Here is a 71112-nt window from a genome sequence, read left to right as displayed (position 1 = left end):
CAGTACAAAACACCACAGCTGCTTCCGAACAAAAGTCAAGTGTTGGACATGTGGGGGTCACACAGACAAACACATTTCCTTCAATGAAACTTGAAGGAACTGTGAAGACTGAATATCTGACACAGCTCGTCATACACTCCCATTGTGAGTGTCGTGCCATTTACAGCGACTACTATGTCTTTCCTCCTCCCAGACAGATAATAGCCGTCATTCATCAGAACCCCACAAACGGCGAGTTTCATCGATTGCCATCAGACTGGGAAAGGCAGAGCCACGGAGATGGAGGCTCAGTCTCAGAGAGCTGTCAGAAGAGAGGACAACAGGGCAGCGAACGCCCCGCAGAGGGGGGGGAAAACAAACCGAAAATCAGTAAAAGGAGGAAACAGATTATCAACTCCCATCTATGAACAATGCACAGAAAGCTCCATGTTTGGGCTGATAATGACATGCACAGACCGGGAGGGGGTGGGGAGGTGTTTCTCCAACACAACCTGCCACATCTCACAGCCAGAGACAACTGCATAACAGAGAGAGAGATTTACTCTTATAATGAAATCCTTTGCTTGCTAGTTGCTTAGCAACAAAAACACTGATTCATATGGCACATACCGTGTGTGTGTGTGTGTGTGTGTGTGTGTGTGCGCCTGACACTGCATTTCTGACACTTTGGAGGAAGGTTGATTCTTGGATGAGAAAAAGAAGGTGAGAAGAAGACAGGGCAGGAGTTACGAAATGAATGCCAGGAGAAGCAAAAGGCAGAGAGGGGAAGATTGAAAGTGAAAGGATGACCCGTCTCTGGCTCACTCCCACAGAGTAGCACAACAGGTTGGTGGAGCTCAGCAGCTTCGCTTGGGCACGATGTGAAGAAAAACACGAAAATCTGACTGCGCTCTTGTGTTCACACATGAACAGCGTTCGACTGTGGACTGTGGAAAGGAACAACCTCATCCTGATCTTATTTTCGCAGATGTATCTCTGCACAGCTATAAATAAAACTCAGATTCAAACTGATGGATTCTTTTAAATATTGTAAGAAGAGCTGAAACACTAAGCCATCAGTCCCCTTTGAGTCATTTATCAAGCAGAAATATTCTAAATATTTGCTGTTTCACGCTCGTGAAATATTTTTTCTCTGCTTTATTTGAGGATTTCGAGTTGTTGCACCTCACCCAAATAATCAGCAGGTTAATCCCTCATGAAAGTAATCATTAATCGCAGTCAGAATTGTATCCAGCTTCACCCAAAGCATGGAAATAATGCAGACATCTCCCTTGAAAAAGGTCAGCACCACCCTGCATGCGGCATTTGCCATTTCTCCTCTTCCACCCTGACTGTCTGGGAGATGAATGTTCGTACGTAAGGTAAAAAAAAAAAAGATAAACCGCTCACTCCGTGACACCTGTATCAGCTAGTCCATCTTTGTCCTTTTAGAGTCTGAGGACAGATACAAACTTTAAGGAGCAGTTTAAATAGAGCCTGATGAAGACGACGCAGGACCGCGGCCTGCAGCCTGCCTCGGGCAGACGGTGTCGTAACGGCTACGAAGCACAAAATGTAGTGTCAGTCTGTCTTTAAATGTTATGAAAATGATTTCTGGGGATTACACTGTGGCATGAGTGTTAACCTCCACACATACACTACAGATACACACCAATGAGAGAATGTCTGATGGACGTCCAACAATGTGTGACCCATGTGGCAGCAGCTGACTGCGTGTCCTCAAAGCAAACTGACCAAAACTATTCCTGACTTTTGGAGACGTGTCAAACAAAACGGTTCACTGGAGCAGCAAATATTAATCACCACTGACTATGTTGATGAGAACATAAATCATGGGGAACGAAGCTAGGGGTTTTATTTTTTGTGAAGTTACATTTAACATAAAAGCAAAAACCTTTTTCGACCTTTAAAATCTTAAAGTTTCTGATCATTTCTGCTTCTGTCTAAGTCAAGTTAGCCCCATTAATTAAAAGGAGGTAAATGGAAATCATATTTAAAATATCCAACAGCAAGATCTTTTTTCGGAAAGTGTCTCTGTCACTAATTAAGACAAAGAACAAGCAGTGAACAGACATGTGACATGTTCACAGGAAGGGAGGGGAGGGCTGTGGATTATCCAGAATAACAAGGATGACGTTTATAGAAAGTTACCAATATTACCTCCATTGTATCGGCAAATAAAACTGAAATGATGAGAATGACAAGATGCCACTCGTGAGTACAACTAAGGACTGAAAACTTGATGTGCCTGCTTTAGAGTGCCACGTTGAGGGATTTTCAATTCAATAAAAAACACAGTCAATATGTCCAAATATCAAACAGTTATGTAAGCGGAGCAGTTTCTAATCACTGTATCCTGATTTTGTGTTGGAACATTTTCAAATCAACCTAATGGAACGAACAGGTGCACAAATGGTCCACCAACAAGTGTCTGCTGCACAAACACACCATCACTCACAGATATGTGGTCAAAGAGTGGAGCTGCTTTAGTCTAATGGAATCTCTCTGGTGCTGTATTAAGCCAAGAAGTAGCAGAGTTAATTATTCACACTGTGCTCTCTATGGATGGGGCCTTAACACTGATTTAATTAGGAGCCAATTTCATAAATCAAACAGGACACATTGTTGTCACGCACTGGTTATTTTATATTTAATAAATAAGTCATCTCAGTGAGGTGTGGTGCTTTGTGAAATGACCGGACCTACCTTCTTTTTGGCGTTACAGTGGCAGCACACAGTCCACAGGTATTTGAGAGTTCTCCACAGGAGGATTATGAAGAGACCCCCAAAGAAAGTGACCATGGAGGAGGCGAGGAAAGCCCACCACATCCGCTGGCCGTTGCTGTCACAGGGCACATCTGGTGAAAACGGGATGATCACATTCATCTTGGATATCTGGATGGATGGATCCGGGTTGAATTTCTCCCTGTTTCTCGACATTATCGGATTCTGGTCTCCTGCCAGGCTTCTTCCCCCCCCCTCCTACCACTACCACCACCACTCAACCACCGCCAAAAAACAACTCAACTGGGGATTTAAGCGCTTTGGGGAGCTCCAGCCAGCGCCCCCTGATGCCCCAAAGGCTCAGCCATGTTAAGTCAACCACCACCCGCTCCTCTGCCTTCTCATTTGGACACGCGCAGTAAAAGTTGGGTGGACAGCAGACACGCGCACAGTAATAATAATAATATTAATAATAATAAAAAAAAAAAACTTCCTTTCAAATCAATAGATCAGTCGTGCGACTCACGACGCGCGTTCATGGCTGGAATTGCGCGTCATCCTTTGATCTGTGCGTAAAAATCTCATTTTCTGGCAAACTCCACGAAAACTCACGATTTTCCCGACAGCCTTCGTGGGTCAAACTACACAACAAATGTTCTTATTGTGATATTAAAGAGGCGCGTTGTCCTCAGCGGTCGATGGATCCACTCACTGCTCCACCTTGTTGAACAGCGCAGCTTTTTCCAGCAGGTCTACTTCAGCTCCGCGGCGCGCACTGTTGAATGCGCGTTAAAAAGCTCGCAGTCTTTTGATATCCTTTAAGGAAATGTCGTATTTGAAATACATGTAAATTTCAGTTTCTTGAATCTAGAAGCGGATTTAGTAATACTCGCTGCCCGGGCTCCGCCTGTCACATCCATTTGTCGGGAGATGGCATCGCAGATTTACAGGTAGCGGGGGCGGAGCCATCAATAGCAGACGTCGATGCCTATCTGGATGTCTGGTTATTTATAGTGACCGCTTCATTCATTTTTGATGATTCTAACTTTGTGGTTATAGCCAGCTTACTTTGAAACTATTAGTTCTGTGGAGACGCTTTTAGTCTTATAATGAAGGACTTCAAACACCTTATCCTCATAGTGGTGCCGTTATATCTTTATTATTATAGGCTAAAGTTTGGGTGTCTATTTGGTCTAAATTATAGGGTTTACACTCAAGAAACTGATAATAAACATCTATTCCTTTGAAGATGTAACTTCATTTGTAACTTAAAACCCTCCTTAAAGTCTGAATCCTTCATGTCAACATATTTCAGCTCTTACAAACAAAAGATTATCACAGCTGTTCATCAGTTTGAAATATAAACAATGTGAATTTAAATCCATTTCCATCTACATCTCAATGAATAAGATTATTTTCCCACAAAAGGAAGCTCTGATAATGTATGAAAAAATGATAAGAGGACATCTTACCGGTGGCTGTTTACTCCTCCTAGTGGATACAAAAGTGCATTGATCTTTGATCTTCGTTTCTACTTGTGGCATTCTCTCTTTGCTTTGCTTTGTGAGTGTAACAAATGATCGCAGTAAAACACAGGCAGCTTGCAGTCCATTAACAGTACTCTGTTTTTAATATTTTATAGAAATATTAACCTTCATTAGGAGGAAAAACCTAAAGTCTTTCGCCCGACTTGAACATGAAATGTTGTGATCTACTGAAAAATCCAAGAGGTGCTTGTGAACGTGTTTAGTTGACATGAATCAGAAATAAAAATATCCCTTCTTTACAAAAAAAAGAAAAAAAAAAGAAATCCACTTTGACAAGGACGGACAAGTATTGGCAATACCAGTAGAACACACAAAGTGGGACAGACTGTGCAGAAACAAACATACCTGCTGTATGATTTATAATGGAAGCTGTAGTGTTAATACATCCAAGATTGGATGGTGATTAGCAAATATGTTTAGCTTGGCACGACATTATTTGAAGGAGTGAAACGATGTCAAGAGAAAGAACAGAAGGCTGTAACATAACGTGAAGGTAGGAAGCAAATTTGCCCCATTTTTTTTTTCTATAAATAAGAACATTAATTGGAAAATATCCTTCCTATGAACTAGACCGCTACATTTGTATAACAAAAAAAAAGGTTCATAACCAACATCTTTGATTTGATTAGATAAATTAAATGGCAGGAAAATACGTATAAATATAGAGAAGGGAACACAGTGGTCCGCTCTGTCTTCACTTCAAGAATAAAGTCTTCAGTTTGCATCGACGCAGACTTCCTGTGGTCCGACATGTTCATGGGACAAAGTGGGATTTAAGGAGTGCTATTACATATGAGGGAAAATAAAACATTCAAGTATTAAATACTAGTGTAAACAAATCTATCTGTAGTACAGTACATCACTATTGTAGTGGGAGTATTACATGATCATCATCAGTGCTGATATTGCTATATGTGAGAAAGCAGTGGAGTTAACCATGATGTCTGTTAGATGTACCGATTCACTGTGTCCCATAATGATAGAAAAAAAATAAAAATAAAAATCACGTCCTCTCGAATGTTTTTCCGAGTGACATGTGGTGAGGGGTGACATTTCTATGGTGCTCCATCTGGGATCCACAGCACTTTGCTCTGTTCCTGCTCCACGATGGTCATGATCTGAGTGCAAATGTAGGAGACGCTGCCTCCCTGGATGACGCCTGCAACACACAGAGCGTGGGGAGGAATATTCACATGGGGATTGAGCAAAGAATTTATTTTTGTGAAACTGTGAAACTGTGGGCTACGTATTATTTTATTGACTAACTGATTCAACAAGGCATCGGACTGGTTGGTTTGAAAACATGGATCAAAACGAATCAGAGATTTCATCTTTTTTTTTCTCTTTGTCAAAACCTTGTGCCTCCATTACCCAGAATGCAACTCCACTGTTGCCTGTTTACGCAAATAGCAGCTGAAGTAGCCGCACACAGTGAGATCCACACCCTCTAAAACTTCAACCCTGTTGACTGTCTCGAGTGACCTCACTTGAGGTAATATCAGATTTCACGCAGCTCCCTCTGGAGACACAAAAGGCTTCATATGACTGTTCTCACATTCGCAGTGGTCTTCTTGCAAGACTTTATGTCTGTGAAATGTCAGAGCATTGTAAAAATGTGGGTTTTTAAGCTCACGGTGACATTTTCAAATTATCTGTCTGTTCGACAAATCCAAATATATTGACTTTACTGTCACACAGGACAAAAAAGCAGCAAATCCTGACAACCGAAAAGAAATATTTGGTGTTTATACATGAAAAATTGACTGATAATCAGAAAAGTAGCCGATAAATATTCTGTCGATTGATTAATCCATTAATTGTGCAAAATATTTCAGCTCTAGAAAAATGCATATCAAAAGTTCCCAGAACCCAACACAGCGTCTTCATTATGCTCACATTGTAAACCTGAAGACAGAGCTAGAGCCAGAGCTCTCTGTGCAGCCATTTCAGTCATGGACTGGAGATTAAAAGTACTACAGGGGTGTGATCAGCTCCACTTCATGGCAACTACCACCAGACACTCAGATTTATAACTGCTGATAATTACAGTGCTCATCGGCGTGGCTCGGATGCAGACGTTGGCCGGCCACCTCTCCCTGTTAGAAGGGATCAGCGGTGGTATGTGTTCCTTTCCAAAAGCCCTTCCCCATAAATCGCCTCTTTTTATAGAGTCATTAATCAGGAGGACAGTTGGGTGTCTCAGACTGGCTGCTGCTCCAGATACCAAAAGTTAAACTCTAGATACTGTGCTCCAAAAACCTCAGATGACCTCCAGCGCTGTTAGAGACTCACACTGGTTAAACTAGACCATATTAAAATATCACCGAGACTCCTTGTAACTGGGTTTGCTGGATGGTTCTGTCCTTTTGTGTATTCTGGTTTCTTTATAGTGAAAGACACCCTTGCTATATAACAGACCCTTTAAGAACCAGTTCATCCAAATACCACTAACTAAAACTGATCTACAAGTGCAGTTAGTTACAATTATGCCAGGAATTATGGCAGATTTTGACTACATTATATGAGCCAAATGAAATCAGTGGGGATGTGAAGCATCAGGAACGAAAATGAGCATCAGGGACGTCAATTTGCTGCATTTGTCACACTTGAAGACTGCGAGTGGACGACCTCACAAGGCCTCAACAGAACGGCCGGCATATTAGAGTTTGTTTCATCTCGTGCTGGTCATTAAAGAAAGATTATACTGTTCAACATGTAGTCACGGCAAGGAACAGTGATCTAATCGGATCTAATCTTACTGACCGTCTCCATTATATATATATAACAAATGTCGTGTGGTCTGATCCCAGCATTACTTAAGAGACACCACTGAGGACAGTCTGCAGCGATTCGTCTGGATTATTCTGAGGAAAGTGGGACATTGCCGGTTTGTTTTTGTGTCATTGTTCAATGCGTTGGCGACCGAAAACATTCACCTCCATTGCAGCGGGGCGGAGAAAGAAGTGTCCAGATTAAAATCACACTGAAATTATCCATCATATACACGCTCAGCAGCTCATTCAGTACATTTGCAGAGCCCTGATGTCTCTGTAAGCTCTAAACAATTATAGTTATTGCTGTAATTCCTGTATCCATGCTATCTTTAGTCATTTCCACCAACCTGTGAAGAAGCGGCTGTACTCCTGCTCTATTTTCTGCGCCGCCTCATACTGCTCCTTGGAATGTTTCTGTGAGAGTTTATCCCGCAGGTACAAAGGGTCCTTCTGCTCTCTGTAGAGACAACATCAAGCACCCGTCAGCAGCAGCCTTGAAAAAATCTCATTCAGATTCATAACATGGCGCAACGGCACAATGTGGAAGGAGTCAAGAGTTTGTCAAAACCGGTAAATAATTTGTCAGATCAGATTAAGATAGTTTGGATTTCCATTTCCCAGTTTTTATGTCACTCCTCACTCCTACAGGCTCCTTCTATTCACATTGTGCTCGTGTGGTTGTCAACAACAGAGGTAGATGATTCTACGGTTTTCTGGAAATTGTATCGAGAATAACTCGATGGAGATGTTGGATTTTGACTAATCCAGGGACAAACACTCAAGCTTAATAATATTTAAGCAGGGAATTTTTATTACATATAATAAAGCAAAATAAAATAATCACAGTTTTTTTTAAATGTATCTTGTGCAAATCCTCACAGCCCACTGGTTCACTCCATATCTGCACACAGTCTTAAGAAGAAGTCATGTGACTAGTCGGCCCTCTGTCTTCATCCACTGGGAGCCCCTGACCTAACCTAGAATCACACTCATCTCTCCTTGGCAGTCAACATATCGGTCTGCTGTTGCCTCCCAGAGGATGAAAAAACCTGATGAAAAAGCTTGTGCGTCTGTCAATCGCTGCAGCAAGCACGCAGGGAGGCAGTGGGAGGTGTGTGTGTGTGTGTTTTTATGTGTACGTGGTAGCTGTGGCGGATAGGGTCAGCGAGAGTTTTAGCCACCCACGCCACAAAGCAGAGCCACAGGCCCCCGCGAGCTCTCCCTGGACAGCTGGCACTCAGCTGATGACAGCAGAAGCTTAGCAGGAATCAATCTCCGCCATGTTTGCCTGCTGCACCACTTCATAGATTTGTGGGGGTGTGTCCGAGAAAGCCTGTTTCTGCCAGACCTGAGTGTGTCTTCATTTGTGTAAGTGTGTGTGTGCGCATAGTAAAATGCTGAGGGTTCAGCAGATTTAATCTTCCCGTGCGATTACAAATGAAAAAAGCAGAGGGATCTTTTTGAAATATCACAATCATCCTATCAAAACCGTGGCAGGTGGTGGGAGAAAGCGGGCTGTGGTTTCTGAACTAATGACACTGTGATCAAATCAGGTCGATCGGTTAGTTTTTGTTGAGTCTGCAGGATGAATATGATTATGAAAGCAGTGAGACTTCTTCAGATGTCAATTTCCTGAGTGTCTGTCTCGATAGGAAGAAGATTAAGAGAGTAATGAATCAAAAATTATATTTCCACAGATGAGTTTGTTTTGGAAAAATGTGCAGCTAACATCCATCTTATTCAAATAATCTTCTATGCTTGTGTGTAACTGTTAGTATATCCAATCAGCTGTCAAACAAATACACGTAATAACATAGTTAGTCACTACAGTGTTAATGATTTCTGTGCATTTATGCTGGTATGTTATATATTTTTAGATTATTTTGGGCTTATATTTCTGGATCTTGGATGAATGATTTCCTCAGCGTGCTGCTGAAGGATCCTGAACTTGGATAATCAGCAGTGGCACCAAAACACAAAGCACACTTGACATACTCTTGACATGTTTTCAGGCAACAAACAAACAAAAAAAAAAACTGAGACAAAGGTTTAAAAAAAAAAAAAAGCATGGGATTACTCACTTTATCTGCTTGGCATTTTTGTAGCGAATGAATATAACGATTGGGTAGATGTGAACGCTGTGAAGACGTTCGATGGCGTGAGGGGCAATGTCAAGTAAACAGTGACAATCCTATGAGAGAAAATGACAGCAAAAAGACTGTATGAGAAATGGGAGATGATTCAAAGCAGAGTGTCGCAAAAGATATGCCAAATGACTCACTTGTTTCTCATACCTTGCAGTGGGTTTGGATACATAACTAACAAAGCTGCATTTCAGATCCATTGAGCTCAGTTCAAGTTAGCAGTTCAGCTCTACTGTGTTAGTATATTGTGAATCCCGATGCACAGATGGGTGACTCAGAAGACGAACTTCCCTCCAAGGTTACAAAGACAGCAGTGCAATAACAATACAATTGTTATTCAGCTTCTAGTCCACAGTGAGATGAACGTACCTTCTCTGTGATCTCTTTTATTGATGCAACAGTCGTCACATCGAAATGGCCGCTCCTCCGCTTGTAGTCGATGAACACACAAATCCTTTACTCCGCGCTCTATCGCCTGCTGAGATGCCTTCATGATCTCTGGAAGTCAAATAAAATACTAATTTAGTCACGTTCATTCCATAATCTGATCTTTGATCTTCTGAGTAGCTCTTCATATGATATTAATGATACAAACAAGTCCTTCATGAATAAATAAACTCTAACGAGAGACTTGTGCACGAGCTCACCAGGCAGACAGCGACAGAACTTGGCAGGAGTCTCCTTAACCAGCATCTCTTTACTGGACTCCACTAGTGGACCCATGACGAGCACTGGTCTGGGGGAAGAGCACTCCACCCTCTGAACCCGCTGGTACATCAGGCTCACTCCGTCTGAGCAGGAAATATAGAAACATAAAAGTTGTTTCCAAAAATACACACGACTTCATAGAGATACAGCTGCTCTTTAATAACCGCGGTTAAGAATTTATTTATCCTGGGAAAGGTTCCGTTGTGCCAGCATGTTTTTTTTATAGCACCATCCTGCTTTCATACCTGGGAGCAGCCTGACACATTCTGACTGCCAATAACTTTAGGTCAAGTCATTACACAGCACATTTGCATTCCCCCTCCAGATATATGTGTGAGTCTGAAGATGCACAGGGGTGAGGAAAAGTATATTTATATTTACCGCAGTAATGCTGATAGTTACACTGAATGAGTATTTAGTGATATAAAAATACTTTGAGTTTTATATTTTCTTCTCCACTGCATTTATCTGACAACTACTTGTTACTTGTATGTCTAAATGTTTATACTTCACTGTTGTGGATAAGAATTTAAGTAAGTAACTTAAAAATACAGCCATGTTTTCACTCAGTAAGTCACTGAAATTTAGACACTAAGTACCTGTAATCTGCAAATATTTATTTCCTTTTCCCAACATAATACATTTAGGAAGCAGGCCTCTGTGATCATTGTATCTACTATTCTTATTCTCATTAAAGCTGCCTCAATAGATGGTTTCTCACCCTCTGTGAGGGGTAAAGAATCGGTGCTTATGGCGTCAAGCGCCATCAAATCCTTCCCGTCCTTGGATCCGCTGCGTTTGTGCTTCAGCCTCCGGCGGAAGAAAGATCTCCGTGCGGCAGCAGAAAGAGTCTTGTTGGTGCCGTTATCGTCTTTCATGTCAGCCATGCTGTGTCTCCTGTAAAACTCCTGGTCCATCCTGATGGAGACATAACGGTACATTGACATGAACTGTTCTTAAACATCTACGCTTGATGAATATGGAAGAGCTCTTTCAGAGTTATGAAGACAAACGAGGGTCAAACTAAACTAGAGGCTGGACTTACATGTATTTACTTGGAATATGCCCTTTTCCCAGCTTCTGTGCGTTCTCGTCGAGTTGCCAGGCCATCCAGTAGCCAAAGTTGCCATTTGGTAGCGTGTCTTCAACATACAGGATGTCATCTTTGTTAAAGCTCAGTTCCTGCTCCACCTCTGCCACCCTCTCATAAAGTGCTCTAACAAGAGATGAACAATGAAGCTGTTATGATGAATGAATGTCTCTGACCTTTAAGCAAGGACGGAACAGATTGAGACACACAGAATCAGTCCTACTAGCTTTTTAATCTTCTGCAAAGTTGTCTAAGATTCAATCACTAAAACGTGGTATGAATTCCTTTACATCCTTTATAAACGTAATGTTAGAGAGGTTGTGGTTTTGCTTACTTGATTTGCATACTTGCCTGTCTTATATAACTGTATGCTAAAGAACTCAAATGTGCTATAAAACAACTGTTTTGTACCTTATGTAAAATCCGTCTCCACGGGACTCTTTGATCGCAGAGAGGTTGTCCACGCAGCTCTGGACCTTGAATGTAATTGTTTCAGCTGGCTTCAACATTTCCAGGTAAGCCTCCTCTTTCGTTTTGTTCTTCATGCTGATGCCGTTGTACTGTTTGAAAACATCAATTACACTGTTACACAAAGGGACGCTGTGCTCGGCTGCCAGCACAGAATGACTCATCATTTCCAGTAGAAGCAAAGCAAACAAAGAACAAAAAAGGGACAGTTATACGGAGGACTTAAGTTGCACTGCACATGTCTATATGCAACCAAAGACGATAGACTGATAAGACTGGAGCAGTCCTTAAACTTTGACTGTTTAACCACAGAGTGATCAAATTGTCAGCAGTGTGTCTAAGACAGAGGAGGAAGAGGACTCCTAGATCACAGCAAAAGGCATGCAGAGGTCATTATACAGCATTGTTTCCAATTACGTGTTAGTAACTAACTACCTAAATCATGTTTACTGTAAAAAAGGTTCTCAGTTGTGTAAGTGATACTGTACCTCCAGTATCAAGTCTCCAGGCAGCAGGCCATCAGCAACCTTAGCAGGGCTGTCGTCATCCAGACTCTCGACAAAGATGCCGTAAAGGTTTCCTCCGCAGATCTGAACCCCCAGCTCCACCTGGATCCTCTTCAGCCTCACCAGCCGAGGCTCAGCAGCCTGCCGCATGCTCGTACCAGGAAGCCTAAAGAAGAAGAACATCACAGTCAACTTTGACCTCATCATAATGCCGAACAACATCTCTAAAGTTTTAGAAAATAGCAATGACGGTTAAGTTGTACCTGAAGGAGTTGTGAGGGCTGGTGGCGGGAGTCGTTTGTTTGGATGGCGGCGTCATGGTGCCCTCGTCCTGCTCACTCAGTGTATCCCCAGTGGAGTGATTGTCCGGGGTGGTGGCTCCGCTGTCTTGGGGAGTCGGCTGGTTGCTGATGGACTCCATGCGAGAACTAAGGACAACAGGAGTGGAGTCAAAATCTTTTTAACTCTTTGATAAATTACTTTAAATGGAAGCTATTTACTGAGTTCGAAATAATGTCAATCTTAAAAGATACAGCTCTTAAAACAAGGACACAGAAGTTGTGGCATACATTGAGTAAACTGTGTTTGGAATATTTATTCTACAACTGTCAAATTACGTAACTGAAAACTGGCTCTGTGCTGACTTTTCTTGCCAAAACAGTTCATTCGATGACCTAAAAGTCATCCGATCTGTGTAAGTCATTGTTGTGGTGTTCTTTCCTCCCCCTCCTTCTTACCCTGAACGGGAGTGGTTGCCCAGCTGAAACATGTGGGGATTGTACTGAGCCAAGATGGTGACTGTGTCACACTGCTGCCCGATCACCAGCCGCGCCTGCTGCTCGTTGGCGTTGCGTAGGTTGATTCCATTAAACTGGAAACAGCGGCGATTCGTTAGAAAGACGCGATAAAGCACCGGTAGATGTTTAGTTAAAGTGCGGCGGCCGCTGTACCTCGAGGAGTTGGTCTCCGTACTCTAAGCGGGCTTGGTGTGCGATGCTGCCTGCTGTCACTTTGGACACAAATACTCCCCCGTTCTCTCCGCTCACAATGGAGATCCCCAGTGGTTCTGCCCCTTTCTGTACGGTCACATTGCGTGGCTCCTCCAAGTATGGCCTTCAGGGGGGAATAGGGGGGAGGTAGAATATTTAGTAATGTTCTGACATTTGTGGGAATCCATGAAGACTGCTGGCAGGATGCAACATGCACCTCTGACTAAATAAACCTAATAATAAGATGCATTCCTAGGCTTCAGGTTCAACAGTAACATATGGGAGCTGTGCGAGACGTGCCACGTGCATTTCAGAAACACAAAGTCATGCAACAAATAACAGGCAAAGACAGGCGACGGCAGCATTCATATCTCCGGTGTGTACACAGAACGTTACAAGCAGCACAGGACAAACCTCAAGCTTCTTAAAGAGAGGAACTTGGGCTTAACTGCCAGTGGGAGTTTGAGAGAGGAAGTGTTATAAGAGACAAATCTGAGAAGAAGATGGAGAGAAGAAAGAAACAGAGTGACGATTTCAGATTAGAATGAAGAGCAGCTGAGAGGAAAAGAGATGAGAATAAAAGATGGAAACTCGGTTCTAATGATAGGAGACGGAGGCTCACAGCTTTGTTTACTGCTTTACAAGCTCTTAATCACAATGAAACAGACAGAAGTACAGACAAATGGTGGAAAACATGTCGCGATCTGCTGAATGATGGCAGCATAACGACGCGGATAAGACGCGAGCCTACCCATCCTTCCGCCTGTCACCAACTGGAGCAGGGCTGACGGATATCCTGGGCTGGATGGATATGGAGCTCTGCGATTGGCTGCTGGTGAAAGACGATGTCTCCAGGTTGACGGGGGACATTGGAGGTGTCGGGCTGCTGCACTCTGAATGTGAGAGGGAGCCTAGAGTGGCAGAGGAGACAGGTATTAATTCAGACTTGTTGTTTACGGCTGTAACAATCAGAGGATGCTTAACTGTACCTCTGTCAGATCCGGTGGAGCGGGGATAACGAGTCGGAGGAATCTTGATGCGTTCTGCCCTAAACTGTAAAGTGGAGGAGCCTAAATACCACAAAATGGAAAAGAAATGTATTAAAGGGTCAGTTCAGAGAAAATAACAAAGACTACAAAGATTTTCTCACTTAGTTATCTTGTGGATACAGGATATCCTCCAGGTGACCGTGGTAAACTGTTTTTCCCAACATTGTGATCATCTGACTGAGCTCGGAAGATGACTGATCACCCACATCATCATTACCGTTAGAGTAATTAATCAGAGCATTGTGAATGTGGTGCATCTGGTGGTTAAATTAGTTGCTAGGTGAAGGTCTAAACACAAATATGTGGTTGCTGTGCACAGTCATAACATTTTGGGACTCACAGTCGAATCGAGAGATGCTGTTTTTTGCATGTATTCTTAAACCTACTGCCTACATTACCCATAATCCATCTCTATCCTTGACTGTTAGGTTGGAGATACAGGTGTTATGGTACTAGCAGCTAGCCTCAAGAGATGAGCAGCGAGCTACGGAGGTTTGAGAAGCTCACTTACTTTGCTACAACCAATGCTGACTTAAGTGACATCACATGAGGCAATTTATGGATGAATGAATTAATTAATTCATTAATGATTGTTAGGAGATCATCCCTGATAAAACTCTTAACCATGAGGTGAGGAGTAACCGGGACTTTCTGTTATCTAAAAATACGGGTAAGAGATACCACTGATCATTTAAACATGAGGATATACAACAGATCGTATAGAGGACATTATACGAGTTATGATTCGCCTAAAATGAGGACTTCATGCGTACCCAGTCTGGCACTGGAAGGCAGGGAGTTGGTGCTATGTGGTGGTTGGCTGCAGCTCGTCTCAGTCAAGTCTCCAGTGTGCTTGTGGCTGAGGTCCAGACTGAGGCGACCTTGATGCTGGGGGCTAAAAGTGAAGAAATAAGGCCTCAGTAAGTCCCCCGGCTGTCAATTATTCAACTCAGAGCAAGATAATTCGCTACATGCCATCTGCTCATACGACCCGGGGCAGGGTAAACACTGTTGCTTTGTACAATAAAAGCACAATCACAGGATTTATCAAATCACTGTGTAACATGAAAAAAACAAAAAAAACAGCACTAGGGCTGCAGCTGATGGCTGCTTTCAGTGTCAATTCAGACAAAAAACATTAATCTATAAAATATAAAAAGGAAAATAGCAAAAGATGTCTTTCACAAGTTCCCAGAGCTCAAGATGGCAAATTAAAATGTTCCTGTTTTGTCCAACCAACAGTCCAAAACCTCCAAAATATTTAATTTACGCTGATATTTAACAGTAGCTGCTTCAGTTACAGGATTCTGGTATTGTGCATGCTCACGACTTAGTTTTAAAAAAAATACTGTTAAGTCAAAATGTTACTATGAAACAGGTTTTTCTTTAATCATTAGTGTGAACAAAGACACTGGCTAATGTAAACACCTTGTGTGCGGATGTGGGTGGATTCCTGAGCTGGGAGCTGGAGGACAGTTGCTGGTCTGGATCTCGTGGCTCCAGGCGGTGTAGATGGGGTTCTTCATCACAGCCGTCACAGCAGGACATGGGGCTAGGCCTCGCTGTGCTGGGTCTGGAGGAACACACAGAAATGATTTCAGACTCAACACAGACGCTGATGAAATGTAAAGTATGGTCACGCTATATTTTCATCTTCCATTCATTTGTAGTGAAGCACAGGCTACAGACAAACAAGCGGGCATATCCAGCTGGCTCTTGAGACCTCGCAGGTCAACAGAAACACTGATGTACTACAGAGAAATTATTATGCAGTGTTTCAAGACTATATTTAGTAGTAATTATCACACTACCAAAGCCTCGTTCTCATACACTTTTCACAGCCTGTGACTGCGTTAGCATTCTTTTAATTCACAAATTCACGTTGCGTTTAGACACTGAAGGACAGCCGACTCATCAGAACGCCTCTGGGTGTAAAAGCAAAGCAGAACAGGCAAAGTTGTTCAGAGAACTTACGTGGTGCGATGCTGCTGTAGCTGGGAGGTGCAAAGGGCATGCTGTACCGATTTGATCGCATAGGAGAGAAACGTCTCAGGTCCATAGGTTCTGGGGAGTGCTCGTCATTAGAGAAACTCTGTACCTGCAAGAAGAAATCAAAACAGCCAATAATGTGAGAGCTACCATTCACAAAATGTACAAACACACACACACACACACACACACACACGCAAACAAACAAACAGGTTTGCCAGATCAGATAGTATCTCAGTTACCTGCATGGGAACAGGGATGTGTAGTGGAGTCACATTTCGCCGTAGTGCCGGTGCTGATTTTGGCCGGTACCTCCTCTTTCCCCGCTCTTCTATCCGGTGTCGACTCTCCTCTTCCTCAGATTTCTTGGAGCAGCTCTTGGGCTCTCCTGGGGTAGCATCTGTGTAATAGAGCTGGTTCCCTGCCTCTCCCTCGTCCTGTGGGCTTGTGGCTTGGGCTGGGGAGGCCGGGGGAGTGCCGGTGGTGATGGTGGAGTCCGATGCCGAGCTGTTCTGCTGGCGATGTTTGAACCTGAACGAGTCGCTCCTGGCAGGTGGGGTGGGAGGGGTCTGAGCTGATTCAGATATGGAGCTCTGCGGCGAGTGTTTGGGCAACTGAGAAAGAGACATATAGTCCAGTTTTGGGGGCACCTCGGGTCTCCTGAAAGCGTTCACATCAAAGATGGACTTCCTCTGTTTGGCTTTTTTGTAGATAGAGAGCTGAGCGCACTCGGAAATAGAAGCTCCCGCTATGACTTTAGGCCAGGTGCCTCCACTGGGCTTTGCTGGTGAGCTCTGCACTTGGTCCACGGTAATCTGAGGCGAGCTGCAGTCGGAGGGCACGGGAGCGAAGTTGAAGGGGCGATGGTGGAGGTCCTGCCTCCTGTAGCTGAAGTCCGGATGGGGCTCTGAGGGACTGTGGGAGGAGGAAAGGGAGCGGGAGTGTATGGAGCTGTTGGAGAAAGGCTTGTGGTGGGAGAGAGCGCTGCTACCGCTGCTGTCCAGAGAGTCGCCTGTATCCTTACACGCTTTGTTCCCTCTGTCACAGTTGCAAACGTCCGTTTGTGTGGAGCAGTTGTGCTTGGAGCAGTTGTGCTTGGAGTTCCTGCAGTTCCTGGCGTGGATCTCGCAGGACTGGAGCCGAGAGATCTTTTCTGAGTCTCTTAAACTTTCGAATAAACTCTGGCCGGAACAGCTCTGTGGGAGGAACTGTCGAGGAAGGGAGGCAAATAAACAATTTGTTTTAAGCAACAAGAAATTCAAACATACAAGGATCATCTGTGCAAACAAAAGTTGTTTGTAGTTGTTTTAGGAAATTGGACGGTAGTTGTTCATTAAGTATTGTACAGTCAACCCTTTCCAAAGAATATCAAATTTAAAGTAACAAATGATTTTACAATTTTTGTTGTCACAGGGGGGACTGAAGTTAAGATACATAACCGTGGAGTCACCATGCTTGACATCTGGTTTGTCAAATGTCGCATTGCACCTTTAAAAAGGTCACTGTGAATTCATCTTCTACACGTCGTTCTTTTTTTTTTTTGGCTGGGTCTTTATAGTGCTGGGATTAGAGCAGTGACGGTTGTTGTAGTGTGTGTTGTAGGTCTGAGGACTTCACCTTCATGAGGGAGATGCTGAGCGAATCACGGCAGCTCCTCAGCAAAGACTCACATTCAGAAAGCGTCTTGTTATCGAGTGCAATTCCGTTGATCTGTAATGGATAAAAAGACAAGGTCACAGCAAATTACAACTCCAAAAACAACTCAATATACAGACGGAGGAGAGGAATAAATAATTGTTTTTCCACTAGTAGAAACATCAATGTTGCAGTTTGATTGACATAACCTACAAACACCTTGTATCATTTCCTGATAGTATAAAACAGTGATAAAAAAAAAAGTTTACCGTTACTATTTTAAAGATAAGTTAGTTTGTGTGCACTTACATAGTGTATATTTGAGACAAATTGTTGTCAGTAGAGGGCACTAGAAGCCAACTTGGCATTAAATGTGTCTCCCAACTTAAACTGAAGCTTTTTGGCAGCATACTCACAGCTAACAGTCTATCCCCAACAGTAAGCGTGCAGTCTCTGGCAGCTGGACTGCCCGGAGCCAAAGCTGCAACAAACACTCCACCTTCCAGTCCTATGCCGCTGTCTGAGAGGAAAGACAGAACAACTAAACAACTAAACATGAATAACTGTAGCTGTATTTGGTGTACTGTCATTAGCAGCATTTTAATTGCGATGTTTATTTCTCAATTGGAGCTTGAAGCCCACCTTTGTGTCCAGCCAGGTTTATCTGGATCGGCGTGATGATCCGTCCTCCTAGTGACTTCCTTCTGCGAACAACCATATTGATCACTCCCTCACCGCTCAGAACTGCTTTAATCACCTCCTTCCTATCCTTATTGGTCAGGTCCATGTCATTAATTTTCAATAACCAATCGTTCACCCTGCGTGGAGAGAACAGAGCCGTTAGTCAGATTCTCCAGAAGAAAATAAAATGCAGGACTAGATCAACAAGGCTTTTATTCAGGAAGAATACAAACATATTTATATTAAAATAAAATATTCCACACAAGTACTGAATATCATTAAAATGATACCGAGCACTAATAAAATGTGCTTTATTTATTAAGGTGTCATAATAAAGAAACGTTTACCTTAATCTTCCTTCTGCAATACTTCCTTTATCCACCTTACTGACAAATATCCCACAATCTCCTGATAAATAAGGATCATTTACCCCTTCAGCTATATCAAACCCCAGTGCTTTCAAATCCATATCCTGAATAAGACAAAACATAATTCATTTAGTTACACTTTGATATTACAAAATGTTAAACACAAATAAAAAAATATCAGGATTGCTAGCGAGTCTTACTCTGTGCTTTTCCAATTCTACAACTTCCGTCTCCCACTCCATAGAGTCCGTGTCAATGGCTGAATCATGTGAACTGTGAGCCATCAGCTGACGAAACCTTGCTTCCTTTTCCAACTGGTCATCCATCTTTTCTCTGCAGGAAACATAAAAACATGTAGCTTTTAAAATCAGTACAATGACTTTCTGAAGTGATCTTTGCTCGGTCAGTGACATAACTCATCCACTGGGTGGCACAAAAGATCTGGTATGGAAACTTTCTGGATTCCCCCAAAAAACAAGAAGAGCACAGACTCTGACACAAGCACAAACTTAGTGAATAACATTCAGGCTTTTACACTAAAAATAGTGCAGGGGATGGCATCAGCCTGGCAAGGAGGAGGAATGACTCACTTTAGTTCTTTGAGTTCTCGCACCGCATCGTTCTTTTGTTTCCTCGTGTCATCCAGATTCCTCAGAGCATCTGCCAGATCACTCACAGCTCTGTCCCTCTCTCGCCTTAGGTTGTCACACAGCGTGCTGACAGATGACACATTTTCACAAGGCATCACACAACATGTAAACAAATCTATTTCCATCCATGAAAATCAAGTATATATTTCAGCTTAAAAAAAATGCCGTATGCTTACCGTATGCTCTCCCTCTCTGCTACTATCTTGTCCCTCTCCTGAAAGGCCCAGTCTCTTCGACACTTGGCTACCTCTGCCTCTTGCAGTGCCTCCTTCAGCTCCTGAGAGATGGCCTCGTACTGCTTCCTCAGTATATCGATCTCCTTGTTGGCTCGCTCCATGTCCAGAGTGGCAGAGTCTTGTTTCTGATGGGAGTTAAAGGAAATAAAATAAAAAGGTGACGAAGGTCAATGTAGGACTGGACAAAGCAATTTTAAAAAAAAACTTTATTTGATCATTTTACAGTTTGTGAGACTTTACAGCAACAAATATTTATGAGACACTTGAGGCAGTGTTCATCACATTAAAGCAGTGTATCAAAAATGCAGCGTCCTCATTAATTTCAATGAGAGTTCTGATGCAGACAACAAAAAACAACAATAACAAGGAGTTGTTCAGCAAAAAGTTGAGCCAGGTTCAACTTTTACTGCAATGCAACATTATCCAGCAACTGCACGCAGACTCACATTCCTGGTGAATTACTTTATAAGATGAAGGTTGTAATTCTTTTAAATCTTGTCTTATTGTATTATCAGCAGCTGTGCAGTGTTTCGTCGTGAGTCAAGCCTTCCAAACCAATGCTTAAACTGTTTCAAGCAACATATCCACCACAAAGTCCCTTGCATTTTTTAATCTGAAGGCTAAATGCAAGAAGAACAAACAGCCCTCAAAGATTCACTTACATTTTTCAAGATGTTTAACCTTAAAACACCTCAAATAAATTACTGCAAACTAAAAAAGATTAGGCTCGTGCAGTCTCGCAAAGGTAGTTTGAGGCCTAACATAGGTAGGCGTCATTGATTGGATTAGATATTGTCGTTTGTAGTGGGTCAGATAAAATATATTACGTGTACGTACGAGTCTGCTGTTGTATCTGCAACACATGCTCTCCCGCTCTCTAAATAACCGTACGGCACGGAGACTGCCAAGTGTAGCGAGAGCATTAACTAAGTCCATAGCTAAATTAATTCCATTAGACTTTACTGTGCTCTTGTCTGACTTAATTATCCATTTCTGATGCAGTGCAGTATTCTTGGCGCATTTCAAAGTTGGAGAGCCTTTTCTCTGTAATGGCTAGTAATTTCCTAATGCAGGAATCTCAGCACTTTCATTGCAATTAATCTGACAATCCCACTGAAAAGTAAAAAAGATGAATAAAAAAAATCAATGTGTGGAAACCTGCTAGCTGCTGAAAAAACATTTACTACTACTATATGAGATGGGATGAAGGGATTATTGTCAGAGGAATAAGTCAATCCCTCCACTTGTAATGATAAATCTCCCGTCTGTCTGGCTACCTGTCTGGCCTGGTAATACTCTCGCAGCAGCTGGTCCCTCTGGATGATGGCCTCCGTCCTCTCCTTGCGGGCCACGTCCCTCTCCTCGCGCACCGTCTCGATGTCCTTGCAGGCCTGACTCAGCTCCTTCTGGGCCTCGGCCTTGTCCTTCACCTCATGGCAGTATTTCTCCAGCAGCTCGTTCTTTTCGCAGATGGCCCGGTCCCTGTCCACCAGTGATGAGGCCAGCTCCTTCATATCAAGAGCGGATGATGGAGATCAAGTAAACATGCAGCCAAACTTTCACATTCTAGCTTTCTGATTTATATGCCACTACAATACATACAAAGTGTTTATTTTAAACCAGACTATCTGTTCTTCTACTTCTTTACTCTAAAATGTTTAAACCTAATTTAATACGTACCTGTCGGAGAGCCTCCAGCTCCTCGTTGGCCACCCGTCTCTCAGAAGAAGTGTTCTTCAGCTTCGCTTCTGCCATCTCCAACCCGGTTTGAAGCCGGTCCACCTCTTTGATCACCTGGTCCCGCTCGCTCATGATCAGGCGATACTCGCTGATCACGGAGTCCCGCTCCTCCTTGTATTTCTCGCAGTCTTTCACCGCCTTGAGCTGCTGGGTCTTCAGCCGCGTCGCCTCCGACTGCAGCCGCTCCATCTCTCGCTGCAGCTCCTTGTTCTGGGCTGCGGCCTTGGACAGTTCTTGCTGCGTGTTGTCAAACCTGTACCAAATAGGGAACGTGTTGGGTTTAAGTTAAACTGGAAAGGCATCTGCAAAGCTTCATCTCCCTCAGATTAAGAATGTTTTAAGCAATCTGCAGATGTGACCTTGCCGTTCAACTCAAGTACTGAGTTGGTAGCAAAGTTTGCAGTAACTGCTGTTAATCATTAACACTTTTTTACAGCTGCTGAATCTTTATTGCTGTTGGTTTTGTGTGATAGTTCCGGCTTCACCTTCTTATAGACGACGAGTACTGCTGCTGATAGTGGATGGCGGCGTCTCTCTGCTTCAGCAGCATGTCCAGCTGTTTCTGCAGCCGGTGGTTCTCCTCCTCAGCCTGGTCCAGACGACTCAGGTCTGCGTTGTGACCGGCCGTCTTCTCATTGTAACGCTTCCTCAGGGCCTCGTAGTCACTCTTCATGGCCTCCAACTTGTCCACGGCTGTGTCGTACAGCTTGTTGAGGACGTCAGATGAACCCTCTCTCATCACCTGGAAATGAAATCATTCAGGTGCCTCACTGAATTAAAGGGGTACAGTGGGGTTGCTTGTTTAATCTATTTGTGATGCATTTAACAGGACAATAGCGGATGCTGGCAAAAAAGGTAACTGTGCTTCAATATAATTATATAAAGATGAGGTTGGCCATCCTTTTACGTCTACAATCCAGGTTAGCTTTAACGTAAATAATGAAGTCTTAACAGTATCTTGGCACAGCAAAGTTATTTCATTACTTAAGTAATTAACTAAAGCTTTAGCCCATCAACTGCGTGCTGATGTAGCAGGCCAGAATTAAAGCCAGATTCTGTAGCTTAAAGTTTTTCATGGGCAAAGACATACAGAAATGACTGTTACTGGTGCTTTTGTTTCCAGAGATGTTAGACTGTCCACAACTCTGTTAATTGGCGCTTTGGATAAAAATATGTAAGATAAAGAATAAGAGAAGTGCATGAGTCGAGCATGAGAGTCACCAAAACAATCCTCATGTCCACACCACTTATTTTTATGTTTTTCACTCAATCTTACAAGCAACAGCGCTTCATTTGGTCCAGACAAGGTAAGTAGGCCTACTTGCAACCTAAATCCTAAACATTCAAACAAATCCATCATATATATTTCTTCATTTTGGAGTAAATTACTACAGCATACATTACACATTGTGGACAAAAATCTAGAAGACAAACCAGGACATGTGTCACACAAAATAAAGTACAATATGTGATCTGTGACTGGCATCTAACAACTACAATAAAAGGTTGACCTGACATCACTGAGCTAATTTGTTTCCTAATTTGACTGACGCAGAACATCAGTTTATCTAATGATGACATGAGCTCTGGGGACAATGAGGCATGTATCCGTGCTATCAAAGAGCCACATAAGATGTTCCCCACGGTTATGTAAGCCACTGCAAACATTTAATGATCTGACCTTATGGCTGCGTGTCGGACAGAAGAACAGTAAAAGATGCGGGTCAAGTCATTTGCCTCATTTGAAAGAACGCTTTGATCGATGGAGACGTGCCTGTCTGACCGCGTTTCTCTGAGTGATGTCTGGGAAGTAATGGTCACGGAGAGAGAAATACATTGATTTCTGTCTCAAATGTCAAGATCCAAGTGATTGAATCTCAAGGGCAGCCGGAGATGGGAGAAAGTGTGCGAGGGAGTGTGTGTAGACAGTATGCGACTATGTTTTTATGCATTTCTTTGTTATAATTGAATCATTGCTTACAGATTATTTTTTTTTGTTCACTGAGTTCATTTTTGTTGTTGTTGTTGTTCCACTGTATAAGCCTTTGGCTACTTGACTTCTCCTGACACATCTTATTTTTCCCTCATTATCTGGATTTTATAAGCAGGGTTGTAGTTATAGTTGCGCAGGTACCTGCTGGTGCAGCATCCTCATGTCAGCCACCTCCCTCTGGTCGTCATCGTGCAGCCTCCTCAGCTCCTCGCACGCCTGTTTCACGTGGTTGTGCTCCCTGACCAGCTGGATGTTGTCCTGTCTCACCGCCTCGAGCTCCTCTTTCAGCTGGGCATGCTCGCTCGCCAGACGGCTGTGCAGCGTACTGAGGAGATACCACAGCAAGTGCCATCAGACCGTGGGCGCTGCCAGCCACGTTTAAAATCAGCGTTGCAAAAGTAGAGTTGGAAAAGTGCGACCATGTCTTTTTAGTGAAATACACAACTCATGATTATTTACAATATAATAGCTTGTTTTAGATGCATAATTTACTCTATAGAAAAAGGCCCATCAAAGTTCCCAGAACCCAAAGTGTTTTTCTGGAGGCCCAAAATCCAAGATATTCAATTATAAATGAATAAAACACAGTGATGTAACACAGCTAAAAGCACGAGAAGCAGACATTAGAGAAGCTGGAATCCGAGAAAATTTGGCATTTTGCTTGATAAACCACTTATATGATTAACTGATTATGAAAATTGCTGTTGATTACTGTAATTTCCTTTCAATCAACTAATTAGATCTAACAATCCACAATTTCTACAAATGAACTGACATAATTTTACTCTCCTCTGTTCTACACCTATGCATGGCTTATTTGCAGATGTGCTCTGCTCAAGCCTACGCCAACAACTTCTTAGATATTCACTCTTTTTAGTCCAATATGGACGTCTACTGTTTTATTTCATACTTTAAATAAAAGTTCAAGTAAGTTCAAGTTCACTCTGGGTTCCTAAGAAGCTCTTTGTCTCTCTCTAAAGGCACTTCCTCATGCACTACAAGGTAATATGTTGAGTGCTTTCTAAATATGGCACTCTTCATTTCAGGTCTTCACTTTAATTAGTTTCATGCTGACAGTAAAAAAAAAAAAGAAGCTGCTTATGTAACATTGAATTACTATGAGGATCCATGATTACTGAGTACTAATGCCACCCTGTGTGTTAATAAGTGACTTATTGATCTTAGTAGAATGTGAGAGGATGGAGTTCAGTGTGAATGAAGAGCAGAGGCGGAAAAGAAAAGTCATAAATAAAAACTAAAAATCTCTGATGGGCAAACAGGGTTCAGAAGCAAAGGCTTAAACATGGCAATAATCCTTCATCTGTCTGTTTGTGTTGGGGCCAGATGTTGGTTTCCTACACTTTGGAGACAGTATGGCATCAGTGAATCACACAAATGGACCGGCCTCCCCCTTCGCAGCTTATTTCACGGGACAACAAATGCTCCGTTCATAGCTTTATCCTCATGGCACAGATGCCGTGCCATGCACACAGGGTTCAAATGATGATGATGATTACAGAGCCATGCTTTGGCATGAACTCTACAGGGGCATTACTTATAAAGAAGTAATTCTGTCCCTGCTCTTAACCTTTGGTTTGAAAAGACAACGCAGGATTTACGCTGCTAAGACAATAAAAACAAATCTTTTTTTAGAAAAAGAAAAGATGAAATTAAATTGATGAAGGTTTTTTTTTTTTCAAGGCTTAACTCCTCTGTTCTATGCAATCTGCTGTGAATATGTCAGAGGCAGAACTGAATACCAGCTAAAACCCTGCAGGCGGACACACAAATGCATAAAGCACAAATGCGCCGACTGTTAAAAAATTGACAAAGGCCCTGTAGTTGGCTTTTCCACTCACTGGTAGAAGTCTGCTTTCTTCACAGCCTCCTCGCACCTCTTTAGGGTGGTGCTGTGCTGGTTCTGCAGGGACTGCAGGTCTGCCATCGCCTTCATGCACTGCAGCTTCAGACGCTCGTAGTCATGACCTGCTTTTGAGTTTGGTCTGTTACACAAGGAGGGAAGAAGGCAGACAAAGTTGAGGTTTTTAAGACGCCACATGGGAGGATGAGAGAAGCAAGATAAACACCATACAAACTTTGTGCCTATGGGAACACGAGGGAAGAGAGGCATCATTAAAATTGTATGCTTACCCCTTGTTTTACAGAGTTGAGCATATTTTACGTCACGTAAGTTTTTTTTGGTTGTTGTTGCCCTTAAAAGCTGAACTAGGCAAAATGCCTCTATTCATAGTGCAGGTATACACTGAATCACTGCTCTTTGCTGTAATGGTTTGTTTTGGAAAACAGGCACTTAGGTGCAAGAGACCAGAACAGTACCTGCAGTCATCGAAGGTGGTTCCGGGTGAAGAGAGGGCCAGACGTTTGCGTAGTTCGTCCCTCTCGCGGGTCACGTGTCTGAGCTGGAACAAGACCGTCTCCATCTTCTCGTTCACCTGGTGGCTGTCCATGTGGGCGGGCGGAGGGGACGAGGCTTGACCGGGCGTACCTGTGTGAGTCAGCATGTCACTGGTGGCATGTGCCGTTCGCAAAGCTCAGATGATGGACGGGGTTGTGCGACTCAAGCTAACAGATTACAACAGAGCCGGTAGCTCCTGGTCGTCAACTTTTTACTGAAGACTAGAAACAACAAGTACACAAATGTGCTCGCACGGCTCAGGTGACAGAACTTACTAAATATTGACCAATTATAAACAAGAGCTCTTTGTTGCTGCTACTAGACCAAGAATCTACACATTCATTGACAGTACGTAACAAAAAAAACACCTCTTTAATCATTGCTCACATGTGTGCTGCCAGAAAAACTGTTTAATATTCTACTTCATTATTTGTCTACTCGCTGCTGCACTCATTAACCGTGAATATACCACACAGAAATCCCCCCACGCTAACACAAATCAAAGTTCTGTTTCCCTTTCAGTGGCATGAACCAGTCAAATCCTCTCTCCCTCAGAGAATGACTAAATCAAACAGGTCTGTGTGTGTGTGTGTGTGTGTATGTGTGTGTGCTTGTGTGTGTGTGTGTGTGTGAGGGTAGCGAGTTTCTAAATCCTTCTCACATCTGTGTAATCACTTGCATGTGCTCAGAGTCTAAACAGGCAGCAGCCAATGACTGACTATTATTTGACAAATATTATCTTTCCTGTATGTTCTAAGCTCGGTTGTAATCGTTTCTTTTTCCCCAGAAATATCATAGTTTTTGGGGATTTTTCTAATTCTATACCTTACACCTGAACACCACCACCACCACCTCCACCGTGAGCGCCACACTCACCTAAGCTGCTGAGAGAGCTGCTGCTTTCTGAGTCCGATGGCATGGTGGACAAGATGCTGTAAGTGGACCCTGCGAGGCGAACAAAAACATTAAAGTCAGCTGTGAGTGTACTCGACCATGTCTGCATTATAGTAAGATGATTATCTGCAGCATTGTATGGTACATCAAGGCTCCGTGGCTTAGGTTACATTCAGGGGCCTTTACTGAAAAAAGGCCAGCTGGAGGCATAATAAGGTGGGACTTTCCCCAACTTGGGATGACGGGCCTGTGGGCTGACAGCAGAGTGTGGCTAATTATCAGTTGAGCAGAGAGCTTGAATACTGACTAGCCAGGGCCCCAAAGAGGCTGCAGCCTCAGAGCTTCTCCTTTTATCTCCTCTGACAACATCACACAGTTCCCCCCTGTGAAAGCCCCTTCTTTTATAGCCTACAGTGATTCATAATTAACTGTACAGAAAAGAAGCCTCAGTACAACACTGTAAGTATTATGGAGAAGATTGTGTTACTTGGAAAAAAAAAAAAAAGTAACGTTGGAGTAATTCTTGAAAAGAATCGATTATTTTTTAGATTAATCAGTTCTTCATCTTTTATGTCATTCTGGTGACATACTGTATGTTCTTGTGGAAATAGAGAAATTTGATATTCGTGGTAAAGTCGGGCACCAAAGTTGGAAATAGAACGAATGTTAGCTTCTTGCAAAAAAATATCGCTGTTGCTTAGAAACAGTGTTCGGCTGCAAATAAGAATAATTTTTATCATCGTTTAACATGATGATTATCTTTTCAAATAACCGGTTAATCTTTTTGTCTAGAAAATTTCAGTTAAGAGTGAAAAGTGCTGATCATAATTACTTAAAAATGTTTATTGTTTTATATGACTAACAGTATAAAACCTGAGGACAGCCAGTTCTCTGTCAAAAAAAGGAAGGACGAAAAGGACAGTAGCAAACCCAAAACATCTGGAGCTGAAAGTTTTTTTGTCAACAACAAAATATCTACTACTACTGACAGAAGCTTCAAACATCAATTTCAGCCTCAAATATTCAGATATCCAGTACTGACTGGGCTATACTTTGAATTTTACACATGATTTATAATAATTGAATGTATAAAATGTCAGAAAACAGTCAAATTAATCTATCATTATTTCCCCAGAACCATGAAAAACATCAAAACCTCACATTTTGGCAGGTGAAAACAGTAAATGTTGGACTCAAAAATTAACAGATTGTCAAATTTGTTGTCTATTCATGCTTTGTTGGTTGAATTATTCAGACTCCTTTGACTCCCGACTGTGTACTCTTTTCATCAAATGTGAATCTAATAAGCACGTCCGTGCATTTCCTCCTTTAAACGGTCTCCAAAAAAAGAAAACTTTAATGGTGCAGAAAATGTTTAGCAGACTGCAGAAATCATGATCAAACAGCCAGACATGCACTTTTACTGAAGTCTAACTTAGCTGTGGGATGAGCACCTTATAGTTTGGTTAAATCAGCAACTTCCACCCCCCGATGTAAAGTCTAGCGCTCGACTCGGAGCAGGAGCATGACAAACGATTCTATTTACCCACGTCTCGGTACTCTAAATCAATCCCTGGCTGGCTGTGTTCCCACTAGCTAAAGGAGACTATGAGTTTGATTAAGACTGGAAGGAGCCCAGCTAACATGGCTCACCCCTCTTTTTCCCAGCAAAGGACTGAAAGAAAAAAAAAAAAAAAGACTGATGTGCCTCAGGAACCGTGGCATCCCATGGATCAAGCTCTCTTTGTTCTCGCTCTAGCTTAAGTTTCCCATGACTCTGTTTGAGCAGAGAGTGTCTCAATGGGCAAGGTTCACTGTGTCATAGCTCACTCACTTTTCTGCTCCGTGGAAGTCATGTGACCCTGGACCTCGCTGCGAGGTCTGACCCTCACCGCTCAAGTATCTCATTTGGGTTGATGTCTTGCTGCAGTCACAGCAACTTGGTGGAAGATTTTCTGAGCTACTATGCGTTAAAATGTTTCTCTTGGAGCTGAAAACAGGAGCTCCGACAGTGAGTGTTGATATGGTCTACAATCACATCTGGTACTCGACTGATAGTGAATGAGTAACACTCAAAATATTGTGCCTTTTCCATGACGATGGGCTCAGGTTCTTCCTCAGAAACCTCAAACACTTTTTATACTGTATGCATACCATTTTCCCTTAATCGTGACACAAAACTTCCAAAATAATGCAACTTATACGTGAAGTCATCACCATTTAAAGCCTGACAATTTCTGCACATTCAAGAAAAGACAAGAAACCATTTATTCAGGGCTGGGAGATATGGCCTTTTATTAATACCGCGATATTTTTAGGCCATGTCACGATACACGATATATATCTCGATATTTTTGCCTTAGCCTTGAATTAACACTTTGATGCATACGATCACACCAGTGTGATGATTCTATATGTCTACATTAAAACATTCTTGTTCATACTGCATGCTGCAACTCACATGGCGTTTCAAAACACAAAATTAAAGTGCACTTTTTGTACATAATGCCACTACAATATTTTAAAACAAATAAAAGTTCTTTTTTGTGCCGTTTTTCTTCAGAATTAGCACCTGCGAGGGCGTTTGACGTTGCACACACAACAGATGTATGTAACTAGGTGCGCTTGTTTTGTATCTCTGTGAGGAGAGGGAGGGACGACAAAGAGTGTGAGAAGCCTGGAGTTAAATGTCCGCGGCTTAAAGCAAATGCGTGACAACGCATACTCGAGTTTCACGATATAGTCATTTTCTACATCGCACAGACTACAAGCTGCGATATATATCGAGTATATTCGATATATCGCCCAGCCCTACATTTAACGTGTGTGAATAAATAACAAAAAGTTACTGCAGACTTTTTGACTTGTCACAGTAGTAGTAGTATAATTTTCTATTCAAGACATGTGACAGTGAGCCAGCATGCACGATATACAGCCATCATTAATTTTATCATCTTCACCTGTGCTTCTCCTACTGTAACCGAACAAAGAGGCCTAATAGACGGCATCAGCATTTTGTGGCAATTCATCAAATTTCCCGGAGCGCCCACTGGAGTCGCAAAAAAAGCTTCTTTTCTTTCCCAGCTATGCAGTTGTACTCCATGAGACCAGTAAACAGACTTTTTTTCCCCAACAATTATTGGATGGATTGCCATTAAAATTTGGTACACACAACCATGGTGCCCAGAGAATGAATTTAAGTGCCAGGTTGACATTTCTGGTTCAGAGGGAAATGTCTCAACAACAATTCCCCTGTACTTTTGGTGCAGACATGAACCGTCTTTGGGGACTTTTGGTTTGAATTTGGTTTATCTATCCAACAGTTTGGATTTCTTTATATGCCTCTAGAGTCTAGCGTGGCTGCAGGCTGTTGTATTCTTCGTCTAAATAAACTGTTCTCAAATATGAGCCTCAATCGTGGGTATGAAACGGCAAAATAAAATGCTAACTAGTGTCTGTGTGGTAATAGCCACAGTCCACTGAAAGAATTGTGGATAGTATTTCATCAGGGGAAAGATCAACAGTGAAGGAAATATAAAAAAAACATGTCCTGCTACCATACCAACATTATTCTGCAGTGTCACTGCACAGTCAAGTGAACACGTCAGCCACGATACACACCCATATGATATGCTGCCATCATGTTATTGTTCTCCAAGAAAAAGGTTAGAACAATCAGTACACAAAAGGTTTCTACTGTCTAACCCTGCAGCTAAGGTTCTGTAAGACTATAGAATAGCTTTGTTTATTAAAAAAGAAAAAGCAAACAAGCCCTCTGGGATGTGCAACCATATCTGCATGCATCGTATTCACATCACAGTGAAACTCGTGCAGCTCTGTGATCATTTCACACGGATACTTTTAGCATCTCCGTTCTTGACATTTCCCAACTGGGGTTAACTAAATGAAGCGCTCACTCGTTAACCTTGTTTTGATTTTAAAAGATGATCTAGCCATCTCGCCCTCTGGGACTGTGAGCGACTAGGGAGTTAGCTCGATCGGGCTGCTGACAGTGCACATTAGTGAGAAACATGGGCTGTGACAAGCTGCTGTTTTGCTGGGGAAAGGCCCTTCTTTTTGGCTGTGCAGTGGAGGAACCTGTCTGCCCAGTAGCAAAAAGCAGCTCAGCCCATTTGTGTCCTGTGTGACTGCAGACAGGGAACTGCAGACTACGCCAGACTACTAAGACGAGCCCAGAACACGTTCATGAAACTGTGCAAACCTCTTCAGCAGCACATCAGGATATATCAGTGCTCACTTTTAGACGTGGTGCATTATTGTGAAATGATGAAGCTCAGAAAAATGGACTCGCTCTGCAGCGTCGGTTCTCTTATAAATAATGAGAGCAGAATAAATGCATAATTAACACCTCGCCATTCAGCTCACTGACGAGGACACGGTAGCTGGCAGTGAACAAGGTAACCTGTGATGCAAATGTTGCTTTTGAGCTGCAAAAGGTGAAGCACAGGTCCAGAGAAAGGACCGTGTAGTACTGCTGCTGAATATGACGTGTACAGTTTAAACTGCATATAAATTAAAGATTTAGCGCTCAAAGTGGCAAATTTGGGGACATAAATCATCAGCGGCTTGGCTTACGCTGAATTTGATGACACGTTTATTGGCATCATAAAAAAGAGGTAGAGCATTTCTGTAGCTTTAGAATTTAGCAGTGAACGTGGAAAAACACATTTAGAGGGAGAAAAGGTGGTGTATTTTTATTTGAGCAAGCAGGGCAGAAAAAAATACTCTCATATCAGACTGAATGAGCTGCAGAGAAGAGTAAATACATCCCAGTCTCAAGAAGGAGGCTGATGCATACGTTATTACAGGATTATCTACAGGATGATTGCTTTTATGTTAGCAAACAATCATCTCTAGAACACTAGGATGTGAATTTAGTGCACAGCTTGTTGGCATCTGATGGTGTAAAAAGGTTATTCTGAATACATTTTACTCCAAAACTACTACAGATAAGTGGTGAACTGACAATAATTTTGATTTAATGAGCCACATTTGCTGTTATGTGACGATCTGATGCTGCTCTCTGTTTGGTTGTACGCTGAATATCTCAGGGTTTCGGGGCTGCAAAGACATCACAGCAGAGATGATTAGTCAGTTAATCAATCGACAAAAAATGAATCAGCACTTTTTTGATCATCTGGGGTGCATTATGCAGCTTTCGAAGATTTCTCTTCCTCTGAATATTTGGGGGAAAAAAAGAAGTCAGCTTAGCCGGTAAGATATTCTGATGGACAGTTTATCATGACGAGAGAATAATAAGCAGACTAATCGATAAACAAACATAATCAGTCGCAGCAGTCTATTTGAAAACATCAACTTGAGTTGGTGAGTCTTTTTTTATAGCCCAGACGGTTATTCAATTAATAAAAAAAAGTATATTCTCACACATCAACACACATTTATCCTTAACTCATTCATTTAACTTTGACAGTGTGTTATTGATTCTCTCTCTCACACACACACACACACACACACACACACACACACACACACACACACACACACACAGCTTCTGTCACTACATTGATTGTTTGAGTCTTTTTTTGTTGTTAAAGTCCATTAAATGCTTTCACAAAAGGGGAGCTGTGCTTTTAGTGACAGAGCAAAGGAAACAAGCACAGTAGTGTGAGTGTAAATAAGCATCAGGTCACATGATTGTGCTGCCCTCTCTCCCTCTCTCTCTCTCTTTATTCTTGCCCCAAAGGAAAAAAAAAGTCATGCCCTTCATCAAGTTGTCATATGGTCAATACCCCCTTTTAATGTTAGTTAGATCATGCACACTCACTCTAATGAAGCCATACTTTGTTATGGAGCAGCATGAACCACCATGTACTGCTTGTACTTACCAGTTGTGTGATCCACTGGTCCGATGCCATTCAGCAGCACGGAGTGCAGGTGAGGGTGCGTCTTCTCCAGAGCCGTGGAAAACTCTGCGAAATGGTCCCTGTCTTTACTTATGAGTATCTTTAGGAGGAGGTCCACTTTCTCCGAGTTGGAGGAGCAGTTGTGTCCCAGCTCGTAGCGTTCAGACTGGCTAAGGGTCCCGCAGTGAGCCAAAACATCCACCACTCGGTCCGCTTCTGTTATCGACTCCACCAAGTTCTGGTAACATTTCTCCAACAACTCTTTATGCTTTGGCTCCATCTCTCTCTCTCTTTTTGCTCTTAAAATAAACCTTTTTCCTCACTCTCCTTTTTTTGCTGTTCAAACTTCACTTCAACCGTGTCCGACAAAAACCCCGAAACTATCCCCGCTCGGCCCAGTTGGGACGGTTTTCAACCCGAATTGAAGGATACACAAGAAGTAGCCATATTTGTTGCCCAAGGCTGTTGACTGCGCGGAGATGACAACACATTTTTCCAACCGCCGCTTCGTCCTTTCCCCGAAAGAGGAATAAAAATAAATAAATAAATAAAAAAAACCTACCGCCAGACGTGTCTGCCTCTTTAAGCACAGCTCCGTGTATGTTACGGAGACGTCCTGAAATGAAGTTGTTCCGACATGTTTGTAAAGTGTAAAAGAAACTCTTAAAGAGCCCCCTCTCCCTCTTTTCTCTCTCTCTCTCTGGGTCAGGCTACAAACTCCGCCATGTCTCACCGTTCAAGCAGCTGTAGCTCCGTGCCAATCATCATATTTCCGTGCAATGGACATTTAAGGTAAAGGTAGGCGGGGCTTTGTTTGTGTACGCACCTGGCTCCCCCCACCTGCCGCTAGAAGCCCCATTAAGAAAAACATACAGTTAAAAAATTAGTTACCTAATCCTCTTTTAGGAGGTTATGAAAGGTTTGTGGTGTTTTAATCAAGTGGTGGAATGACTTCATTGCAAGTAAAAGTACATAAAATGCCCATGAGAACAATGGTGGGCATGTACTCGAGTAATAAGTACAATTTTGACATACTTTGCATCAGTATTTTCATTTCAATTGGAAATATTACATTTGTTTGGTACCTTTAGTTACTTAGATTGAAATTCCTGATACAAAATATAATCAGCAAAACTATAATCAGTCGCTAGAATTCCCATTAAGAAAAACATACAGTTAAAAAATTAGTTACCTAATCTTCTTTTAGGAGGTTATGTAAGGTTTGTGGTGTTTTAATCAAGTGGTGGAATGACTTAATTGCAAGTAAAAGTACATAAAATGCCCATGAGAACAATGGTGGGCATGTACTCGAGTAATAAGTACAATTCTGACATACTTTGCATCAGTATTTTCATTTCAATTGGAAATATTACATTTGTTTGGTATCTTTAGTTACTTAGATTGAAATTCCAGATACAAAATATAATCAGCAAAAATATAAGTCCCATTAAGAAAAACATACAGTTAAAAAATTTAGAAATTAGTTACCTAATCCTCTTTTAGGAGGTTATAAAAGGTTTGTGGTGTTTTAATCAAGTGGTGGAATGACTTCATTGCAAGTAAAAGTACATAAAATGCCCATGAGAACAATGGTGGGCAATTTTGACATAACTTTGCATCAGTATTTTCATTTCAAACGGAAATATTACATTTGTTTGGTATCTTTAGTTACTTAGATTGAAATTCCTGATACAAAATATAATCAGCAAAAATATAAGTCCCTTTAAGAAAAACATACAGTTAAAAAAAATAAAATTAGTTACCTAATCCTCTTTTAGGAGGTTATGAAAGGTTTGTGGTGTTTTAATCAAGTGGTGGAATGACTTCATTGCAAGTAAAAGTACATAAAATGCCCATGAGAACAATGGTGGGCAATTTTGACATACTTTGCATCAGTATTTTCATTTCAAACAGAAATATTACATTTGTTTGGTACCTTTAGTTGCTTAGATTGAAATTCCTGATACAAAATATAATTCTGATTGTGGTCAGAGTTACTTTTACTTAAGTAAAAAAAAAGAGTTTGTGATGTCGTTGGTTGAAATATAGCCTAAAGTACTTAATATTTTTATAGGACGTTATGGAGGGTTTATGCTCAATCATAAATATTCCATTACTAGGCTTACATCATTGCTTGAATAGAAAAAGGTGTTATAAGCAAAAATGTACTTTTCTACTTTATAGATGTATTTCTGTGTCATCTGCTTAAAAGTCATCATTGTATTCAGTTAATGGGTCCCCACAGACCTCGTTGACCAAATACCAAAATAAAGTCTTCAGATTTAAAGTTTCAAGGAACATAACTGTGGCCCAATAACGTTGATTCATTTTACTTTTATTGTATTTCATTGGCTAAAGAATAACAAACAGCAGCAACAACATTAGGTGTCATTAGCTAGGTGTCATAGCTATGCCCCTGATGTGATATTTATGGCAGTGCAACAGACATAAAGATGTGAGATGTATCAATGTAATGTCAGTGTAAACCATGGTTGATTGTTGTCCTATCGTATATATATATGCATACGTGATAAAATGTCATATAAATGATATTTGTATTGTGCGAAACTTGTTTTTGTTTTTAATCTCCTTTATCTTTTATTTCTTACAGTATGGTTGTTATTGCATGTTAATTTCATATACTTCTCAAAAATACAGTGTTTTCTTTCAGTTGGTGAACAGTGGCAGCATCACAAAGGTATTTAAATAAATGTACATTTGTTGAGTTGGGCTTTGCCTCCCAAAGCCTCATCTGTTCAGTGAATCCAGTTACCAGTACAGCACGTGTATAATGCACCTCTGAACAGGCAATTATTTTAGAACTCAGTAGCAGATTGTATACCTTCAGATCATATAGTTGCCTGTTCCTCATCTGGTGTGTCCCCTGACACATCTGCCCCGCTCTTTGAGCTTTCTTCTGCTCCACATAATCCGTGAGTGAAGCGGTCGTCACATACGACTGGTATCCTTAAGAAATCATATGTAGGATTATCTATATGTAGCCTCGGTGCAGACGGCTGAACTGCAAAGATGAGTGCTGAATGTGGAAATCTACTTTAGGCTCATTTAACATAATTGCTGACAGTACTCTGTATTATTAAGGAGCTCCTGTGTATTGCCTTTATGAGGATTGTAACTCTCATCTGGAAGTAGCTAGAGCCCATAGGGCCTGGCTTTAAAGCTTAATGCGGTACACAGTGTGCCTATACATTTCTCCACTTAAGTTTAGCAGAGCTTTAACAATGTAAGTGGTTATGTAACAACTCGAATTTCTCTTTTTTTTCCCTGCAGGCAAAATCCATTTCGCCGAGAAAACTAGTTGGAATGTTTAGGAATTCTGTAAATTGAAACGTACACACTTTAAACATCAAACTCATGCTGTTTGTTTTGCAGTAAAACATTAAATGGAAGTCATTTGAAGAGTAATATGTTGTGTTCCAGAAAACAGCATGCTGCTCTTCCTCTAGCTGGACGCATGCAGACCGCACACACAAATAAAAAGGGAACAGGTTAGGCAGGTTTTATTCTGTTAATTTGTCAAATATCACAGGGTGAACCCTCAAGCCGTTTCAGGCTGCAGCTCTGCAGGCTGTGATAGGATAGTGATATCTGCTGCTGCTACATCTCATTATGTGTTGTTCATCTAATCCTCGGGTTTGTAATTTGCTTATATGCACTCAGGAAGTTTAAAGAGGGATTATGTCTCTGGCAACTGGCAAATGTCACTTAACCCACACATTTCTCATTGGACAGCTGGAGACTGCAAATCAGCAGTTTGGTCAATACTTACTGGTTGTAAGACAGTACTACCATAAGAGGGCAGTGATAGGGATGTCAATTTAGGTAAAATGTGGATTAATCTCATATTTTTATCAGATTATGTTTAATCCAGTCTGTGAGACAAACCTTTAAGGAGATGCAGTGTTGAGGTGAAATGTGCCATTATCATGATTTGATGATATGACAAATTTGAAGAGGTCTGAGTCACATTTTCTTACTTTAAACTATAAAGAAGGAGTAGAAAGCTCCAGGGGATGTGATGTGATAGGAAGCGTGAGGTCTAAGAGCTGCTCAAGGACTGACCTTCTCCCACTAGTACCGATGACCCGGACAGATATTATTGATTGACACGACTTCCATACACACTCATGTGCTGACTTTGCCAGTAAAACAGCGTGTAGAGCCTTGCATGTGTGTGTGATCAAATCCCAGACAGGGTGCAGCATCCACATGTTAATAATTAAAGCACTTTCTAGAAATCAGCAACAGGGAAGTGCTCTGTTTTGTCTCTAAAAGTAAAAGCAAAGCCCCCCCATTTCCTTTTGACCTATATATTTCAGAAGGTATCACAGAAAACAGCTCAGCTCAAGAGAGAAAATATCAACATCAAATATTCATCCTTTTTTTGTGGTCCTCTGGCTGAGCTTTCCATTTTGAGTGTCGTGTGAAAGGTCTAGAAGAAGTGAGGCTCGGAGAAGTAATTTGTCTCCCCATCACAGTCCCTCTGAGGCTGCACTTTGAGGCCAGTGAGCACAACAAAAAGAAGATTTGACAAGATCTGTGTTACCAATATGGACGCTATTTATAGCCTTGAGAAAAGCTCTCTGTGCCATATCACTGGAGCTGCAAATCCGACACAGGCATCACTTATGTAAGCCACATTACTCACACCTTTTAACGGAACGTGCGGCTCGTGATGCTCTCAGGATGGTGTTGGGGTGGGTTTGACTCACTTGTCATAATCCCCGACCAAGGTGATAAAAATGAGAGTGGCTTTGAAATGCAAATTGCTCATTGTGTGTCGGGCTCAAAGCAGCAAATCCATATTCAATGTTTCATGCAAAACACATGATCCAATTTCACAAAGACAATCTGGATAAGCCAAAATGTTTTTTTAATGAAATGAAAAGTGGCCGTCTGTAAGTCTCTCCAGACTGAGCCTATGAAATGACAAAATGTTAGAATACTACAAAGGCATACATTGAATTTTAGCCATTATTATGTTACAGGGACGATAAAGGATACTCAGATTCAAGCTACATTCATTATGAGGCAAAATAATCACACAGAGAAGAACTTACACTTGTAATGTGTGCTCAAAGAGCCCTCTACTGGTGACAAAACACACAAATCAGTTACACTGGGGGAAAAAAATGTAAACAAAAAACTGAGAACCAAACAATGTAATCACTCTATTTCAGTGGCCAAGTATGATTAGTGATTGTTTGTGAGCTAAACCACAGTGAAACTGTTCACACAGCAGCCCCGACAAAAAGGCAACATGACGTAGCTTTCAGGCTTTGGCTTTTCAGCAAAAAGGCAACATTATCTGTAAGTGTTGAGCAATGATTGAAGAAGTTTATTTCAGAAACACGGGGAGTCTTCTAAAGCTAAATGAGGGATATAAAGTGAAGAACTCATTTGCATAGACTTGCAAGCTGGAGTAAAACTCCTGGTTAGTTAGCATGAAGATAGAGGAGATGCTTTTTGTAAAGCTTTATGTCTTACATTCAAAAATTACCTCGAATTTTACAGGAATTAAATGTGTGAGGTTCAGTTATAATTTTCTTATTTGCATAATACTCTCGCACAATTAACGTTTATTCACTTGTACATAGTTGAAATACATGGCGGTAAGGTACAATTTACCACAGTAACAGATAATAATGTGCTAAATGTTACATTTACTTTATATATTAGATATCGTTCTTGTTCTGCATCTTTAGGTTTTTCTTATTTTGTTCCTTCAGATAAAGTTTTTCTTAAATCAAACTAAAGCAGTTTGTTGGGCAATTTAAATAGTATTAATATAATTTGTATAGTCAGATTTCATAGTTCAGTTCTCAATTCAGTAGGAAATGTTCAGGCACGTTTTGCTTCAGTACTTCACTTTCTACTAAGCAATGACAAAATCTAGTCTATCTTTAAAAAATATTGATATTAATATATTTACTATTTGGCAATCACCTACTCCAACACAATAAAAACAAGTGTCACTGGAGAAAATATAAGAGTAATCATGATTTGTTGTTATAGAAAACTAAAACTAACTTTAATTACATGCATCATATGTGATATAAGGTCCTATAACTTTATTTCAGTGTGGACATATATTTTGTCCTTATGAATGGTTCTCTTCCTTCCCTTTTAGTCGCTACCTCCACACAGCTTCAACAGCAGCTTCTTGTAATCCCCGGAGGTGTCACCCTGAGAAACACAGCAAAAAATAAATAAATCAATATAAATTTGAAATGATCCCACAAATATATCACATAAAAACTGTGAGGTCATAATAACATAGTTAGGGAGACTTACTGAGATGTGAGTGTACAGTGATTTTCCATAAGCCTGCACATACGCCTTTCTGATGTCCAACATATCGACCTCAGAGCGGGACACCATTATTCGGATGAGGGTTGTGTCCTTGGTCCCTGCTCCCTGTTAACACAATGTGCCACTTCATTAACTATAGCAGTGAAATCCCCTACTTTGGAATAAAATGTGATGATAAACAATAAATGTACCTGCATGGCCTTGTGGAGCCTTTCTGCGAAGTAGGCAGGGGTGTTCTTGATGCATTTCACTATGAAAGGAAAGGAGCACAAGTGAAGAGATTAGTGTTGCTTGAGGCTGACAGCGGCAGACATGAACATGCACTTCAACTTAAATACGTGTTCTGAGTTGGTCAGACCAACAAAGTGTTTTTAACCATCCAGCCAAATCTGAATGATTAAAAATCTCGACAAGTTCATGAAATTAGGTGTCAAAATCCTATGGGTAAAAATGAGCTCCAGGACTGTGGGGGCAGTGAAGCAGCGATTTTGAAGCGACTGCAACGTGTCAGATGAGTTCATAAAATGACATGACTAACTTTGAAACACTCTGAGCGAGACGAGTTAATCTCTATCTCTCTGCTAGGGGTGCAGGGGTATGCTCAGGGTGGCCTCAGCGTGTCATTGAGCCACCCTTTAGGACCGCCCACAAAATCCTGGACTGAAAACTGGTGAAAAACTGTTTCAACCTCTAACTCCACATTTCCGTAATATATTGTTCAAAGTCTTTTCACATGTTTTCAGCAACTATTTTTCAACATATTTAATGTATTTTGAAAGAGTTGCTTTTACACAGAATGCTACCTGAATAATAAACACACTAGAGAAAGTTTGTAATTAATTTGTTTTATGTTATTGCCTCTCCCAAAAGGTTTTTTTTTCTTCCACAATTTCCATCATTTTTACATTTGTGAAAAACTATTTTGTACCTCTCCAGCTCCAGCTACACTTTATCCATCAATTCTTCACTGCACGTATTTGGATGAACCCAAATATTTATTTGAATATATTCTGCACTGCTTTCCTGCAACTGGTTAACAAATTCTTTTTGGTTTGGCCCATTTTAAAATCACATTCTGTAATTGTACAATCTGATGGTGCTACAGCAGCACGATAAACTAAAATGGCTGTAACTCTGTAAGACTGAACTGGGTCAGAAAAACCTCAAAACCCACAATCATTGATCAATCATCAAGGTCAAACAGTATCCTGTTTGCAGGCGCAGGATATTTTAAGACCTTCCAGGAAACCCCTTAGAACAAACATCTTTTACAAATGATTTCAATATATACTTAACACTTCAACACGTTTTGGAAAGCAACTTCAGTTTGGTTGAGGTTTGGGAAAAAGAGACCCAAAGAACGTACCCACAGCCACCATGCCGTCCTCTACATTTCCAGACATTTCCCTGCAGATACTCTTCTCAATGTCTCGCCCACACATCTGCTGGTATTCATGGAAGACTAATAAAGAACAAGGATCACAGAGTAAGAGAACATGAGAAATATGCACTAAAAAGGTCAACGTGCAGTTATGACAATGGAAAAGCAAAAGTGTTGAAATGACACACCTGCTCGAAGGTGAGGCTTGCTGCGGGCGCACAGGATGGCATTAAACTGAGACTCATCAGTTCCAACTTTATTCTCCCCAGCGGCATACAGTTTCTGTCGCCCACACACCATTTAAAAAAAAAAAAAAAAAAAAAAAACATGATTAGACCTGCCAATTACTTTCCAAAAATGGTACAACCCCAAACCGACTCTAAGCCAGTACCTGAGCATCCTGTTTGGCGAGGGCGACGTCAACAGTCTCTCTTTCGTCGCGATTTCCCTAGATAGGGTGAGACATGTTGTGCTCATTAAACATACATCACGTGGGCGGAGAACAGTGGCAGAGTGTGGAATCTGTTTCGAGAGAGCTCATTATGAATCAAACCTGGCAGAGAGCGACAAGGAGTCTGCGGAAGTGACCGGAGGTGTCACTGCTGATGGCATCCTCCAGGCTCTTCCCATACTCTGGAAGAAAGGCGTTGCTTTTTTTTTTAGGGAAACTCATTCGTTTGCATACATTTGCATTTTGTTCAGATGAATGCTGTCAGATGAATGTTAAAATAAATAAATGGTTCTCAGTACTCACCAGCTTTGTAGACTGTGGCGATTTCTTGAATTTCTGCGTTAGAGCGTGATGAAAGAATCTCAATCAGACAGGCTTCGTCAGTTCCTGCACCCTAAAAAAAACAGAAAGGTTTTAATAAGACATTCAAAGACATACCTGCTTCATAAAGTAAAAAGGACTCAAGTCTCCGCTTGACTGACATTTACTTGCACTTATAGGATGTTTTTTTCTCTCCAACTTTCCTATGACATGATGAATCACACTATGCGGGTTTGAACTACAAAACCACAATTGAAGCATCTGCTGAGACAACAACTCGAGCTTCCAACCTTTATAGCCTCTCTCATTTGAGACGCATCGAAGTGTGCAGGCCTCATTATCATAGCGAGAACCAGCTTCTCAAAGTTTCCAGTGAGCTCAGACTTCAGATCGTGGACCAAATCCTAAGAGGAAAAACACAGAACAAAAACAAAATTCAGCCTCACTGACCCCGTATAAGGTTAATGGGAAGAAATGGATTGCAAAATGAATTTCATCTGTAAAAAAACAAAACAAAAAAAACATACCTTCCCATAAGTTGTTTTATAGCCTGCAACCATTGGAACCCTCTGCTTGTTGGAACGGCTTCCCAGGAGTTCAATAATGGCGTTTTCATCAGTACCTGTTATTCAGAATCAGTATATAATATGTTCAAAAAAAATTATTTTGTTGAGTGACAATACTTTTGATGGGTTTAGGATATTCAAGTAAACACCATATACTGACCAAAACCCTTCATAGCTTTTCGGAGAACTTCAACATCCCTCAGTGGATCAGCCCCTGGAAAGTCTTTGATAGAACCCCTGAACCCTTTCTGTAAATATAAAAAACAAGACTAGGTCAAAATCTAGTATGGACCGTGTATAAAACACGCTGCAAGGCTTTTAATTAGAACAAACACAGGAAGCGTCTATGATTCAGCGCAGCATCCCTGGCACAAGGACACGCATGCTAAATGTAATCGCAACCACGCACCCCTTTGCGTGCAACAAGTGCTATAAAAATGCCTAGTGTCGCCATGCATTGACGATGCTGCTTTTACAAATGTATGTTACTTCCTCAAAGAGCAAAGGACAGTAAAAGAAGAGATATGTGGCTTCAGGTCATCCACAGTGTGGGACTAGTCATCACAGGTTACATCTGTCAGACTCTGACATGTGTTCAGATTGTGTCTGTAAGTCAAAATGAAGTGAGAAAGTGAAGTGAAACTAAAGTTCTTTATGTGAAAAAATATGGCCCTACTATAAAAGTTACAGTTGAAAGACTACTAGGAACAAAGGGTATTTCAACCATAATAATTTGCATGAGTTGACCTAGCTCCTAATAATGATCTTTGTAAAACAACACAAAGTAACATAGGTAGTGGGGCTAAAACTTGTTTGCATACTTCTCTCAGCCCGTAGTAAAAGGTCGCTTCATAAACACAAATGACTTTTATAGTATCAAAATAGAGACAGCGGTTGCAATCAAATTTACAGTAACATAAGACAGTGTTTTATATTACTGTAAATTAAGAGTAGGTCTCATCTATCGGGGGAACTACAACACTCAACCGACCCATGTTGTAACTTTATCATTCTGTAATTAAATCAGAAACTGCGCTTTGCTGTGGGCCAGCCAAAAAATATGAAAAATAGAAACATTCGAATATAAAATACAACCAAGTTTAAAGATACTTGTAGCTGTACATGCATATATGTGAATGTAGTTTCAGAGAAGTCCTGCGATGAAGACAAATGCGTCTTACAGAAATGGCAGGTGCCTGAGGGTGGGACGGAGCTCCGCTTCCGTATCCAGGCATTGAGGGGTTAGTCGCTGGGGCTCCGGGGTAATGTGGCATGGGCTGGCCAGGGGCAGGACCTTGGTATCCCTGCGGAGCTCCTCCTGGCTGCAAAAAGAAGTCCATGGTGAAGACAAGATGATTTAAGTAAATATGAGATTCAGCCATGAGTCAGTCCATATGTTATTAGAACTGCAGAGGTGAAGGGTTAGATAAGAATGTATGTACCGCTCCATAGCCGCCTGGTGCTGCTCCCCAGCCTCCACCTGCAAAGGAAATATTGACAGAACATTCAAGGTGCAGTTAATTCTAAAAACAATACTGACTTTTTGTTCAAGTTCAGACACACCTTCTCATTCAAAATATCATATGGAATTACGTAATAATCAAATTAAGTGTCAACAGAGCAAAATATGTTTCATATTTTAGATTCTTCAAATTAGCCTCTTTTTGGCCATGACGGTGGCAGCTTTGCACATTCACGCTTCATGAGGTAGTCACCTGGAATAATTTAATTAAAGGGTTTGCTTTTTCTTCCCTTTTTAATACATTTAAGACCATCAGTCGTGTTGTTCAGAGGTAGTGTTGGCAAAGTGTTGGCTGTGGTAATCCATATTATGGTAGAACCCGCTCGAATAAGTCAAGAGAAATGACAGTTTGTTATACTTTAAGTCAGTCAATCTGGAAAATGTCACAATTGCAGAAACCATTAAACACTGAAATTAAACCAGCTCTCATGAGGATTACCCCAGGAAAGAAAGACCAAGAGTTACCTCTGCTGCAGGGGATAAACTCAGATTAGTGATCTTTTTAAGGCTAGCTAAGTAGCACACACATCTCAGCATCAACTGGTCGGAGAAGACTGCGTGAATCAGGCCTTCATGTTCGATTTGCTGCAAAGAAACCATGACTGATAGAAACCAACAACAGGATGCAAATTGGATGGGCCAAGAAACACAAGGAATGGACATTGAAATTTGAGATTAGGTAAACAGATGTTATCTACATGTGTGGTTCCCACTGTAAAGCATGAAAAAGGTGAGATGGTGTGGGAGTGCTTCACTGGTGACACTGTTGGCAATCCGGTTTGTTCTTATTGGGATAATTCGTTTGTCAACAGGACAATGACCCAAACACACGTCCAGGCTATGTAAGGGCTATTTGACTAAGAAGGAGAATGACAGAGTGCTGCGTCAGATGACCTGGACTTAACAACCACCCTACCTAAACCCAAATTAGATTGTTTTTTTGGATGAGTTGGACTGCAGAGTCAAGGAAAAGCAGCCAGCAGCAGACTGTTGGTAAATCATTCGCAGTGATGACCTCATGAAGCTGGTTGAGTGAAAATGCCAGGAGTGTACAAAGCTGTCATCAAAAGGTCAGCAAAAGGTGGCTACTTTGGAGAATCTCTTTGCTTACCACTGGTACTATATACATTTCTACTGCACTTATAGATTTTGGGGGAAAATTTGCTGCATGTTAATTCTCACAAATTAATAGAATATCTTGTAGCCTCACCTCCTGCAGGCATGGAGGGGTAACCTCCTGCTCCAGACTGTGCTTGGTATCCTCCTGCCTGAGGAGGGAAGCCTCCAGCTGCAGGAGGGAAACCACCACCGGCCTGGGGAGGGTAGCCCCCTGCTGCTGGAGGGAAACCTCCTGCCTGGGGTGGGTAGCCGCCTGCTGCTGGTGGGTAGCCACCTTGAGCTGGTGGGTAGCCTCCTTGAGCCGGTGGGTAGCCTCCTTGAGCCGGTGGGTAGCCGCCTTGAGCTGGTGGGTAGCCGCCTTGTGCTGGTGGGTAGCCGCCTTGAGCCGGAGGGTAGCCACCTTGCGCCGGAGGGTAGCCACCTTGCGCTGGAGGGTAGCCCCCAGACTGAGGAGGGTATCCTGGATAGCTCATCTTTAGAACCTGGAGGGGACATGAAGTTGTGGCTTGTTACAATGAAGTGGATGAGGGAGCTTTTACAGAAAGGTTTAGGTTTACATGTAGATTAAAATCAACCTGCCACCTAATATTTGCCTGCTTTAGTGATGGTACTTTTCAGTGAACTAACTGACTAAATGGTCAATGGACTGTACTTATAGAGCACCTTTCTAGTCTTCTGACCACTCAGAGTGATTTTCCACTACATATCTCATTCACACATTCATACACTTATGCATTGGCTGCCATGCAAGGTACCAAGTGCACAGCTTTCGGGGCCAATTCAGGGTTCTTGCTCAAGGACACTTCGACATGCAAACTGGAGGAGCCGGGCATTGAACCGCCGACCATCTGATTAAGAGAATGGCTGATACCCGACACCCAACCTCGTGCTAATAAAATGTTCTATGTTCCCCCACCACCCAACTTCCCTAAGTTAATAAGCTACAACTTTAGAGTAGGCTGTTTGGCCACATCCCTTTTATAAAGACGGGAAACTCACCACTCAAACTAACACTGCATTGTTTCTGTTTAGCATAAGATGAAAAGAAATGCACTCATAGGCTCTAAGTGGAACTTCCCCTTACTTTAAACACTGCAATGGCAATGGTCTCTGAATTATTTCAGATTCACATCCTTTTGAAGAGTTGCTGTTGGAATTACACAACAGGTAAGGTGCCTCTGCGTCGTCCCATAATGAAGCAAAATACTAATTACAGCTGTAATAAGTGATAATCTAGCAAACCATAAATTCACTTTGTTTACATGCACACAGGAAACCAGATAGAAATCAATGTTTTTCTCCAGCGCAGAGGACTATGTAGTGGGAGAGAGAGAGCACACTTTTTTCCCTGTACAGTACACCCACATGTGGCACTGCATAAACACAACTTATTTATAGACATTTAAAAGGCAACAAAGCCAAATCAGCTACGGAAACCTGGAGTAGGGTTAGGTAAAAGTTTAGATTTAAGTATTCTGAATTCAGAGATGCACCACTGTGTCCTTTAAGCCTGCATAAAACACACACACACTGTGTTAGAGGTGACTTGCTGAAGGGCGTCTGATTGTTGACGCTCCCTTCTCCTTTTAGACCCCTTAACAAGCACCGGTGAGGCGTTCAAGTGCTACCATAAGAAAATCAGCATTTCCACAACCACTGAGATTTACAACTCAAGGATGCGTTTGACACGAGTGGGGAAAGTCCAGATTGATTCATAAACACACATAAAAGAATTGCAAGAGTTAATAGTTTGGTGTATTTTATTTTATTTTTTAAATAATAGCAACTAAAACGCGGGCAAGTCTTTTAACAATGTCCGACTGTGTATACATTCACACCCCCTGCTCCTGCTGCTAAAGGCCTGTGTTTTCTCAACTAGCCAATCACGATTAAAAAAATAAATGAAAAATAGCACTATTATATCCATTTACAATAACAAAGCGTTTATACAGTCCACATGCTATCAACCTATTCAAATTAATCTTTAATTTTCCGACAGTTTGTATATCGACCCCGGCGGTCCGTTAACGTCGCAAAAACACTCTTGTAGGAAGTTACCGTTTAGCATTTAGCATCCAGCCTGAACACATACTGGAAAGAAAGAAAAACACGTAACACGTCAACAGTTAAAAGTATTACAAGTCTTATTTTTTTAATGCTTTAAAATTGATTTTAAATAAGTAGCCGTTGGGCTGTTTTTATCGGTAAAGTTACCGTTAAAAACAGCCCAACGGCTGTGTCCGTTTAATTGGGCGAGGCTAATCACATTCCTCCAGCTCAGTGAGCGAACGGACACTTTTATATAACGTACACTTATTGTTTGTTTACCTTCGCCTCTATAATGCAATGTGAGGGTATACAAAAACAAAAACAGAAAAAAAAATGACTCACTTCGGATACGGGATTCAAATCCAGGAAGAGACGAGCAGCAGAGAGCAGGGGGAGCGGAGAGCTGGTGATGATGGGTGGGTCTTCCTCAGCATTGTTTCCGTAACAAACCTTTGCTCGGTGACACAAGAGCGGCTGATGTTGACTCAGCGGACACAGGGCACTGGCATATGTGTCTAATAAGTGATTTCATTCGTTTCCATGGTGATTTAATTAAAAATAAATTAAAAAAATCTAATGTGAAACATGATTCTGCTTATTTATTTTCATTGTCACGGACAGCAACCATCATTTGCAACTTTTATTTTCATTGTCACGGACAGCAACCATCATTTGCAACTTTTAAACTTTTTTTTAAAAAAATGGTTACATAACCAAAGAATAAGACACGATATATTGACAAAGTAAACAATACATAAATGAACAAAAATAAAGCAAATAAGTAAATAACAGCTTGTTATTCGCTGTCTGCATCTTTTTTTTTATATCGTTTTATATTCAATAATAATAATAATAATAATAATAATAACTTTATTTATATACCAGCTTTAAAAAACAGAGTTTTACAAACTTTACACAGCAGTAGACCCAACAGAAGGCAACACAGTGTAAGAACATGTGACAGATTCAAAGATAATAAAAGAAAAGATTAAAAAGGACAATTAATAAACATAGAAAATAAATAGATAAAAAGATTTAAAAAATTAAAAGATAAAAATAAAGTGAAAATTTATTAAAATAAAATAAAAAATTGCTATATTTACACAGTTTATATCTTTTTATAACTGCTATAATTCCCACTGTTAATATATTTTATATTTGCCTCTTTTTTTAAATCTCTTTTTATTAGGGAATTTCAATTCTCTGTATGTCCTGTACATATGGAAGTGTTGACAATAAAGTTTAATTTGGGATCAATTGGAAGCCTTAATCATTTGCAACGTGAATATTAGATGAAATTAAAATAAATTAAACTTTAAATTTAATTTGCATGACTTGTGTTTAAATAAATGAATCACATGACTAAAGGACCACCCCATACATAGTTTAAAGGTCCACTGTGTAATATTTAAGGGGAACTCTAGACAGAAATTTAACATAACCTATGTTTTCAATAGTTTCCAATTGCCTGAAACTAAGAATCATTGTGTTTTTGTTAGAATGAACCTTTTATTTCTGCAGCTGAAGTGTGTCCTCTTTTATTGAGGATAAGCCATCCACCTGGTTATGACACAGGTGTGCCACCGGTCACATTTTACCGGTCACAGTAAAATGTAGTTTTATCGTGAACAAAGTCATAACCCACACTATTCAGTCTCTGATTGGCTAGTACTCGTTGCTTTGGTTGGGATACCAGGGGTAGCCAATCAAGGGCTGAGTAGGGCGGGTCATGACGTTGCCTCACTGGGAAATAATGACTAATAAATGTTTTGTTTTGCTTTTTCAAGATAAGACTGCTCATTTTATTGTGACACATCTATGTCACAATCAGCATCTCGACTTGCCAACGCTGCCAGCTGGATGGATGGTTTTGGCAGTGCTCACTAACACAAATTTGAACATTTTGGTGAACAGAAACATTTAAGAATGATGGTTCAGTATCAACAGGAAACACTAGATGGCAGCAGTCTACTTGTGGTCAAGACCATGCATGACAGGCAACAGGTATTCATGGAATATGGCAGTAAAGGAAAATATAGTACTATAGAACTATATTTTCATTTGTGTATTATCACCTGAAATCCATGATGTTTTTGTTTTCTTTGAATGAGCCTTTTATATCTATAGAGGGATAAGGCTCTCTTACACAGGGTCCACCTACTGACAGTATAAGGAACTGATGAGTTATGCGTAATATCACCTACAGGTGGTGTTTTGGGGCCCTGGCCACTGCCATATTGGTAGTCCTGCCTCTTCTGCCTCCCATTTAATCTAAAATTCAGTGGGTGCACAAACAAGCTATCTGTAAGGGTACCCACCTCTTAATCAAAGCAGCCAAGCTGTTAATTATGCACAACTTTAAGCCTTGATATAATTTGAACGAGTGAGTTCTATAAAAAATTCAGCCTCCTTACAGTTGTCCAAAACAGGGAGATTAGCTACAGAGACCAAAACTGTTTTTTGTACCAGGCTGTAAACATCTTTATTTCTGCCATGAAGTTGGATATTTTAATATGGGAGCTTATGGAGATTGACTTGTTCTGTAGCCAGCCTCAATTGGCTGTTTGAGGAACTGCAGTTCACAGCCATGGAGGTTAAACCACCTTTTTCCTACAGTAGCCCAGAACAGACAAAGTAAACACGGTCTCTTTCACATTTTTCAGTACATTTCTAGTTTCTACTTCAGGTTGGAAAGGAGATGGTGGGGTGAGGGGGTTGCAATCTGCAACTTCACTGTTAAATTAAATCCTACACACTGATCCCTTTCCTCCTTCTTTTATAACTTCTAGTTTTAGATCATGGTACTATGCAGTGGGTGACCCTCTTAGCTTAGATTTGTGAGGTATATGTGTCAGGATGTCGGACCTCCTATTCGCTGTGACGCAACGCAGAGTCCTGTCCCGAGCGCTGCTTCCAGCTCCCCCCGCTGCCAGTCAGGCTGTTGCGCTTCATGCTTCCACTGCGCTCTCCCCCGTGACTGTTGTCCGGTTATACTGGGGTCCTTCAGGGCTCCCCCAGGTGAACACAAGGATCACACCCATAAAGCCGGAGCAGGGAGGGAATGACTGAAAGAAGTTGTGTGATCCAGAAAATCCGGCTGTTCTGACGGTGCTGTTTCCAAGAGGCGCAGTCCTCCCCCAAAACAAAAACCAATATGATGTCGGCTATAGAGACTGGTGCCCCTGTGTACCAACCTGCACAGCTGCTCAACTGGGTCTATATGTCTTTGCAAGACACTCAGAGCGGCGCTTTTGATGCGTTCAAATCCGAGTCGGACACTTCTCCTCAGGACACGATTATCTCCAAACGCAGCGCAGCTGATCTGAGTTCCAACTATCTCAACAACTTCTTCCATCTGAGGAGTGAGGTACAATTCATGTCATGTTACGCGCTCGTAGTGATGATTAACACATTGCATGGCATGATTCATCTTCTTTTCTTTGCTGCATGTCAAAAAAATCTTTCACCTAAGATGACCATGAATATTATACCCTCATATTTCACTCTTGGTTATTTTTGTTGCCCATACAGCAAACCTCACCTGCATGCCTTCATTGGGTTGCACTGTGGTGAGTGGGTAGGATATGAATATGTGTTTTGTACCCTGGTATAGTGCCTGAGTGTGTTCAGACTGTTCTGGTGTCAGTGTGCAGCTGGAGGAGGAATGGCAGGTTGAGAAAGAGCTCTCACAAGGTTTTGAAAATGTTAGAGTTCACCCTGGCCGGCCTCTGCTTGGTTAGTATGCAGTGTTCACTCAAAATGCAGTGCTCAGTGCTGCTTAATTTAATACTGACAAATTCAAGTAAGAAAAAATGGATATCAATCACAAAAACAGGTTCAAATATTAGCCAAATAACTCGACTTTAAGATAGAAAATCAAGTTTTAAACTTGGAATTGAGACATCAAACCACTGCATGTCTGTGACATGTGTGTGTCATGTCACAGACATGCAGTGGTTTGATGTCTCATGCAGAACTTGCACATTACATCTGATCACAATCCTCTTTCTGTGATGCCTCCAGAGTAAACAGCCAGTGTCTGCAGGCTGCTCTTCTTCATGTTTGCCCTGCGGTGCCATAGCACCCGTCTCCTCCAGCGGGCACAATGATGCTGATTGTGCCGTGTCAGTAGAACAAGTAAGAAGAATGGATGACAAAGGCATTTTGTTCCGTCGAAGGAAATGGACACTATTGGCCCCATGGTGTAAACGCAGTAAAGGCAGCACATCTGCAGAAATAATGTCGGCTACTGTCGCGGAGACAAACAGGAGAATCAATCAGGGTGATGGACTGACATGCTGGCTGAAATGCTCTTTCATTGTAGAGTCACGACAATAATCTTCTGTGTTTTTGTGACATGAGAGACACTTTTGTGTGGAGCTGCTGTGGAGTGTTGTGTTATAAAACAGAACATTATTGATGATTTTTCTCTGCTCTATATCATTTTTAAACTCAATATCTTTAAACTATTGGCTGGACTATCTAAAGACATTGTATAGACTACATAAAAGATCATCAAGAGATGAATCAGTAATGAAATTATTACTCCCTGCAGCCCCACTTTAATGTATAAAAGTATAGGTGACTCATCCCTTTGTCTTTTTCCCGACAGGCCTTGAACAACAATTTTTACAAGAGCTCCTCGCCCTATGGATCCCTCAACAATATCGTGGATGGCCTGAGCTCTCTGGCGGACCATTTCTCAGACCTCTCCCTGTCCCCGGAGACGCGCAAACCCAGCAAAAGGCCGCCGCCCAACTACCTATGCCACCTTTGCTTCAACAAAGGACACTACATCAAAGACTGCCCTCAGGTGGGTGATGCTGCAGATCAGTCAGGTGCAGGGCCACGCACGCATGCAGCAGCGCGTGGGTTATTTTGAGCTGTCTATCAAATGCGTAAATATCTGACGAAGAACACGTGTGAAGAACATTCAAAGTGCTGTCTGATGAGAGATCATTAGGATTCTTACAAATCCACATGCCTCCTCGACTATTCAGCCATTTTTTTAATTTAATGGTGTTACAGGTATAAACTTCAAGTTCTAATATTATGTTTGTATTATTTCAGTGTGATTCCTCAGCACATATTTGAGTTAGATGTACCACCACAGGTTGGTAATGAGCAGCAGATGCCAGATTGGATCTCAGAGCTGGCCTTAATGAAAGATGATAGGTTTCTCTGTGGAACTAGGCACGACCTCTACTCCAAACACGAAAGAAATATTACCGCTGCTTTATGCGCAGCTGCGGTTCCCCATTGATCATGTTCAGAAGGAAATGCCTGACATTTGTTAGGTATAATGGAAATAATCAAATGACTGATGGACAGGATGTGTCCAAGAAGCAAGGTAGCAAAAAAGTAGACGTTCAAATAGCTGGTAAACTTTTACTGGTCAATTACATAAAAGGAGTCAATAAAGCGTAATTGCTTCCTTTTGTGAGGCAAACAGAGGATTCGCTAGTTGCAAAGCTGTCTTGTGATCTCTTTTTTTTTTTTTGGTAAACAGCTTATTAGAGTGTCAAACATCATATAAGGGAGGTAACATCTAAAACATATGATAAAACATAATCTGACCTTTAATATATTTCATTTCTAACACAGATAGCCACATTTCTTATAAAGAAAAGATAAGAAGACTGATACCATTCGTACATTTGGACAGTAAATATGTCGCCGTAGCTTTGCTCTATTCAACCTTTAAATGAGATGAGATATAATCTGTTAATTAGGCAGATTTTGTTGCCTTTGGACAGAGCCAGGCTTGCTGTTTCCATTTGTTCGCAGTCTACATGCTAAGCTAAACTAACTATCTACTGGCTGTTTCTTCAACCAACAACAAAGAGCAGTGTCTGTCTGTCAGCTCACATCTGACCCGGCCGTTATTATGACTTTGATCCACATTTTGGTGACCTTCTCGTCTATTTTTATCTCTGAAAGTCGAGCAGTGAACACAGACAGCGGAGGGATGTGAGGAATGTGGAGAAAATCATTTGCAGTGAGCTTATAGCTCCTAACATTTTCACATCTGTGCACACCTGGGCAAAAGGTGGGTGTGACTGCTGCCGGTCTGTCGGTTTTAGAATCACAGTTAACTTTTTAAAAGAAGCTCTCAGCCACTTTTCACCCTGTAAAACCAACACATTGCCGCTTCTTTTTGTGCCTTTCAAATGGAAAACAGAGAGGCATAAGTCATGAGTATTGCAAAATCACTTGTTGAGAGGTTGTTTTTTTCACACACAGAGATATAAAAACATCTCATTATCAGCAGTGAGTTTCTTTGGATTGCTCGTTGCACTCTTCCATAGCTGAATGGTTCATACTGGTGAGCAGCAGTGGACAGGAATCAAAGAATGTCACGGCTCAGTAAGATGAGAGAAGAAGCACACAGGAAGTGGGTGTGCGGGGGCCTTTAACAGCCTTTCTCTGGGTGGAATGTCAACTCCAAAAGTCTGCTTCTTTGATAAAGAAACACATGGTACCTCTGTGAAAGCCGTAGGTGATGAAAAATAATGAAAAAAGCTCCAGTTAAACTGGGGCCCATGCATTTGGGTTGCAGCCATACTGAAAGGTATTAGACATGCTATCCAGCCTGTTAGTGGTAAACATCCTGTTGACAGCATAGTGGGAGAGTTGGGTTACTTCACTAGAAGGTTAAGACGTCAAAGGCTCACTCAGATATGTATTTACGATTCTTTTCTTTGCAGCCACGCCCCTTAAAATGTGCAAAATCTGGAAACCATTTCTGCTGGGCTGGCTCGCTCTGCCTTTAGAAATATGATGTCAGATTTTTATCATGTGTTGCTAATATTTCAGATCCAAAGCAATCATTATGGAGCTGTTGTCATGACAAAAGGCCTCTTCAGTTGAAGCCGAGCCGAACGTCTTCTGAAGCTGTTACTAATGAACAAACTGCTTTTTGTTCTCGTTAGCTGGAATCCGAGGCATTTTTTAGCTCTAGATAACTGAAATACATACTGCTGGTACACTTTCTCTGTCAGTGACTTAAAGGCAGCAGAAAGTCATCCATCCTCTAAAGTGTCGATTAGAAAACTGTTTCCATTTTCAAACCAAAATATGTTGCAAGTTTAACACCTTTCACCCTTTCACCTGGGGTCACAACATTTTAATGACCCCTTGCTAATTAAGTAGCTGGACTGTAAAGAGAATACATAAGTGACAGTGTGCTGACAGTAAATGGGTGTACGGTGGGAAGAGCCTGGGCTAAATAAGGAGGGCATTGTTTCTCCAGAGGGGCCGTGGAACCAAAAGGTCAGGAAGTCAGGCTGTATTGTTCGCTCAGCTCTGCTTGGCTGCAGTCATCTCCGTCTCTCTCCGTCTCTTTCTATGCAGAGGAGCGCCTATCGGACACTCATTTAAAGGGCCAGCGAGCAGCTGCCCAGAGATGTCTGCATCCACAACGTGTTTTTGGAAACAGCGGGTAGCACAGGAAGTGGGTGTATGTCTTTATAGTTACAGTTTAATCATGTTTGAATGGAGGGGAAAAGTCTGCTTTGATAATTACTTTGGACAGAGGAACTTCTGATAGTTGCAGGGCTGACAGAAGAAAAGAAAAAAATCCTTGATTTATATTTTGTCTTTGAAGGCCGAAACAGATATTTTTAGATCCAAGTTCTAACCAGTATTTCACCCCATGATTACAATATCCTGAACTCTGTTTTGTAGCTTATCATATAAGGAAAACTTTGACATATGGTGAAACAGTGATTTGTGGATTTATTACCTAAACGGACAAGTTAAGGAGGAGACATGTCAAGGATGAGCTAGTCCGTAGATTGTGTCAACCTTAGAGTTTAACTATCTCTGTCTGTGCTAAGCTATGCTAAGCTTATCATACCCTTGGCAACAAATTGAATACGTGTATTTCCAAAATGTCAAACACTTTTAAATAAAAATAAAATTCCACAGCATTCAGTGCATCCCACATTAGATTACTTTATTCTTTATAAGGCAAAAACAAACCTCTGAGGCCGAGACTATATTTAGACCACTATCTAACCGCAGCACCTTTCAAATCCAGATGAAATTCTTGTAGTTTTACCAGCTGTTTTAAAGAAATAGTGAAACTGATAGCACTATTGATGGCTATATCTCGTTTCTTTAATCCTTACAGAGAATTATGACCTGAATCTGTATCTTCCTTCGGCTTCTACACAGTTCATATAGTTTAATTTCATTGTTCTGTTGTCCGGTTCCCAACTTTACAAGAGTGTTTCACTCTCCAGGCAGCTGTTTTCAGCAAAACAGCTGCCTGGAAGTGCACTGAAACCACTGAACACCAACAAACAGCAGACAGACACAGTTTACTAGCATGGTGGAGTATTTAGAAGCTGCCTGAAGTGTAGAGACCAAAAACAGAGCTAAAAGAGAGCGAATATTGCACTTGCTTTCTCCAGGTGTCCAGAACAAGACTTCAAATTCTAATGCATAATGTCAGTGGTGTGTTTAAATCCTGTTTACGCTGCCCTCAAGTGGCCCCCAAAAAAGAAAAAAACAGTTATGTAAAGCATGTCAACATCCCTGTTATTATGTGCATAGAGGCTGCTGAACCCGGTTACATTGCCCGCTTGCCCAGCTTCGATTCTGGCTTGACACTGGCTATGCTTCCCATCAGTGTTCATCGATACCCCGGGGATGAAAACCTCCTCTTTCCCAGTCACCTAAAACCTTAGTCCATCCTATTTTGGATCAATGCTATGTGATTTTATTCCCATTTACTGATGTTTTTTTCTTTGTATGTGACGGTTCAAATACTGATAATGTACTTCTGGTGGAACGACACAATTTATGCCCAAATGTGTGACTGGCGAATCTCAAGCAACACTGTCAGATTAGCTGTTCCTTTGGTCTTTTTGTTCTTACTGCTGATAAATGTCTTATCAGTGCTCAGTGTGCTGTCTGTTGCTTTTGGCCACATCATCTGCTGAGGAGGATGAGCAAGATAGAGGAAACCCTGGAATGTGGGGTAGATAGCCTCCCTCAGATAAACAGTAGCTGTCATCTACCCAAAGCTAATGAACATATAGGACAAGAATGCTGCAGAGCTGGGGTTTTTGTGTGGCTGCATGTTTTCAAGATAAAAATCACTTTTGACATCCTGGAGTTTCCCTCATTGTAGATTTTTAGATTTTCCAATTTCAATGACATGTGAGGGACTTGGAACCTACCTTAAATGATACATTATTTGCACCTTTTTAAGTTATTCTTGATGTTCATGTTCGTCAGAGCTGTTCTGGAGCTTTTTGTTATAGTACAACAACTCACTGTCTTGGACTGTCTTCTAAAGCCCTGATCAAGCCCTGATGTTGTTGTTCCTTATAAAAAGATATCTGTATATGAATGCAGAATCTATAGACAAAGGACCACGATATTGGCACCAAAAGCTTTCTGGTTGCTGCTTGTAGTCAAGGTAGTATTGACCAATCATGTTCAAGCTGTGTGGAGAGCAAAAGAGGCTGAAATCATTGGCTAAAATTCAATCTCAGAACCTATTGGCTATCATTTTATGCCAATCATTTATGCCCATCTTTTTATTATCTGTGTGTAGTAAGCATTATAGAGATTAGCAGAAATGTGTCATTCTTGCCATTCTCACACATGTTAGCTAAATACACTTTTAGGATATCTGCTGGCTACACTGGAAACCCAGAAACATTGGCCGCCATCAGTTCTGGGATTATGCAGTTGTTGGTTATAAAATAAATTTAGTAGTATAACATATTTTCTGATTTTAGGCGCCAAACCAGATTTGGGATTTTAGAGGTGAAATAACAAATTCTGGATTCGGATGCACAGTACCAAATTTGGTTATTATGACAAAAAACAGACATTTTTAGAAGGTGCACTAAAAATAACGGCACTATATCAAATTTTGAGATCAGAAAAAGTAAATTTTGGATCTGGATCTCAATGGCAATCATTTAAAGCTGCTGTTATTCCTACTGTACATCTATTAAAAGCATGTTTGACAGCTTCAAAATGTGTCTGCAGAATTGTATGCTCTTGTCTCTTCCCCATTGAAGAAGCAGTGAGAGATTAGAATCAAATTCACCTCCTGGGCATCTGAGAATCACTTTTGACAGAACAACCCGCCATCACAAAGTTTATTCTCCGCTCAGACATCTGCTTGACTTTTGCTCAGCTGTGTTTTGAACTGAAGCTAGAAATATTTTGCTGTTGCACTTCTTGTTTGTCTGCCAGCCCATCTGCCCCTGTCATTCACCCTTTGTGAAACATAACGCCAGTTTACAGCTGTACATGTCGTCAACTTGGCCACAGCCAAGCTCAGACTGGAGCTCAGTCGCACGCTGGACAGATCAGAGCATGTATTGGTAGATCATCCTTCTATGAAAGAAGCACGGTGTGAAATAGATGATGAGAAGTAAATATATGTGAATGTGTGCTAGTTTAAAAGCTGCCTGCTCTGCTCTGAACTGATGTGTGTGCTTGATGTATGGCTGAAAATCATCTGGAGAGCCATGTAGGAAAATAGAGCAGCAATCATTTGTTCTTTGGCCTCCAGTTGTTTTTATCTAATCATATTTGTTTTGGAGAGGGGGGATGGGTAATCCATTCAGATTCCAGATGTGCAAGATTTGCTGCAGAAGGATTACAGCTTCGTATACAGTAACTGTGACTTAACTCCTCACCATAATCCAACAAGTCTGTCAAAATAATTGAATACAGCATACAAACATAAGAGTGTTATCAATCTTCCCATTGAACCTTTGGTAAGAAAGCAAATAAATGTAGTTCCAAAAATATGACAAACTATTTCTTTCACAAGCTCCTAAGAAAAAAAAATATATATTGCACAATATATGAAAAAAGGGTAGAGTGAAACAAAATACTTGTAAATTTCTTTTTCTGCTACTATTCTGGGGTGTTTTTTTAAGATGGGCTAGATTTGACAATGTGAAGATGTCCAGGGGCCAATACTAACATTTTAAAAGATCAGCTGTTAAAATCAGTAATAAAAGTTACATACAAATACACTGTCCTATATCAATTTTATTTTCATTGTCACAGTTATCTTTTTTTAAATGACAATGTCACCGAATCTAAGCCAATCAGGCGTGTACAAATCTAAAAAAAAACATTTTCTTCATCAGCCTTTCTTTCACATCTGGAGTCAGATAACAAAAAATAAGTTGTATGGAATACGTTAAACTTGCATGAAGTTGATACAAATCTGAACCTCATGTTCATTTTAAACATGACTTATTATGAGTAATGCAAAGTCTGTTAACATTTAAGTTTAAAATGTATCACTAACATACATATTATAAAAATTAAGCTTTGGGCCGCATGAAATCTGTGATTGGCCCCCGGGCTGGACTTTGGACATGCCTGGCTTAAATAGTCTCTCCACCTGGCATTACCTCTCTGGCTGTACCATTGGTGAAGGTGACTTCACTGGCTCCTAATTTTACCAGAATTTTACACCATTATAATCACACAGACTACAGTAAAAACACTCTTACCTGTTTTACTATTTTAACCATACATAAATGAGACAATAAACCTAAATAATACCTAGGACTAATTTACCTCCACTCACTTGGACTAGTCCAATGACCCTTGATCATGTAATATAAGTATAAGAAATGTTTTAGGACCTCCTTCTTTTTGTCTCTGACCACATAGTGAGTATGGTAAGTAACAAAATTAAATGACAAATTATTTTGACAAGAAATAAATCAATAAACTAAAACCAAATTTAACTTGTAAGAGTTTATTTTAACCAAAGATGTTGGACTACGAAATATAACCTAATACTAAACACAAACAAACCCTGGATAGTCTGTATCCGTAAAATGATGATTACTGCTGGAAAAATGGCTGAAAACAAACAAGCATGGTTAAACTAAAGATGGTATTAATACATGGGACAAATGGACTCACACACTTTGTCACAGTTATTAACCACCCAGCCAAATTTGAAAGATTACAAATATTAAGAAAGTTTGAAACGTGTCAGATGAGTTCAGAAAATGACATGACTAACTTTGAAACACAACAGATGAATTTATCTCTATCTCTCTGCTCACGGTGGCCTCAGTGTGTCATCGAGCCACCCTTTACGTAGGACCGCCCACAAAATCCTGGACTGAAAACTGGTGAAAAACTGTTTTAACCTCTAAAGTGTTTTCACATGTTTTTAGCAACTATTTTCCAACATATTTAATGTATTTTGAAAGAAATCTCAGAATTACCTTTACACAGGCTTTAAAAGTATCCAGACTATAGTCTTCTTCAGTGCTTCTTGTGAGTCCAAGGTGACATCTTCACATAGCTTATTTTATCCAACCAACATCCCCAAACCCGAAGATGTTTATTTTATTTTGATATAAGTAAAACAAGGCAGGAACCAAAGAATGTTTGGCATTCCTGTCTCATAAATAACTAGCAATTAATCGATTATTGTTACTAGGTACTCATCAAATCTATTGCTAATGGATCCAGTAATTGTCTCCCCTAAGATCTAGCTGTTCAAATACTTTCTCTTTAAGGAAAAGGGAAAGTCTTTGGTTTGTTGTTTTAAGCCCCCCTGCAGATAATTGATTTCACAAGATAATGAAAAGTATCACTTAAGTCGACACAGGAGTCTTTAAAACATAGGCGACCTATTGCTGTGGATCTCAGTCTGGGCATTAATGTGCTGTTTTGCTTTGGTAACAGCTGGACTTCTCCCCGATGCTGTGGGGGTCTGATACAAATTAAACCCAGCAAGGGGAGAGAGACAGAGAGCACTGTGGGTTTGTTAGTGTGGAGTAATTGACCACATGGTATCCAGTGGGCTTGGTGTTGCTTCGTTCTTCGGGATGAACGTGTCATGTGGGGTATGGATGTGGGGGAGAGAGTGAATGAGGGAGAGAGAGAAGGAAGGAGAAGGGTGGGGGGTGAGGATTTGGAGTAGTCCATTGTTTATCCTGATGGTTTCCAGATGATGGCAGAGGGAGGGAGCCAACCTCCTGGGCCTCTCTCACCAGGCTACAAGGATCTGGGCCAAGCTTATCTGCTGCAGCCTTAAAATCTGGCTTTACATCGCTGTGTGCACTCTGGGTTTGATTTAAGTTACACAACTGAGGTTATGGTTTTTGGGTGGGATGAGTTGTAATGCACATAATAAATGAATTTAATATATATTTTTTATTTGAAAACAAAACTGTTTCCCACACGTGGTTACAGGCTACAAAGATCATCTATCAAATGTGAAGAATCTGTTTCGGGGAAAATGTGTTGTTCGTGTTAATTTGGATTTGTATCTGTGACAAAAAAGGACGGAAAAATGGAAAATCTGGATCGAAAAACAACCTTTAAGCAAACCTAATTTCATGTTTTTAGCTCAATCCACCACTTTGGTCAGACTAAACGATCTCAACAACTATTGGATGGACTTACATGAGAATGACGAATAACGTTCATGCCCCACAGAGGATGTATTCCAGTGATCCTCTGACTTTTCCTTGTCATACTGACACTGGCCATGAGGTTCACATTTGTGATTTAGGGTGAAATGACTCAACAAATATTAGATGGGTTTACATAAAGTCTTGGAACAGGCACTCATGGTCCCCAGAGGATGAAGCTTACGGACTTTCCTTTGACTTTGCCAATAGCAGGCAGTGAAATATCTCAACATCTGCTTAGTGAATTGGCAGACATTCGTGGTTTCCAGACAATGAATCCTTATGATTTTGGTGATGCCTTGACTTAAACTCCAAGTGATGGTGATAAGCATTCACGTTCCCCTCAAGATGAACTGCAATAACTTTTGGTGATCACTTAACTTTTCATGTAGCACACACTAACATATAGAACTTTGTTTTAGTACCAAATACTTGCAAATATAGCAAGCATAGCAATTGTTAACACGCTACACTAGATGGTGAACATTGTAAACTGAACTGCTACACATGCATTTATTCCAAAGCACCGCTGTTCCTAATCACAGCGTCAGAGAGACACTAGCCTGGCTGTCGACTCTTGGTCTTGTTTGAATACATTTTTGGCTGCCAGAGCACGCTTGCACATTTTTCAGTGGAGTAGTGTTGTGATAGTTTGATCATATCATGTTAGTGTTTTACTGAATATCTCAAATTTAATTTAAAAACATAACAAATGTTGACGTGGAACCTCATTGTTCTGAGCACAATGTCTTAATCCAAATAGTATTAATTTACTTTCAGTTGCACCTTCATGCCAGACAATGGGAATTCTTGTGAGTTAGGGTTGGGGGTTACTAGAGGATTTGCGCATTTGTCTGCATTCACTCAAACTTTCCTGCTCTCCATAAGAGCCACCCATTCACTGTGGGGTCATGAGTGTGATTTTCATTTTGTCGGTTGTCAGTGTCACATCTTTGATGCAACCAGTGGAAACTCCGGAGTGTGCCGTGCCCTTTGCTTCCCTGTGGGCTCCAGATCTTAGGTAGAGTTTGTTTTTGCTTGTTCTGCAGAGTGAAAGCTGTTTCCTCCCTCAGGAAAGATGATGCGCTGTCTGCTCTGTAGGCGCTTGAGAAAGAGGGCTGCCATCAAAACTGACCTTCCACAGTGCCTCATGGTGGCTAAATGATGCAAACACAGGCCGCAAAATGCTCAGTTGGAACCTTAAATGTGTTTTGGGAACCAGATGTAGTCTTGAAAATGAATAAAATTATCTGTATGGAGTCTTGAACCTGACATATGTTCCTGCTGTGAAATCAAAACAAGATTTGACATGCGCTGGTGTGGATTCAGTCTTAATTTTGACGTGGCCTACTTTTCAGATGAGGTGCTTTTAATTTAAACCAGTCTTGTCAAGATGATTTCTTTGTGATGGGTTTAGGTTTTTGTCATGTTATACAAGTGCAGAGTTCATCTGGGTTTTATTTCCTCCCTGCTAAGATCTTTATGTCCTGATTGGTGGGTTGGGGCCAGCTGGGAGGGATGACTAAGAGCCTGAGGTATTTGTCCTATAGCAGGGAGGCCTCTCCCATTGGTCCCCCCCATAGGCCGGGGCCTCTGTTATGGTCCCTTGGGAACACAGCTGGAGGGAGGGAGTTCATTTCTAATGGGAAAGCTGAGACTCCTTCTTTTCTGTCCAACAAATAAATTAAACTTAACCATTACAATATATCCCAACTTCCTTGAAATAAACCATAGAACTGTTTCTGTTTTTCTTCCACAGTACAAAGAGTATTCCAAATTGTTACACTTCCCTTCCACACTTGTACTTAAGATAAGATAAGAAAGGTTCCTTTGAAATGCAAAGCTCACTCTTCCAGGATCATCATTAAGTATTAATCAAGCATCAAAGCAAATGAGTTTTTCTAACCTTTATTGACAGACACCATAAATAATCATCTCATTCCTGAGACAAAACCCCTCCATAAACTCGACCCTCTTGACCACCAACAGAGCCGCTATCACTTCCCATTATAATTACACAGAGCTTTGAATTGGCTGCTGTCCAAAGAAACCAAATAGGTCAGGGAGTCTCTTCCAGCTAAAGGTGATGAGATTCAAATTGAGAAATCTCAAATTTTTCAACATTTCAGGAATTTAGTAAGCTTCAAGTGGGTTGCACAAAAAGGTCAGTAGTGTAAATGTAATTGTTGTCTACTGTATATTTCTGTTTAGGCTCGACCCAAAGGTGAAGGCCTGACCCCGTATCAGGGAAAGAAGAGGTGTTTCGGTGAATATAAATGCCCTAAATGCAAGAGGAAGTGGATGAGCGGGAACTCGTGGGCCAACATGGGACAAGAATGTATCAAGTGCCACATCAACGTTTACCCTCATAAGCAGGTAACAGCACATCTGAACTACAGACAGAAAGCAACCCGCAGCTGAAAATGAAGACCTGTTCACACAGACTCAAGAAGTTTTAAATGGGCTGTGCTCACCTAACCAATACAGTCGAATCCTCACAAAAAAAACACAGCTTCACTGCGCACAACATGGTAGTAAACCAATGCATGCTCTGTGTCCTCATGTTGTTAGTATATATTTCCTTGTATACCCTTGAGGCCAAGAGCTGCTTTATTTTTTTTTTAATAACCCAAACTAACCGGTTTAACTGAGGAAATCAGATCCTGTGTAACTGTAGAACAGGCGTACTGTTGCAGGTAAAATGTTTTTATTTGCAAAAAATACCACAACATGCATTTAAATACATCCTTATGTTTGATTTTATCACAATTTTATGTAGCTGGTAGACTGAAATGTTCAACTAAAGGGTTAATTGAGATATTTTGTGCAATTATCAGTTACTTCTGCCAAGATTAACCCTCTCTGTCCCATTTGTTTGTCTATTTGTCATTTAAATAGCAGAATAACTTAGTGCAGCAAAAGAACAAGTGGTTAGTCTTTGGTGGACTTTAAGAACCATTAAGTGTAAAGACAAATCTTTCATCTACATTTCAACAAATCTTCACCAAATGTATTTATTTGTTCATATCACGTGCCATTTTCCCAGAACTGGTTGCCAAATGGCCTAGAGCTCTCAACCAAAACTTAGATGACACTTGTAGCTATATCAGTTCTGAGTGATCATGCAAAATTTCAGCCAAAATGGCATCACTGTCCAACAACCAACATGATTGTCCCTAACACTAACTGGAACTCTGTGGGTTTGTTGATACAGCTCTGGGTTCTCATGCTGATTTTAAATGGTTCAACAATACTAAAATGAAATTATTAACCAGCAGTTTTTATAGTTTGTTGCAGTCTGTGACCATGACATTGAATCCAAACTCTAGCCATAAAAAAGTTTTCTTTGGTGTTTACACTTAATCATTGAGTTATTAAGTGTTCAGTTAAGCTTAATGTAAATTTCTAGCTCCCTAAATAATGTTCTAAACACTGTTTTAATGAATTCTGGTGTAACACAAAGATGTAAAGGTTTTTTTGGGTTGTTTTGTTTTGTTTCTTTGCCAGAAAAACACATTTTGAACATAAAAATTAGACTTAAATAAAATATCATGTATAATTTTAGTAGTAATTGTCGAATGGTAACTCCTCCACACGTCATTAAAACCCTTAAATTCTCACTTCTGAGGCGATAACTTTGCACATTAAAACCCTTAAATTCTCACTTCTGAGGCGATAACTTTGCAATGAAACTAACAGTACCATTAATTTTCTGTTTCTTTGTTCCAGCGACCTTTGGAGAAACCGGACGGGTTAGACGTGTCGGACCAGAGCAAAGAGCATCCGCAACACCTGTGTGAAAAATGCAAAGTCCTTGGCTACTACTGCCGCCGCGTGCAATAACACACTCTACGTGCCTTATATACTCCTCCAAAGTTTTATCAAAAAGGGACACTTATATCTGAATTACTAAAAATACATGATAATAAACTTTATTGTACTGTAATGCATCTAACGGTTTATTCTCATTATATATCCTCTCTGACACTGTGACTCTCAGTATAAGCGGCTCTTTTTTCTACAGTATCTCTCAGCGGAGACGAGTACTTTGCATTTGCTGGGTTCTTGTAACTTACTCAGTTATCATCATGTGAATATTCATTTGAAGTCTTAACTATGAACCTTAAAGAATCTTACCAACTGTGAATTAAGAAACTTTAGCTCTGTGTCTGTCTTCACTCGTCGTCCAACATGTTGAAACATTGGGTGAAGTTTCCAGATGAAAAGATTCTCTTTTACATGTTTGTATATTCCAGAAATAACTTAAATGAAATGATGTTTTCTGTATAAAATATGCAACAAGTCTTTACTAAGAAGGATATGCAGTATTAATGTGTATCTGCATTATTATCAGTACTGGAAGGTACATAATTTTGGAATATATTTTTAAGCCATTACTTGTTGATTATTACACTTTGTGAAGGAATATATTAGCCAACTAACATTTATTCTTTATATGCTATGTGCCTGTATTTCTGAAGACATCTTTCAGGTAGTTTGTCATTCCAGTTTTACAAAACTGTAAACCAATGCAAGATGGTAGAAACATTTTATTTCCTAAAATATAGAATAAATTACAGCAGAGTTATATTTTGGCACTCAGTGCTCAGAAAGACCCACCAAAGTGCTTTTTTTTAATGGGTTGTAGGTCGTAATGTCTGAAATGTAACAATGAGACAAAAAAGGTATGATGTACCAAAGATCATGGAGGATGAAGTGGGAGGTTGCATGTGCATGTTGCTTTAGAGGCTTTTTGTATGATTCATGAATATGGAACAGAAATACCCTTTGACTTCAAAAATGTTCAAGATGTGTGAAACACCATTTCATGTGCCTTAGTTTGAGCGACCCATGAGATTGATCCCTTGATCTCTTAAAATGTTTTTGTATTAAAATGTATTTAAACAGTGTGTTCCTGTTTTTTGTTCTACTGATCTGCAAAATATAATAGAAGCTCATAAACATCATGGTTTTTAATGTATGGGTTTGGGAAAGTCCACACAGGGCTGTACTGTTGACAACTGATAATACCACATTTTCTCTTCAACATTTCGATCTCCCCACCGCATAAAACAACACAATCTCCACCTCTCTTAATATTTCTTTGAGCATCTGGTAGAATTTACTTACGGCAGAGCAAAAACAGATCTGGCTTCATCGCCCTCTCATATACCACCGCTGACACTGTGCTATAATACAAAATAACATGCAGCAAATCCAAGCCTACCCCAGAAAAAACATTTCTGGAGAGACCTCAGCAGAATAAATACTTAGCGGAATAATATCATTAGTCAACTAAGGCTGATGAGAAAAACAGAAAGAGGCGGGGAGAATGACACAACACTGATCTCATTCCTCAGCTGGTGATAAAACACTCGCCTTTCCCCCAATAAATGGACACACCTACGACTATAAAACGGCTGTATTTCTGCCAGTTGTTCAAGTACAAAACTTTTCCTTCAAACGGCTATGGTCGATATTTTTTTTACCTTTTAGCAAAACACACAATGTGAAAGCAGAAAAATGGGGCAATTATAGCATGAATGTGCTAAAAGGTCGAGAGTAGAAGATTTATGGGGCTCTCATTACAAAATATAGCAAAAATATGAGTATATGAATTACCATGGTTTCATTAGAGTATAATCACCTTAACAGGAGAATGAGACTTTTACATCAGATGCCGTGGGTCCTCTTCATCAGAGTCAGACATGTTGAACCGCCATGTTTCTACAAAATATCACAATTATCTCTGAAAATATGAATCAGAATATCATCCAGCTAGGACTGAACGTTCACAGGCAGTTATTCATCAATACCTTTGTCCATCTATGAAATTACTCTCAATTAAAACACACAAATTATAGGCGGAAATTAAGTAGGACATCATAAATGTAAGAACAAATATATACACACACACACACTAAAAAAAATAAAAGTAGGCTGACTATTCACTTCCAACTCTGATGCGACAAGCACCAAACAGCTAACCACTGCAACCAGCACTTCAAACAGAAAAGGGTTGTGCAAAGGACACAAACGAGACAAAAACTATATGCAAACAGATTTAATTGACATTTCTTAACTTTGTTATACACTCTTTGTATAACACTGGTGTTATATGATGAAATGTAACAGGGGCTACACAGTTGTTATAACAACTTAAAAAGCGATATGTCAACTTGGTGTTCACAACTTGTTTCCACTGCCCCCAAGTGGCCAAAAATATGTTATTGCAGTTTCAAACAGTTTTTGTAATGATGACGTTCAAGTTCATGCAGTACAAAAAAAACAAATAGTAAGAACAAGCTCACATATTTAGAAAAAAATAACTGTTTTGGAAATAAATTTCCAAACAGTGAAATGAATTAACAGCTCTCTTTCAAACATAGTAGAACCCGACATCCCGTTGTCTTCTATACTACAATTTCACATTTTATAGCATGACACATTTAAGTGCATTAGTTGTTACCTGAAGAAAGTCTAACACAGATTTTTAGTAGTAAAAAGAGTTTGGCTCTAACATAATCGTCAGCAAAGAGAGGTAGCACTCTGTGCCACGACTGAATAAAGAGACTCTTTCACAGACTCTCACATTGAAATTACAGCAGGAGATGAGACTACAACCGTGTCCACCGCTCACATGGAGTCTAGTCGAGCTCTCCACAGTCTGTGATAGTGATCCTTTTGGAGGTTTTCCCAGACCGTGAACCGAAAGACTCCACTTTCTTGACCACGTCCATTCCTTCCTTCACGCTGCCAAAGACAACATGCCTGCCATCCAGCCTAAATGAAGAACGGAGAGGTTTATTATCACTGCCCCTAGACAGTGAGGCAATCCATGGTGCCCCACTGGGCTTGACTCACGGCTTTTTGTTGGGTGATGCCACCGTTTCTGTAACGGTCCTGCTGTTTTAGGCCGTCATTCAAATCTTGACTTTTATTTTTTGCTTTCATGCCAAAACATTAGAAGAATTCACTGCTTACACCGAGAATTTTATTCCCAGCAGGGTGGAAACTGCATTTCAACAATAGTTGGACAGTACTGAACCATGTTTAAAAAAAAAATATACAATAACAAACGTCTTCCAAAGGTAGCACATGGATGATATTAACAAAGCTATTTGAATGGGTGAAATCACTGGGACAGATTACTATTTCAAAAAGAGTGTTTACTTATTAAAATTGAAAAAACTTGCTTGGACTGGCCGTGATTTTCTGTTTGGATCATGGGTACATTGCAGTTAAGTGGTAGCACATCCTTCACTATGATTAAAAGATGCAAATAGGCAACGATACTCAACCTAAAATATATATACCAATCTACTCTCTTCTTCCATCTTATGTGGACCTTACCAAAACTAACATTTTACTGAATGTTTCAAAGTTTGCGGCAACCAAACTGTACACTGCCAACACAAGCACTCACAGGATTTAGGCAGAATCGTTAGTTATGTCTTCTTTTTTTTTTATTTGCATAATTATAAAGTCATTTCTGTTTTTTTTTAACAAAAGGGGCCAGAAACACATTCATGATCTAAATATAAGCCAAAAGTAGTCTGGTGGAACTGACACTGTGTTCAAAAAAAGAAGAATAAGTATCCCATTATAATTCTGCATACTTTAAGCTCAGTGTTTTCAGGCGTGTCTGGTTTTGTTCAGTTTCGCTTATTGTGCGCAGCTTTCACTTTTCCCACACGGCAAATGATCAGAGTGCTGTACAGATGTCTGAACAGGCCAGCCAGTAGCAAATTTAAAATAAGAACAATGACGATTAAATGTCAGAATAACCACAGCAGCATCAACTCTTACAATGTTGAGTTTGTCAGCACGTACCATTCTGTTTTAGAGGTGCAGATGAAGAACTGGGATCCGTTAGTGTTGGGTCCAGCATTGGCCATAGACAAGATACCTACGATGCAGTAATTAAAATGTTAACATTATCATCTGTGCTTCTCCTATTATAACTCCTAACAGGTCATTCAAACACTACATGCAAAGCGCTGCCATCTGGTGGCAACAAATGAGAAAGACGAAAAAACAGCATGCATTATGTTTGTTTCCACATGCAGCCACAACTTTGAAATGATTTCACATTTAACCTGTTTCTGATCTTTGATTTTGGACGATTACATAATGTCAATCATCCTGGTTTCTAATATTACAAAACTGTAGAGATGACCAGCTCATCTGTCTGTCACTGCAGCTTCAAGCGTGGCGATTAAAGCATTTGCACTGTCCTGTGTAGGATCACAACGCCCTGTGTGTCACATTGTGCTGTTAAATCTCTTTATACTCTCTAGTCGACTATCTGCTATGTGCGGTTTGTGCAGCCCTGTCCTGTTCGACGCATTACATTCATTTAGAGTTTCATTCTGCAGACATGATCCGCTTGTAAAATGATCCATGATATTCCCTGATGTTGTATCAAATCTGCTGACATTCCCCGTCTGGAATAAGAAAATGCTTTTCCTCATAAATAAATAATCAGAAACACAGTGCTGCTTTGTGCAGACAAAAACAGGATGGGTACCAGGTCCGGTGTGCTTCAGCCTGAAGTTTTCATCTGGAAACTGCCATCCATAGATCGACTTCCCACCCGTTCCATTGTGGTTTGTGAAATCCCCACCCTGAAAAACAAAAACACACATGACTGTACTGCCACTGTAATGACGTGCAGGACGACAAAAGAGACACAAAAGAGAAAAAAAAGGACAGAAAAGCTGCGTTACCTGGCACATGAACTGAGGGATCACCCTGTGGAAAACTGATCCCTTGTATCCGAAGCCTTGCTCCCCTGTGCACAGCGCTCTGAAGTTCTCTACGAGAAAGATTTAGTGTCAGATTCTCACTCTGGTCTGTGGTTTCCTGAAAGATTATGCAGAAAAACAGGGCGGACCCAGCAAAAAAAAAAAAAAAAAAACTGATTCCTGAATGTACAAGTGACTAACGCTTACTGGTAAACAATCGAATGATCTATACTTCTATATTTCATATATCAAAGTTTTGTGTAAGATTGCTCTGTATATATGTTTTTCAAAATGTGGTATCAAAAATTTGTATTAAGAAAAAACAATTATACAGTGGTGGAAGAAGTGTTCAGATCATTTCCAGTACTAATCCTGCATTCATATTCTTATTTATGCAAAAAGTATGTAAGTATTACTTAAATAGTCAAGTGTTTTAATATTGTATGCAATGTTTTTGGATTAATATTACTGCTGCATCAAGTTTAACTACTTCATACACTGCCGGATAGTTTAATCAACAGAATTGCATCATATTCTAAAAGATGTTTCATGTGTCGAGTCACTGTCACTGAAGTGCTCATTTCTAAAAAATGTGTCATGAGCTCAGATTAAACAGTCCTCATAATGCATTTCCCTTTAAACTGTTTATATAGTTTATTAAGTAGGAGAATAAGTAGGGACACAGAAATATTCAAATTTTCAGGAGACAGGTGTTTAACCTGAAGAGTTGCATGTGTTGGAAAGTAGAAAAGAAGGTATACAAGTTAGACTAAAATCAAAATGGTGAAGGTGAGTTACCTGCAGTCTTTGGCACAACTTCAGCGTTGAGCTGTGAGAGACAATCAGAAAAGCCTCAGGGTCAGAAAGTGAACAAGATGTTCTCATGAAAACTTTGAGTCAGTGCAGCTGAAAAATCAAAGGACGAGCTCTGATCGTGCAGGAGTTATGACTTCAAGTCCAAACATGAACACACTGAAAGTAAAAACCCTCCTCACCTCAAAGGTTACCCTGCCGAGCTGCTGGTTGTCTGCAGCAATGTCAAAGTACACCGTGGGGTTCTTCTTAGCGGCTGCGGGGCCGCTGCTGCACATGCGCGCCACGGTGACCGCAGCAGAGCAGAACTTCATCCTGTTTGATAAAAGTAACATTTTGTCTCAATCAATGCGGGATCACGCAGCTCACGCAGATCGGCCAAAGTCACGCTTCACATGTGAGAGAGGCTGAGAGGTGCGGAAGTTTGTCACGCAACAACCGGATGTGATTTCCACTCCACCACACGACGGCTGTCACGCAACAACCGGATGTGATTTCCACTCCACCACACGACGGCGGTTTAAATCTCGCGAGATGAAATGCTTTATTTTGAAATTATTTTAAAAAAATTCTATTATTCTTATTTGTTATATTTATTTTATTCTTTATTTGTTTTAGCGTGTTAACCACAATAGCACATGTAGTCACACATCACTGTTACCACGATTATTATTTTATTTAATTATTTATTTGATGCTATTTTAAAAAAAGTACCGCACACCAAAAACAAATATATGAAAAATGCATTTAATAAATAAATATAATAATAAATAAAACTTACAAGGTCTCACAAAATCAAATCACACAACACATCATCAGTGCAAATGTGTTGCCGTTGTTTGTTTCATAGACTTTGGTGCTCTGGTTATAACACCCAGCAGTCTGTCAAATGTAGGAGACTTTAACTCACTGACCTTGTTGGTCATTTGAGTTTTAGTGACAAAAGTCAGTGTTTACCTGCCCTGTTCACATATAGTTAAACCGTTCTTACTGTTTTCTGTTATGCACTGGGCCCAAGCTGGTTGCTGTGGTGCTGAGTGAATGCTTTGTAGTTGCTATGCTATATAGTGGTATTATTATCATCATCATCATCATCATCATCATCATTTTTTATTTTTTTTAAAATGAAAGCACCTTTCTAAATTTCCCCAGGATGTTCTGTAAACTGTGATGTCTGTAGTTACAAACAAATACCAGCAGGTGTCAGCACAGTTTGAACCTCCTCATCAATAGGATTGTACACAGTGTCTCAATCTACAGAGACAGTGAGCAGAACAAATTACTGTAATAAAATATGTCATTGGTTATATATATATATAAATATATGTTAATGGGCGAGAATCAAGATCTCACTGGACTGTAGCCTCCATCAGCTGATCACATTTTACAATGATTAAATTTGTAGGCTGGTTAGAAATTCATCCTGCCTGATGGTTTTATTTACGCTGAAATTAAATACATTTCCTTACAGAACAGTGGGAGAGAGGTTAAATCTATAACTTGCAGCTTGGTAATAGCATTACTCAGTTTTGGGTGATCATGTGAGTCTGTGATGGGGACTTCTGGCAGCAGGTGCATAAAATTATACAGTTGCTGTTGAAAACAAATTGGGTCATATTCTTACAGATGTTTATTCATTCTTTGCACCAGTAAAATTAGATATTTACAAGCAATTTAAAACAGCTCCAGAAAATACAGTCATACTCAATAGAGCAGCAATTGAACATACTGACTTGGTACGCTGATTTCTCCAACAATAACATTGTGTTCAAGAATGTTTGTCCTTCCACAATTCTCCTGAAACGCACCTGATTTACAGATTGATCTCACCCGAAGCTGTTTGTCTTCTGAGAGGTGGCTGTCCATCGCAGCACCAGCACAAAGTCTTTCT

The 71112-nt window shown here is 40.7% G+C and overlaps 5 protein-coding genes across 25 annotated transcripts in view; 1 reads left to right on the top strand and 4 right to left on the bottom strand.

Moving 5' to 3' along the window:
• LOC104930360 (calcium-activated potassium channel subunit alpha-1) overlaps positions 1 to 3681 on the bottom strand; it is an 89270-nt gene extending 85589 nt beyond the window's left edge. For 7 of the 20 annotated variants that reach the window (XM_019278843.2, XM_019278845.2, XM_019278842.2 and 4 more), the window contains exon 1: positions 2707 to 3680. In XM_019278843.2, the coding sequence (XP_019134388.1) occupies positions 2707 to 2940 (234 nt within the window). In that variant the 5' untranslated portion in view covers positions 2941 to 3680. Of the gene's footprint in view, positions 1 to 2706 lie in introns of all 20 variants that reach the window. The other 13 variants (XM_019278848.2, XM_019278850.2, XM_019278855.2 and 10 more) reach the window with 3 other exon arrangements.
• A 644-nt stretch (positions 3682 to 4325) lies between these two features.
• On the bottom strand, positions 4326 to 33267 carry LOC109143045 (disks large homolog 5). The gene is given in 34 exon segments (XM_019278863.2): positions 4326 to 5430; positions 7393 to 7502; positions 9127 to 9236; positions 9559 to 9636; positions 9638 to 9687; positions 9837 to 9980; positions 10619 to 10815; positions 10943 to 11113; positions 11399 to 11547; positions 11944 to 12127; positions 12225 to 12389; positions 12699 to 12832; positions 12912 to 13074; positions 13702 to 13861; positions 13940 to 14020; positions 14773 to 14894; positions 15428 to 15572; positions 15974 to 16097; positions 16231 to 17196; positions 17606 to 17698; positions 18040 to 18143; positions 18266 to 18441; positions 18652 to 18776; positions 18873 to 19005; positions 19263 to 19388; positions 19499 to 19683; positions 20836 to 21066; positions 21239 to 21551; positions 21784 to 22040; positions 23433 to 23616; positions 25151 to 25294; positions 25629 to 25797; positions 26584 to 26652; positions 32469 to 33267. Coding segments are annotated over 34 exon segments (5964 nt in total). The 5' UTR covers positions 32767 to 33267; the 3' UTR covers positions 4326 to 5326.
• A 4096-nt stretch (positions 33268 to 37363) lies between these two features.
• Positions 37364 to 46748, bottom strand: anxa11b (annexin A11b). 2 transcript variants are annotated; one of them, XM_019278864.2, is made up of 15 exons: positions 46571 to 46748; positions 44271 to 44661; positions 42981 to 43018; positions 42720 to 42860; positions 41699 to 41786; positions 41500 to 41594; positions 41263 to 41376; positions 40955 to 41045; positions 40754 to 40833; positions 40592 to 40648; positions 40389 to 40482; positions 40186 to 40281; positions 39011 to 39069; positions 38802 to 38924; positions 38634 to 38693 (listed from the first exon to the last, which is right to left on the bottom strand). In XM_019278864.2, exons 2-15 carry the CDS (start codon positions 44650 to 44652, stop codon positions 38634 to 38636), a joined length of 1518 nt encoding a protein of 505 aa, XP_019134409.1. In that variant the 5' UTR covers positions 44653 to 44661; positions 46571 to 46748. The 2 variants fall into 2 exon arrangements, with proteins under 2 accessions (XP_027145057.1, XP_019134409.1); XM_027289256.1 differs by lacking the exon at positions 46571 to 46748 and having other exon boundaries at positions 37364 to 38693; positions 44271 to 44652.
• Positions 46749 to 49141: 2393 nt separating this feature from the next.
• On the top strand, positions 49142 to 65576 carry LOC109143047 (zinc finger CCHC domain-containing protein 24). The gene is made up of 4 exons (XM_019278866.2): positions 49142 to 49595; positions 50841 to 51041; positions 61873 to 62037; positions 63391 to 65576. Exons 1-4 carry the CDS (start codon positions 49383 to 49385, stop codon positions 63502 to 63504), a joined length of 693 nt encoding a protein of 230 aa, XP_019134411.1. The 5' UTR covers positions 49142 to 49382; the 3' UTR covers positions 63505 to 65576.
• A 134-nt stretch (positions 65577 to 65710) lies between these two features.
• On the bottom strand, positions 65711 to 69675 carry LOC109143048 (peptidyl-prolyl cis-trans isomerase A). The gene is made up of 6 exons (XM_019278867.2): positions 69404 to 69675; positions 69207 to 69237; positions 68391 to 68479; positions 68192 to 68288; positions 67495 to 67570; positions 65711 to 66444 (listed from the first exon to the last, which is right to left on the bottom strand). Exons 1-6 carry the CDS (start codon positions 69554 to 69556, stop codon positions 66309 to 66311), a joined length of 582 nt encoding a protein of 193 aa, XP_019134412.1. The 5' UTR covers positions 69557 to 69675; the 3' UTR covers positions 65711 to 66308.
• Positions 69676 to 71112: the final 1437 nt, after the last annotated feature.

This window comes from Larimichthys crocea, chromosome XVI (genome assembly GCF_000972845.2).
Source record: "Larimichthys crocea isolate SSNF chromosome XVI, L_crocea_2.0, whole genome shotgun sequence".
Lineage (NCBI taxonomy): Eukaryota > Metazoa > Chordata > Actinopteri > Sciaenidae > Larimichthys > Larimichthys crocea.
Note: the sequence above shows the minus strand (reverse complement) of the source record. Positions and strands in the feature narration are given on the sequence as shown.

Coding starts and splice junctions, on each gene's coding strand:
- LOC109143047 (XM_019278866.2), top strand. CDS start 49,383: ATGATGTCGGCTATAGAGACTGGTGCCCCTGTGTACCAACCTGCACAG. Junction 49,596..50,840: donor TCTTCCATCTGAGGAGTGAG/GTACAATTCATG, acceptor TTTTCCCGACAG/GCCTTGAACAACAATTTTTA. Junction 62,038..63,390: donor ACGTTTACCCTCATAAGCAG/GTAACAGCACAT, acceptor TCTTTGTTCCAG/CGACCTTTGGAGAAACCGGA.
- LOC109143048 (XM_019278867.2), bottom strand. CDS start 69,556: ATGTTACTTTTATCAAACAGGATGAAGTTCTGCTCTGCTGCGGTCACC. Junction 69,238..69,403: donor TCGGCAGGGTAACCTTTGAG/GTGAGGAGGGTT, acceptor TGTCTCTCACAG/CTCAACGCTGAAGTTGTGCC. Junction 66,445..67,494: donor TGCACCTCTAAAACAGAATG/GTACGTGCTGAC, acceptor TTCTTCATTTAG/GCTGGATGGCAGGCATGTTG.
- anxa11b (XM_019278864.2), bottom strand. CDS start 44,652: ATGAGCTATCCAGGATACCCTCCTCAGTCTGGGGGCTACCCTCCAGCG. Junction 41,787..42,719: donor CTCAGGCACCTGCCATTTCT/GTAAGACGCATT, acceptor TTATATTTACAG/AAAGGGTTCAGGGGTTCTAT. Junction 41,377..41,499: donor ATAAAACAACTTATGGGAAG/GTATGTTTTTTT, acceptor TTTTCCTCTTAG/GATTTGGTCCACGATCTGAA.